Here is a 72,089-nt window from a genome sequence, read left to right as displayed (position 1 = left end):
TCCATACATAGTTCGAGTTCGTCATTGGTCAGTCGTTGTTCTTGGTTCCGATCCGGTTAGTGAGTTTTGAGTTTCACTTTTGTCCGTATTTTGTTTTTGATATTCTCAAATCTAAAATCGGTAAAAGTTTGTTTTGTTCGTGTTCATTGTTTTGTTAATTTTTCAGTTTGTTCATGTGAAATTGTTAGTTTAATGTTTGTTAGATTCAAATTGAAGTTTAATTAATTATTTCTTCAGTTTGTTTCATGTGTTATGTATTTTTTCAGAAATTGTTAATGTTAGTTTAAATCATTTGAATCCGTCATGTTTGTTGTTTAAAATAGATTTAATTCATGTTCATCTTTGTTTGATGTTCGTTTTTAATCCAGTGATTTAATGAGAGTTTATGTTTTGGTTTTTGACTTGTTGATTTAGTTTGAATCATGTATCTTTGTTGTTAATATTGTTGTCTCTTTTGCTCATTCATTTTTTGTCTAAGTTAACCAGGATTGGTTCCCAATATGGTTAATTTATTCACATTAATTTGATGTTGTTCAATTTGTGTTCATGTGATTTGTTGTTGAGTTTGTTTAGAAATTGGTCATATTTGCTATATTTTGGTTGAGATTGATTAGGTGAATTGGTTATAGCTGATGGGGTAGTTTGGTAAATTGCAGTACGTTCAGGGGTAAAATGGTAATTGTAATAAGGTCGGAGGGGTAGTTTTGGAATTGAACATTTTGAATAATTCTTTATGTTAAGCATGGGGTCAAGACATAATGTAGTGGGGGGGGGGAATATTGTAATTATTTATGTTAGGCATGGGGGACAAGATGTAATGGGTTGGGGTTGATATATTTATTTAATGTAGTGGGGGACAAAACATGTAGGCATGAGGGACAAGGGTTTAAAATAAGGAAAACATTAAGTAGTGGGGACAAAGCATGCAATTGGGGGAATATTTCGGGTTGGGGATTCAAGACAAGAGTCTTGTTATAAATAGAGTCATTTGACACATTTTAGAGGGGACTTTTACACTTGAGAGCTTTTAAGACTTGAGAGGAGAAAAAAAAGACTTAGAGGAGGAAGATTTAGACTTGAACTTGAAAGATTTTTGAGGATCATTTTGAGAGAAGAATACATTATGAAAAATTTCAAAAGTGTTAGAGAGTTTAAAAAAGAGAAAACAAAAACAAAGTGAGAAACGAGTTTAGTTTCGGGTTTAATACACGTGGGTTTGAGTATGTTTGTGGTGATGTGGTTTGTTGTTGTTTAAGTCTTTTACAAACTTTTGGGTTTGTTCTATCGAGCTTGCTTGATTTTCTTCAAATTTTCCTGGGTTTTTAATTCTGGTTCAAATTGCTGCTGTGGGGTTGCTGTTACATTGCTGTGTTACTACTGCTGCTGACTCTTCCTTCTTTTCTTCTTGTACTGCCATTTCCAGGTACACATTTGTACACTCTCGGCTTGAAGCAAAAATGAAATATTAATCCGGCTCTGTTCCTGTTGAATTCCTCTTGTTTAGATTTGTGTTTGAATAGAATTTTCCTTTCTTTGTATAAAAATGTAGTTGACTGATTAGTGAGTAATGAGGTTGCATATGTATAACTTCTTCATCTAATAATGTTAGTTTAAATTAATCAAATACTAGTTAATTTGTTTTGATATTATGGTGTGTCAATCTCATGTTCTAGTATTATTAAATAAAAGAATATAGAATGAAAGCAGTCTTTCTTTGTACAAACTCGATCGCAATTTTCCATTCACATTAGCCGTAAACTAATAACTAATAAGTTACATTTTTCAGTATGTAATTAATTGAGAGATTTTCTTTTATTTTAGAGACAAACTTAATAAAAGAAATGTAGTCACTATAGGTTTATCCTTTAAAATAAAAATGAGACGAGCCTCGCCAAATAAATCACACATCGCTAGGGCCCTCAATAAATACATAACCATTGACTAGACTTTGGATTTGGCCGTTTAGTGAATTTTCCACGGCCTTTTTCTAAAACAACAATACGTAGTTTCTTTAGGACGCGTCTTAATTAATCTTACCTTCTTAAATATGGGTGTGCACTTATATGACCTAAATCCCAATCTCAACGGAGTCGAAATGTGTCTCTGATCACGGGTACATTGATTGGGACGTGGTCCGAAATGCGTGTCCATGACGTTGCAACTTCCTTTTAAAAGTAAGAATGAGATGAGCCTCGCCGAATAAAAATACAAAATTGCGGGGCCCTCAGTAAATATTTGCTTTAAAATTGCTTAGACTTCGGGATGGATCGTTTAGCAAAATTACACGGCTCTACCCAAAGAAAATGATACGCTAGTCGCTTTAGGCGCGTCTTTAATAATTTAATTCTCTTAAACTCGGGTGCACATTTATGTGACCCAAATCCAAATCTCAACGGAGTGGAAATGTGCCAACAACCATGGATGCATTGATGTGACGTGGTTCGATATATATTTCCATGATGTTGCAATTCTTGATAAAAGAAATAATAATAATAATGACAAAAGCGGTTAAAAGTTAAAATTCGCACATAGGTTCAACATGTATAAAATCAGATAAACAAGCAGAATATGACAGTTGAGCGACCGTGCTAGAACCACGGAACTCGGGAATGCCTAACACCTTCTCCCGGGTTAACAGAATTCCTTATCCGGATTTCTGGTTCGCAGACTGTAATACAGAGTCATTTTTTTCCTCGATTCGGGATTAAAATTGGTGACTTGGGACACCTTAAATCTCCCAAGTGGCGACTCTGAAATAAATAAACAAATCCCGTTTCGATTGTCCTTTAATTGGAAAAACTCCTTCACCCCTCGCGGGGCGGAAAAAGGAGGTGTGACAGCTCTGGCGACTCTGCTGGGGACTAAATAACCCAGAACCACTGGTTCAGGGTTAGAGATTCGAGCTTATATAAATTGTTATATTTGGTTTTATCTGATTTTGTTACATGTTTTGGCTCAATGTGCTAATTGGTTGCCTTTTACCGCTTTGATATTACGTGAACTGTATATAAACTGTGCCGAAACCCATCTTCTCTCTGAGTCTTCTGAATCATGAAGAAGGGTGTACTTCGTACGACTTCTTTTCTGTATAGTGTCAAATCCCAATTTAGAACGAGGTTCGGACAAGTAGCTAAGCCGGTGAAGCTTCTGTATTCCCGGTACGCTGCCCCACCCGGCTCGAGCTGTCCGCTCGGGTAAGCCAGGTATAGAACAAACACCCAGGTTTTGAACCTAGTATAACAAAGCCACATGCCGGATCCCTAGTAGGAACGCTTATCTGCATCATGTGCATTTTTGACTTAGGGGACTCAACACAGGGGTTGTGTCCGTCTAGGACTAGCAATCTGAAATGAAAAGACCATCCTGCTGCATCCTATGTGCTTTATGCATTTACTTGTTTCAGACTTGCATGCTGACCGGCTTCAAAAATCGGGAATATTGAAAAATTGCGAAAAAGAAGGAAGTAACTGTGTAGAGAGTTAATTGCCTATTTAAAAAAAAACCAATGCCCCAAATACTGGCGAAATTCTGCCGAAATTTTGGAAAAAATGAAAAAAAAGAAAAATATTTTTTTTATATAGTTTGTTTCACTCAAAAAAAAAGCAAAAAAAAAAAATAGAAAAGAGTCTCTTATTTTAGGTTGAAGAATAGGTTAGTCATTTTGTTGAAACGAAAAAAAAATCTTCACTTTGTCTTGTTTTCAAAATGTAAAAAAAAAAAAAAAACGAAAAAAAACGAAAAATAGTTTGTCTTGCCATGAAAAATGAAAATGAAAAAAGAGACTTGTTTTTAAAATATTTTTATTTATTTATTTGTTTATGAAAATGTCAAAAATGAAAAAAAGGGTCTTGCGTTGAACGTAGTTTTATTATTTGTTGCAATATATATATATATATATATATATATATATATATATATATATATAAATCCAAAAAGTATTTTTCTTTATTTCCTTTCTAGAAAAGTTTTTTTTAGACCCCCAATTTTCAAGAAACAAATCCAAAAATATTTTCCATTATTAATGTCTTTAGAAAGTCTTTTTAATTGTTTTAAATGAATAAAAAAAATATTTTCTTTGAATTTCTTCCAAAAATCCAAAAATATTTTCATTCTTCTTTCAAAATTGAAAAGAAAAGTCAAAATTCAAAAATATTTTTTAGAAGCATTTCTTTCATTGAAAATAAAATTCCAAAAAATATTTTCTTTCTTCTTTAGAAGTTTCTCTTTCAAAATTCAAAAAAAAAACTCTTCTTTATAAGTCTTTCCTTCATAAATAAATAAAAACAATAATAATAATAATAAAAAGAAAAAAGGTTAGTTTATTTACTTTATTCATGATTACCCGAACTACGCGGGTTTGATTCTCACCGGATGTGAGATACGTAGGCAACCCTCATCGGGTCCAACCCCCTTTTTGCTAAAAAAGCCAAAAACAAATAAAAAAAAAACAAAAAAAAAACATGTCAAGATTTTTAATTTTGTCGTAAATAAGTCGGGTGATGTCCAACTTCCCCTTTTACAAAAAAAAAATAGCAAAAATATATATGTATATATATATATATATGTATATGTCAATTTTTAATTTCATCATAAAGAAGTCGGGTGACGCTGTTTTGTCAAGACATAGCCGAATGTTCCCGAAAGGGACGCCGGAAGGCTGACTTTGCATAAACAGCCATCTTTTGGGTCATGTTTAAGATTTGGTCCAGTTGACCCACACAGCCTTAAAATCTTCGTCCCCGAGGCGTTGAAAGGCCGTGTTTGCAATATTGAGTTTTCCATTTTGAAAAACGATAAAAAGGGTCATAAACAAGTCGGGTGATGTTGTTTTGTCAAAAATAGCCGAATGTTCCCGAAAGGGACGTCGGAGGGCTGACTTTGCATAAACAGCCACATTTGGGTCATTGTTTTAGATTTGGTCCAGTTGACCCACACAGCCTTAAAAATCTTCGTCCCCGAGGCGCTGAAGGGTCGTGGTTGCAACACCAGATTTTATTATAAAAACAAAAAAAAAAACAAAAACAAAGAGTCAGCTGTCAGGTGAATACCGTTTGGGCTTTTGGTCAAAATAAGCCGAGCCAGCTTCGGCCGCGTCTTAAACCATTCTTGCCGAAATAGCCTTAGAGTATCTTTCAATTGTCGAAAGGCTATTTTCGTAAAAGAACGAACAAGTTTGTAAAGTGTCATAAAATAATCCTCCCCGGCCTCAAAATTCATGTGAAATTTGGAAGGGGCCACATTTGCAAAAATAACCGTTAGGTTGCATTTGTCAAAACGTAGAAAGGGAGCTGGCCTTTTGTTTTTGAGTTTATAAATCTTTTGATTAGAATATGTGGGTTGTTTGACTTTCGAGTTTGTAGGTCATCTTTAAACCCTTGAAACCCAGTTTGTTTTATCATGAAAATGGATAAAGAAAAAAAATGTTTCATTGTTGTTACCTTTCATTTTGTCCGAACTACGCAAGGTCTGATTCATGCGGGGTCATGATACGTAAGCAATCTCCATAAGATTCGACCACAACAAAAAAAAATGAAAAACAAAATGAAAAAAAATCGAAAAAAAAGAAAAAAGAAAGAAAAAGGAAAGAGGAAAAAAAAGGGAAAAAGATGTTAATAATGAGGACCGACTGAGTCCATTCTAACCTGTTTTGTTTTGAATCGCAAAGAAAGTTAAGGTGGTTGGTTTGTGGTAATCCAAGACAATGACACCCAGAATATCGCGTAGAATCATTTACCTGCACATCATGATGCACACTTTGCGGGGATGAGGCTTGATGACAGAAGCACTCGAATCCTATTGGGGGACTTGTTGGCTAAGATTGATGATATTGAAGTTGGCAATGGTCTGGGCAATACTGATGCGAAGCTCAGTGGCTGAGATGCCAATTTTGATAAAATGGGAGGACACTCCGTTCATTGGTTAGCAAGAGAAAAGCTTTTGGTGGCTTATTTTGTTGTCATTTCTGTTGTCCGAGTTATTCTTAGGATTGTAATACGGATATTGTCTTGTGTCAAACTTTTTTATCTTTCCATGTTGTCATAGCAGTTTGTGTAGTTTTGTCTAGGTTGTTTTAGGATTTTATTCTGGTTTGTTTTTGTTTGTTTTGTTATTCAAACCATTTCACCGGTAGTCTAATCCGGTCTTTTATTATTTCCGGTCATCTTTTGTTTAGTCCTTTTATCATTTTTTGTTCAGCGCCGATTCTAGTGACATGACATGCACCCGCAGTTTGGGCCTAATCTTAAAAGTTAATCATAAAACCCCGGAAAGGTGATCAGAACATTTAAAGGAAATAAGGACGGTTTGAGATTATTCGGAGCTCGAGTCATGTGGAACTAGGGCAAGTAAAACACAAAGAAAACCGTTAAAAGTAAGATTCGCCAAATTGACATGAGGGTCGTTCATGATAATGAGAGTGAGAGTGTTGCCCAACAGTGCTTTAGAGATGACAAATAAAAAGGCAAATGTGTGAATATAATTGTCAAGTCCAGCACCATCAGAAGAGGCTACAAATCTTTGTTTTAATTATGTTGTGTGCACTTGGCATGTTTTGAAGACTGGAATGACAAAGGCATTTTGTTCTGCTACCTAAACACTTTATCCTTCGTCAACCCTTTGAGCCTTATTTGTTTTCTTTCATACCCCTCTTTCGGAATCAGTAGAAAAGAGTAGAAACACAAACATAAAAGATAAGAAAAGAAAAGAAAAAGAGAAAATAAAAGAAAAAATGATAACAAAAAACAAAAGAAAGTCAGAAGAAAACAGAGGAATTGGAAACTACGTTTGACCTGATTCCTCAAAGAGGATACGTAGGCGCTTCACGGCTCGGTCATAGGGTGCATAATAGCCATAATGGTCATAGTGTGCATAGTGTAACATAGTAGAACAAAAATAAAAATCCTCAAGCAAGAAACTGGGGCAAGAGTTGCGCTTGTTGTAGACAAATCTGGTTCCGAAGGTTGTAATTAATAACCCAGAATCGATGCATTTTTGAGCCTTTAATACCCTTTCTTTCTAGCCCTATCCAAAACCCACATTACGGTCCAAAGAAAGACCTTCTGATCAGTCTTCAAAAGATGCCAAGTCAGACAAATGAGAGTCTTACCGGTGAACATAACACTCTGTTCCACAGCAGAAAGGACTCTAATCCCCAGCAGAAAAAGTCATACCGGCAACACTCCAAATCCCCAGCTGGAAAGTGATACAAATGAGAGAGTCTTATCGGTGAAAATATTTACGGACACCATAAGGCGATGAAAGTTGAGAGAAAAACCAAAATGAGAGAGGCTTTATAGTGAAAACCCTTCGGGCACTACAAGTCGAATAAGATTGGGAATCAGATGGGGAATCGTCAAGGGAAGATCTTGAAAGACGATTGACGACAGAAGATAGGCCACATGTGCATGTCATGATTACTAGAGTCGGTATCTGTGTTTGATAGGCTTTTATTTATAGTTTCTCTTGTTAAAGAGTCATCTTTTTCCTTTCTCTTTTATTCGGTTCCCTTTTTGTTTATCTTTCTCCTTTCGTAGAAAAATTCCCCAGTGGAGTCTGTTTGGTCAGAACAAGTGAGAAATGACTTCAAAATAGTCCATAAATTTTCCAATCATGCAAGATAAAGATTTGACTAGTACATCTAAGTGGTATAGTCAGCAAGGAACAAGCGCAAGGCCAGTGTCAAGAAAGATATCCCCAGCAAAAGGGGAATTGACAAAAGGATTGACGAATGTCAAGAGGGATATCCTTGCCGAAATTCAAAGGTTGTAAACCTCAAGGCCAAGGCCCGTGGACAAAGCAAGGAGAGCAATGAGCATGATTTGGGAAATTCATACGAAACAAGGTCGGGGAAATGCAAGTTTCTGAGCTATGCCACAAAAGAAGAGGGATATCCCCAGCAGAAAGGGATTATCTCCAGCAAATAATATCATCCCCAACAAGTTTGGGAACGCAGAGCAGGGAAGGAGAAAGGGAAAAAGCCATCCCAATGGAGTATCACAACCAACCACCGCGCTTTAAACTAACAAATTTTGTTTGATTTGAAACAGGTAAAGGAAATGGCATTAATGACGGAAATGCATGCCACAAGGGAGATTATCAAACTGGGGCAGAAAATTTTCCTTCCATTTAGAAAATTTTCTGGAAGTCAGGTACTCATTTGGGGAAGAATAAAGATAGCACCAGTCTCAAGGGAAGTGGTCTTTGAACCAGTTTTACCCCCAACATAACAAGTTTTAATAAAGGAAGTTGTTCCCCAGCGGACAGAACAAAAGGATGAAACTTGTGCTCGGAAAAAGCAAAAGGCCAGTATCATTCCCAGCAGCATTCAGAAGAGTGAAGCACTAGTTTTGAAGGAATCAAAATCTCCCACAATGTTATCCTCAACAGCGTTATCCCCGGCTGATAACATTTTATCCCCAGCAATGTTGAGAGAGAAATGTTTTGAAGGAAGTGGCTTTGCAGAAAGGGGGAAGAAAGGAGACTCCCCAATAATATTATTCCCCAACAGGAACAAAGCAGCGCAAGGGAAAAAGAAAAAAAAAAGGAATTACAAAGGTAAGTTTCTCAAACCTTTGATCTTTACATTTTCCTCCTAGGATAAAAGTCCTAGTCTGATGAAATTTCCTCCTAAGATATCAAATCTTAGTCCGATGAATCTTTCTCCAAAGCTCGAAAGGAGCTTGATTTATTTTTAAAAAATATTAGAGTTGAAGTCAGGAGCCTGCCTGGAGAATAGAGGTGATAGAATTTAAGAAGCTATTAAAGTCAGGAGCCCGCCTGGAGAACGGAGGTTGTTAAATTTTAAGTTGGAGAAGTCAGGAGCCCGCCTGGAGAATGGAGGCTGAATTATTTTAAGTTGTTGTTGAAGTCAGGAGCCCGCCTGGAGAACGGAGGTTGTTAAATTTTAAGTTGGAGAAGTCAGGAGCCCGCCTGTAGAATGGAGGTTGTTATATTTTAAGTTGAAGAAGTCAGGAGCCCGCCTGGAGAATGGAGGCTGAATTATTTTGAGCAGTTGTTGAAGTCAGGAGCCCGCCTGAAGAGAGGAAAGGAGTTTTTATTTTTAAAAGTTGTTGAAATCTCGCCAACCTAAAGAAAGGAATGACATTTTATTTTCAAAGTTGTTGAAGTCAGGAGCCCGCCTGAAGAGAGGAAAGGCGTTTTATTTTTTGTTGAAATCTCGCCAGCCTAAAGAAAGGAATGACATTTAATTTTCAAAGTTGTTGAAGTCAGGAGCCCGCCTGAACAGAGGAAAGGCGTTTTATTTTTAAAAGTTATTGAAATCTCGCCAGCCTAAAGAAAGGAATAGCATTTTATTTTCAGAGTTGTTTGTTAAAGTCAGGAGCCCGCCTGTAGAATGGAGGTTGTTATATTTTAAGTTGAAGAAGTCAGGAGCCCGCCTGGAGAATGGAGGCTGAATTATTTTGAGCAGTTGTTGAAGTCAGGAGCCCGCCTGAAGAGAGGAAAGGAGTTTTTATTTTTAAAAGTTGTTGAAATCTCGCCAACCTAAAGAAAGGAATGACATTTTATTTTCAAAGTTGTTGAAGTCAGGAGCCCGCCTGAAGAGAGGAAAGGCGTTTTATTTTTTGTTGAAATCTCGCCAGCCTAAAGAAAGGAATGGCATTTTATTTTCAAAGTTGTTGAAGTCAGGAGCCCGCCTGAAGAAAGGAAAGGCGTTTTATTTTTAAAAGTTGTTGAAATCTCGCCAGCCTAAAGAAAGGAATAGCATTTTATTTTCAAAGTTGTTGAGGTCAGGAGCCCGCCTGAAGAGAGGAAAGGCGTTTTATTTTTCAAAGTTGTTGAAGTCAGGAGCCCGCCTGAAGAGAGGAAAGGCGTTTTATTTTTAAAAGTTGTTGAAATCTCGCCAGCCTAAAGAAAGGAATGACATTTTATTTTCAGAGTTGTTTGTTGAAGTCAGGAGCCCGCCTGAAGAGAGGAAAGGCGTTTTATTTTTTTTAAAAAAAAGTTGTTGAAATCTCGCCAACCTAAAGAAAGGAATGGCATTTTATTTTCAAAGTTGTTGAAGTCAGGAGCCCGCCTGAAGAGAGGAAAGACGTTTTATTTTTCAAAGTTGTTGAAGTCAGGAGCCCGCCTGAAGAGAGGAAAGGCGTTTTATTTTTTAAAAAAAAGTTGTTGAAATCTCGCCAACCTAAAGAAAGGAATGACATTTTATTTTCAAAGTTGTTGAAGTCAGGAGCCCGCCTGAAGAGAGGAAAGACGTTTTATTTTTTAAAGTTGTTGAAGACAGGCGCCCACCTGTATAACAAGAGGAATACATTTCAGTCTTCATTTCATGTCCTAGGTCGCCCACCAGTATAATGAGGGTGTGCATTTTTCATTTCCTATCCTAGGTCGCCCACCAGTATAATGAGGGTATGCATTTTTCGTTTCATGTCCTAGGTCGCCCACCAGTATAATGAGGGTATGCAGTTCTGTTTTTATTTCCTGTCCTAGGTCGCCCACCAGTATAATGAGGGTATGCATTTTTCATTTCATGTCCTAGGTCGCCCACCAGTATAACGAGGGTATACATTTTTGTTTTCATTTCCTGTCCTAGGTCGCCCACCAGTATAATGAAGGTATACAATTCTGTCTTTACATTTCATGTCCAAGGTCGCCCACCAGTATAATGAGGGTATGCATTTCAGTGTTTTCATTTCATGTTCTAGGTCACCCACCAGTATAATGAGGGTATGCATTTCTGTTTTCGTTTCCTGTCCTAGGTCGCCCACCAGTATAATGAGGGTATACATTTCTGTTTTCATTTCATTGTCCTAGGTCGCCCACCAGTATAATGAGGGTATGCATTTCAGTCTTTACATTTCTTGTCCTAGGTCGCCCACCAGTATAATGAGGGTACACATTTTTTATTTTTATTCCATTCAGGCGCCCACCTGTATAATGAGAGGAATAGTTTTTAGTCTTATACTTCAGATTTTGAAATCAGTAACCCACCGGAAGGCAGAAGGTTACAACAGGAATCCCCAGCAGGAAACAATAAAAATCCCCAGCACCGGAAAGCAGAAGGTTGCAACAAGAGGTCCCAGCGCAAGTTCAAGCGCATGAGTCAAAAGGAAGAAAAGATGCGTCTTGAAAGATGCGGCCTGTGAATATTAAATTATGCCCAGCATAACAAATCTGATGAAGAGAGCTGTATCCCCAGAGGAACCGCCGAAAAGCTTAATGAAGAAAGCCATATCCCCAGCGGACCGAACAAAAGGATGAAACTGGTATTTAGAAAAGTAAAAGGCCAGTGTCATCCCCAAGTCCTCGGAAGAAAAGCACCGGAAGAAACACAAGCCGACAAGAAAGCAAGGCAACAAGAACAAGTTGAAGATAGATGAGATCTTGTGATCCATAGTCTAGCCTAACTTCTTGTTTTCTTTTAAGCACGGTGTAACAAGGAGGTCGGTAAGCGGTGGTAATAGCATGCAACAGCAGTAACCTTGCAGTCCCAGGGTAGTCCCAGCTACCAAAACTTCCCGAACTACATTAACCTGATTCCCCTTTAGCGAGAGATATGTAGGAAACCTTTGAAGCAAAGGTTCGGTTAAATCTTTTTCAAAAAATGCTTCACACGGAGTACTCGGATGGGCAAAAATCGCTCACTTTACCTTTGCACGAAAACCCTTCATGTCTTCGGGCAAAGAGGGGCAGCTGTAAGCACGTGATTTTTGCCCTATGAAAGAATTACTCCCAAAAAATTCAAAATAAAATGATTTTTCTTGGTGTGCAATTTTGAGAATTTTTGTGACATTGGATAATTATTTGTATTTGTCTGTGCATGTTTATTTGTTAAATTAATAAAAAATACAAAAATATATCGCATTTTGCATGTAGGATTTAATTCTACAATTGTTAGTAATTAAGTTTGTTTTACAAAAATTGAACAAAAAATAGGCATATTTTGCATTTTTAGCATTTAATGTCCAATTGTACAATTTTATACTTAATTATTACTTAATTATGCGTTAATTGTTATTGGGAGTTAATTTGCGCTTTTATAACTTAATAATAATTTAGGGATTTTTAGAATTTAGTTTTAGGAAAATAAAAGAAGAAAAGAGAGCAAAAATACAAAGAAAATCGGAATGGGACTCTTCTTCAAATTCAAGCCACAAGCCCAAAAAATACCCAACCTTCCCCATGACCCGGTCCATTTGAAACCGGGTCGACCCGGTCCATAACCCAAATACCCAACACCCCCCTATCTTACATTTTACAAAACAAAAAACCCTAAAACCTAAAGACATTCGCCCCCCTCTCTTCTTCTCCAAAACTCCCAAAACACACACATCCATGGCAGCTCATCCATGGCTGCCTTCGAATCGACAACCACCTCCGTCGCTTTTTTCAAACACACACACACACACGCACCAGCAGCTCCATAGTTGCCCTCCTCCATCGAGCTCCAGTCATAGCACCTCCAACACCATCGTCGAACGAACTCCAAACGACCACCTCCTTGCTGCGTTTTCTTCTCAACCCCGCGACTGCTTCTGCTTCGTCAACCACGAACAAGCTCTAGACACTGCTATTTTATCCTCCATTGAGCTCGTTTCTGTTGACGTTACTGCGTCTTCGTCGTCAACCCGTCGCCATGGCTTCCATGGCTAAGCTCCATGCTGCTTCATCTCCTGCTTCGTCATCACCATGGCTGCCATGGCTAGCTTGACGACCATGGCTGCCACTGCTTTGAGATCCAGCCACGAACGAACAAAGGGCCATAGATTTTCATCTAAAGAAATAGTTGACGAACAAAATAACCAACTGATCGTCATGCCCCAAATGAGCTGCGTTGATGCTGCCTCATCGAGCATCTGGATTTAAAGCCAAACTCCTTCGCTGCTGCTTCACTCTTGTTTTCGTTGCTTTCAGTCCAGTCCAAAAATGAGACTCAACCATCTCGTTTGTTCGAGCTTTGGTCGAGGTTTGTCGAAACATTCCATACATAGTTCGAGTTCGTCGTTGGTCAGTTGTTGTTCTTGGTTCCGATCCGGTTAGTGAGTTTTAAGTTTCACTTTTGTCCGTATTTTGTTTTTGATATTCTCAAATCTAAAATCGATAAAAGTTTGTTTTGTTCGTGTTCATTGTTTTGTTAATTTTTCAGTTTGTTCATGTGAAATTGTTAGTTTAATGTTTGTTAGATTCAAATTGAAGTTTAATTAATTATTTCTTCAGTTTGTTGCAAGTGTTATGTATTTTTTCAGAAATTGTTAATGTTAGTTTAAATCATTTGAATCCGTCATGTTTGTTGTTTAAAATAGATTTAATTCATGTTCATCTTTGTTTGAAGTTCGTTTTAATCCAGTGATTTAATGAGAGTTTATGTTTTGGTTTTTGACTTGTTGATTTAGTTTGAATCATGTATCTTTGTTGTTAATATTGTTGTCTCTTTTGCTCATTCATTTTTGGTCTAAGTTAACCAGGATTGGTTCCCAATATGGTTAATTTATTCACATTAATTTGATGTTGTTCAATTTGTGTTCATGTGATTTGTTGTTGAGTTTATTTAGAAATTGGTCATATTTGCTATATTTTGGTTGAGATTGATTAGGTGAATTGGTTAGAGCTGATGGGGTAGTTTGGTAAATTGTAGTACGTTCATGGGTAAAATGGTAATTGCAACAAGGTCGGAGGGGTAGTTTTGGAATTGAACATTTTGAATAATTCTTTATGTTAAGCATGGGGGACAAGACATAATGTAGTGGGGGGAATATTGTAATTGTTTATGTTAGGCATGGAGGATAAGATGTAATGGGTTGGGGTTGATATATTTATTTAATGTAGTGGGGAATAAAGCATGTAGGCATGGGGGACAAGGGTTTAAAATAAGGAAAACATTAAGTAGTGGGGACAAAGCATGCAATTGGGGGAATATTTCGGGTTGGAGATTCAAGACAAGAGTCTTGTTATAAATAGAGTCATTTGACACATTTTAGAGGGGACTTTTACACTTGAGAGCTTTTAAGACTTGAGAGGAGAAAAAAAAGACTTAGAGGAGGAAGATTTAGACTTGAACTTGAAAGATTTTTGAGGATCATTTTGAGAGAAGAATACATTCTGAAAAATTTCAAGAGTGTTAGAGAGTTTAAAAAAGAGAAAACAAAAACAAAGTGAGAAACGAGTTTAGTTTCGGGTTTAATACACGTGGGTTTGAGTATGTTTGTGGTGATGTGGTTTGTTGTTGTTTAACTCTTTTACAAACTTTTGGGTTTGTTCTATCGAGCTTGCTTGATTTTCTTCAAATTTTCCTGGGTTTTTAATTCTGGTTCAAATTGCTGCTGTGGGGTTGCTGTTACGTTGCTGTGTTACTACTGCTGCTGACTCCTCCTTCTTTTCTTCTTGTACTGCCATTTCCAGGTACACATTTGTACACTCTCGGCTTGAAGCGAAATGAATATTAATCCGGCTTTGTTCCTGTTGAATTCCTCCTGTTTAGATTTGTGTTTGAATAGAATTTTCCCTTCTTTGTATAAAAATGTAGTTGACTGATTAATGAGTAATGAGGTTGCATATGTATAACTTCTTCATCTAATAATGTTAGTTTAAATTAATCAAATACTAGTTAATTTGTTTTTATATTATGGTATGCCAATCTCATGTTCTTGTATTATTAAATAAAAGAATATAGAATGAAAGCAGTCTTTCTTTGTACAAACTCGATCGCAATTTTCCATTCACATTAGCCGTAAACTAATAACTAATAAGTTACGTTTTTCAGCATGTAATTAATTGGGAGATTTTCTTTTATTTTAGTGACAAACTTAATAGAAGAAATGTAGTCACTGTAGGTTTATCCTTTAAAATAAAAATGAGACGAGCCTCGCCAAATAAATCACACATTGTTGGGGCCCTCAATAAATACATAACCATTGACTAGACTTTGGATTTGGCCGTTTAGTGAATTTTCCATGGTCTTTTTCTAAAACAACAATACGTAGTTTCTTTAGGACGCGTCTTAATTAATCTTGCCTTCTTAAATACGGGTGTGCACTTATGTGACCCAAATCCCAATCTCAACGGAGTCGAAATGTGTCTCTGATCACAGGTACATTGATTGTGACGTGGTCCGAAATGCGTGTCCATGACGTTGCAACTTCCTTTTAAAAGTAAGAATGAGATGAGCCTCGCCGAATAAAAATACAAAATTGTGGGTCCCTCAGTAAATATTTGCTTTAAAATTGCTTAGACTTCGGGATGGACCGTTTAGCAAAATTCCACGGCCCTACCCAAAGAAAATGATACGCTAGTCGCTTTAGGCGCGTCTTTAATAATTTAATTCTCTTAAACTCGGGTGCACATTTATGTGACCCAAATCCAAATCTCAACGGAGTGGAAATGTGCCAACAACCACGGGTGCATTGATATGACGTGGTTCGAGATGTATTTCCATGATGTTGCAATTCTTGATAAAAGAAATAATAATAATGACAAAAGCGGTTAAAAGTTAAAATTCGCACATAGGTTCAACATGTATAAAATCAGATAAACAAGCAGAATATGACAGTTGAGCGACCGTGCTAGAACCACGGAACTCGGGAATGCCTAACACCTTCTCCCGGGTTAACAGAATTCCTTATCCAGATTTCTGGTTCGCAGACTATAATACAGAGTCATTCTTTTCCTCGATTCGGGATTAAAATTTGTGACTTGGGACACCTTAAATTTCCCAAGTGGCGACTCTGAAATAAATAAACAAATCCCGTATCGATTGTCCTTTAATTGGAAAAACTCCTTCACCACTCGCGGGGGCAGAAAAAGGAGGTGTGACAATTGGTATATCATATAATTGTACCTAAGGTTGCAGGCATGATCTACTACAGCTGGTTCAGACATATTTTGAATGTAGGTGTGAGGTTCTGATCTTGTGTATGATTTCCGAAAAGGTGAAATATGGCTCTATGATTTATGGGCTAGACTGGATTGTGTAAATTTGATTAAAACATGTTATCGGACCTATATGAGAGAGGGTTATGTGGGATCATCCACGGGTTTATGCTGATAAGGTCATTCAGCTTTTGGTTGGCTTCTAGGACAACTCTGGGTACGCTCGAGGACGAGCGTTTGTTTTAGTTGGGGAGAATGTAACGACCTGAACCATTGTTTCTTGTATTTGCACTCCTAAGGTAAGATTTTTGGAGTATTTTGAGTTGATTACTACTCCCAAACACTTATATTAACATGGATTGATCTTAAAAATCCTTAGATTTTCAAGAAATTCCTTCAAGAACTCAAAGGAGGGTTTTGCAAGATTTCTTCCAAAAGGTAATCCTACACCCTTAGACTCACATATATGAATATATTATGGGAATATGAGTATGAATCAAGTATTACAACGTATTGTATGGTGGTTGGAAGCCATAAATTCCCAATTTAAATACATGAACATGGTAGGGATTTAAAGGTGTTTATTTGATGGAATTTTTGTTGGTTTGGGTGTGAATGGTTGATCACACATGTGATGTTAGGAGTATAAATTGTTAAAAAATAATAGTGGGATGAATTGTTGGTTAATGGTGATAGTTGGAGGAACCAATGCTATAGTTAAGAGGTGTAAATATTTATGCCTACAAGATGTTTGATAATATGCCTAAATGGCATAATTTATGAGATCTAGTACTAATATTGGCCCTATTGAGTGTTGTATTGTAGATTGAAGTTACATAACTGTATGGGATCATTATAGTATCATTAAGGGGCAAAATTCAGATATGTATGGTTAAAACCCCGTCTTTTAAAAATCGAACTTCATCGATGTTTGTGTGATTTTTGGCAGATTCGTCACAAGAGGAGGCCAATTTGAGAGGCAATGGCATAGCGAGCTAGAGGTGAGTAATGATTTTAAATGATGCACTGAGGGTTTGAAACCCCCGAATTGCACAACATACTGCTATGTTGAGATAAGACACGCGTTGTATGACGAGCCCGGAGTCATTTACTATTGGGGATTGTGACTTGGTCCATCCCAGTTGATATTTTTACCGCGTAATTGATAAAGATTTATTGTTTTTCACTATGATTGGGCTTATTGCCATATTTGGGCTTCGTGCCAATTATCTGAAATCTTTTGTGAATTTACATCACTATTTTCCTCACGAATTGAAATATTATTTGAACTCAGTCCAATTGAATTATATTATTTTGTGAACTCAGCTACATTTATATTCAACTCGAAATTTAATGATATTTATAATGCTGTTGAGCTGAGCACTATTGTTTTACTGATGCCCAAGAGGCCTATGATTATTTTCTGGACTGATTGAGGCCGACGGCCATACGTGAGGATATGTTGAGTGATGTGAGGAGGCTTTCAGGCCTCGAGTGTTATATGAGGAGGCTTTCAGGCCTCGTGTGTGATGTGTGAAGGCTTTCAGGCCTATTGATATTGTGTTTGGGATGTAGGAGCCCCTCCGGAGTCTGTACACACCCCCAGTGAGCGCAGGGTACCCAGGTGAGTTAGGAGTGGGACCGAGAGGCCGTTGCTTGTGTGTGGTGAGTTGGGAGTGAGCTCGAGGGGCTGATGTTGTGTGCTGGTGAGTTGGGAGTGAGCCCAAGGGGCTGATGTTGTGTGCTGGTGAGTTGGGAGTGAGCCCGAGGGGCTGATACTATATTGAGATTTACATATTGAGCCTGAGGGGCAAGCCTTTGATTTATCCTTACTGTGGAAATTAATTGGCTTCACTGTTTTAAAAGAAGAATTATCTGATACTCATTGTTTTACTGTATAACTGATTTTACTACTTGGGATAGCGCTATATTATGCCGTTATGAGATTTCATGTTTTCAGTCGTTATTTATTTTTATTACTCACTGGGTCAGAGTACTCACATTACTCCTTGCACCATGTGTGCAGATACAGGCAGAGCTGAGTTCGCTCCTGAGCACTGATTCTTTCCAGACCAGGCGGTAAATAGGAGTAACGAGGTAGCTGTTGACGTCCGCAGCCCCGTTTTCTCCCTTATCTTTGTTATTTATGATAATTCCAGACTTTGTAAAATATTAGTAAACTCTAAAGTAGCTCATGACTTATGACACCCCCGAAATCTACTAGACATGAGCACAATATAAGTCAATATACATCAAAATATGTATACATTAAGCCAAATATCAATCCTCATAATTTTATTTTGTCGCACAAAAATCACAATACAACTACTGATAACATAACCTTTTGTTGACCTAACATAGGAGTGTTTTTTTGCTAGTTTAAATTGCTGCACAGCACCTCCACATTTTAACCTATTACTTAATCTAATGAATACCCAACTCTAACTTGAAAAAGGACCCGACCCTACAAAACCAAAATCCATCGCGAAAAATTGAATTTTTGTGAGGTGATTATACCACATTAGTAGCTTGTTCGGCCAAGCTTTAAAAATTTATTTATTTTGAAAAGTATTTTTTTCAGAAGTACAACAACAACAACAACAACAACAACAACCACCACCATCACCCAGTATAATTCCATAAATGGGGTCTGGGAAGGATAAGATGTACACAACTTTATCTTTACTCTGGAAGGGAAGAGAGACGATTTCCGATAAACCCTCGACTAATCTGTATAAAGGTTTAACTTTGACCGCAACTTGTACTAATCCTATACGAAGAAAATTATATTTTTTCCTATATTGTTGAATATCTCGTAGTGCCAATAACTTGATAGTTTCAATCGAGTTATTGATAGCAATAATGGATTCACAAGTTTTGATGTTATAATTTATTATAAAATCAAACTTTCCAGTATGATATATGGTACCGAAGAATTTGTAAATCATTTTCAATTTTGGTAATATTCGTTATTGTCGAAGATAAGTTCAATTTTCAATTTTCTTAGAAGTATTTATCGAAAAAATACTTTTGGTAAAAAGCAGTTTGTATTTGGCTAATTAATTTAAGGCCAAATACATAGATAGACCCCTAAAATTGTCTTAAATATTCCATATAGCCACCTAAACTAAGCATATGCACATTTGAACACTTGATCTCTGCTCCTACTGTTTCACTTAGACACCTCCCCGTCAAACAATCTGTCTATATAGAATAGGAGAAGCAAAAGCACTATATTAAGACAAGTGTCTTAATCACAAAAAGCCAAGTGGCATAAGACAAAATAAACTACTTTTCTAACTTTTTTTTGAATTTTAAATTTTGAATTAATTGATTACACTACTTGAATTAATAAATATAGATATCTTATAATTATCTATAAAACCGAAAATACAAAAAAAAAATATTCTACTCATTTAAAATGGGGAGTAGTTTCAAGTTGGAGTTTTAAAATTATTTTCCTTTTTCAAGTTTTCGAGTAATTACAAGTTGATTTTTGAGAATCTATCTATATAGAATAGGAGAAGCAAAAGCACTACATTAAGACAAGTGTCTTAATCACAAAAGGCCAAGTGACATCGTTAAGAGAAAATAAACTACTTTTCTAACTATTTTTTTTTTGAATTAATTGGTTATACTACTTGAATTAATAAATATAGATATCTTATAATTATTTATAAAAACGAAAATACAAAAAAGTATTCTACTCATTCAAATTGGGGAGTGGTTTCAAGTTGGAGGATTAAAATTATTTTACAGTAAAAAAAATAACAAAAAATAAAAACTATCAATTCAAATTGGAAAGTAACTTCTTCGTAATATAGTAGTGTGTGTGTGTATATATATATATATATATATATATATATATACTCATACATACACACCAACTTGTCACGACCTAAAATCCACTAGTCGTGATGGCACCTAACCAACCCGCTAGGCAAGCCAACTATATATATATATATATACATACATACATAATTAGGATTGTCACGACCTAAAATTCACTAGTCGTGATGGCACCTAACCAACCCGCTAGGTAAGCCAACTAATACTCTTTAATCTCAATAATGTTAATCAATCCATTAAATAGAATATATTATCTTGACCTATTACATTTTCCGAGAATTGGTAGTATAAATCATGAGCTTCTATGAGTAGAATTTACAGACTGATATAAAACAAATACATCTTCTATTTGAAAAGTATATAAGCAGAGTTTAATGAATCTAAGGCTACCATGAACAAGAGGCAGCTACAAAAGGGACGCCGGTACATCTTTCAAATTATCTCTAATTGAACACGGCGGCATCAATATCCGAAATCTGCATGCAATATGCAAGAAGTGTACTATAAGTACAACCGACCTCATGTACTCAATAAGTAACAAACCTAAACTTAGGTTGAAAGCAGTGACGAGCTTGTACCAAGGTCAGGGTCCACACCCATATCCAGTAATACTTCACAACAATATTCATAAGGAGCATAAGGAAGAACTTAATAATAAAATGCTCAGCTCATTCACAGATCAGGAAAAGTAAACATCTTCTTTTCAAGTATAACAGTAAAACTCAATTCTTTTCACTGAAGTTATCAAAATATGCGTAAATCTGAAAACTGTGATTTTTCCATAAAACTTTCTTTCAAAATAGGAGATTTCATTTTTCAAATGGCATGAGGAAAGTACATCTCTATGCCTATATGTCAATGTGCATGCCAATGCAAGGCAAAATAGTATAAAACCATATGCATACTCTCAGAGTATCGTTGTTTCTCAGTCCTCACAGTCACTTAGTCCTCCGAGTCACTCAATCCTCACAGTCACTCATGCCTCACAATCACTCAATCCTCCCAAGTCACTCGGCACTCGCACGCAATAGGTACATTCGCTTACTGGGGTGTGTACAGACTCCAGAGGGGATCCTTCAGCCCAAGCGTTATAACAAGTCATCTCGTGGCATAAATCAATCAGGCCCTCAGCCTCACTCAATCATAAATTAGTAATAACATGTTGCGACGTGCAGCCCGATCCCATAATCATCCTCACAATTAGGCCCTCGGCCTCGCTCAATCATCAATCTCTCTAGTCTCTCGGGCTCAAAATGTCATGAAAATCAGCCCAAAAATTATGATATAATTTATCAATAATCACAACTGAGACTGAGATATTATAGGAATGCATGAATATGACTGAGTATGAAATATCAATGAAATCAGTAAGATGACAGCAAGAAACGACCACTATGGGTCCCAACAATATCGGCATAAAGCTTAGACATGATGTACAGCTCAATTTACATATCACATGGTGAAAACACAAATATCAACAAAGTAGGATCACTACACTGTGTTCTGAAAATAATAGAGTCACCATTCACAGGATACGCGCCCACACGCCCGTCACCTAGCATGTGCGTCACCTCAACATCAATCACGTAACACATAATTCTAGGTATATACCCTTAGCACTAAGTTTAAAAGAGCTACTTATATCAAACAAGCCAATTTCAATGTCGAGCAAGCCAAACGATGCTCTAAGAATGCCATCACGCACGTAGCAACTCCGAACGGCTCAAATCTAGCAACAATTAACTTAATCCAGTCATTACTAATTACAGGAATTAATTCCATATGAAAATACTAATTTTCCAACAAGATCCGAAATTTAGCTCAAAATTTTCCCGTGGGGCTCACGTCTCAAAATCCGACGAAACTCATAAAATCCGAAAACCCACTCGATTACGAGTCCAACCATACAAAATTCACTCAAATCTGACTCCGAATCGACATTAGGATCTCAAAAAATTCATTTTTGAAGTTTTTACAATTTTTCTCCAATTTTCACCCCAAATCACTAATCAAATGATAAAATCAATGATAGATTCATGTATCTTTAGACAAATCCGAATAAGAATCACTTACCCCGATAAATTTCTTGAAAATCGTCGAAAAATCAACACAAAACCGAGTTCCCTAGGTCTAAATATGAAATAAAAACTCCAAATCTCGTATTTATAATGAACCTTCCGGATTCCCTCACCTCGGATCGCGAAAACTCACCGCTGACTGCGGTAAATCCACCGCTGTAGCAGAAAAATGTTGACTGCAGTGATAGGCTTTAGTATTTTGTCCATAACATTCTCTAGAAGTCCAAATTGTGATTTCTTTAGCTTTCTGAAAACTAGACTTGAAGGATACAACTTTTGTTTTTGAATCATCTCGAAATTCTTTGTAGATCAAACGATATAGGCTTCCGAAGCCGGACCAGTGAACCTGCGGATTCTTCTTCACCGCGGACCATTTTCTGCCTCAGCGGTAATCCCACTGCCTCAGTGGAAAATCACCGCTGTCAGCGGTCCTTTTGGCTGCTGGGGCGATGATTTTTCGCTGTCCGCCCCCCCCCCCAATCCGGAACAACTTCCGAGTGCCGAAATGTCCGAACTTGCTCAAAACTCACCCTGAAACTCAGCCGAGGCCCCCGGGGCCTCAACCAAAGATACCAACACATCCCATAACATCATTAAAATTTAGTCGAGCCTTCGAATTATTTAAAACAACACCAAAACACCAAATCCACCTCGGTTTCAAGCCTAAGGACTTAGAAACTTTCAAATTTCACAAACAACGGCGAAACCTATCAAATCAAGTCCAATTGACCCCAAATTTTACACACAAGTCATAAATGACATGATGGAGCTATTCCAATTTCTTGAATCGAATTTCGATCCCGATATCAAAAATTCAACCCCTCGGTCAAACATCCCAACATAAATTTCCGTTTTAGCCATTTCAAGCCTAATTCAATTACAGACTTCCAAATAGTTTTTCGAGCATGCTCCTAACTTTAAAATCACCATACGGAGCTATTGGAATCATCAAAATCCATTTCGATGTCATTTACACATATTTAACCTTCCGCTCAATTTAATATAATATAATATATTATATATAACATATTTTATTAATTATTTAAAAATATTAGTACCTTTTTTATAAAAATAATAACAGGCTATCTCTTTATACTTTTGATGAATTTAAAATTATAATTTAGTAAAAAAATTATATTATTGAAACTTTCAGTAAAATATAAAATGAGAAAACTAATCAAACATTATAGTAGAAAAGAATGTACGAAAAGAGGTGGATTGTCACGACCCGGATTTCCCACCCACGGGAGTCGTGATGACACCTACTCGTAGAAGCTAGGCAAGCCACGAAATTAGAAATTCTTAACTCTTTTGTTTTCATCCTTTTATAACATACATTAATAAGTGATAAACGTTTAAATAACAGCGGAATATGAGATTAAGCGGAAGACTTAGATAAAACGAACCAAAATAATAAGAAACTCCACATATGCCTCTACCCAGAAACTGGTGTCACAACATTCACGGACTACTAAGATTACTACACACAACTGTTTGAAAGAAAGTAATACTATCTGTCTCCAATACAAGAGATATCAGAACATAATAAGGAATAGAGGAGACGTCGGGCCTGCAGACGCCTGCAAGGCTACCTCGGTGTCTCGGTGGACTGAAGGCTAGCTCCCGATCTACTGCTGCTGGCCAAACGCTGCTCCGGTATCTGCACATAAGTACAGAGTGTAGCATCAGCACAACCGATCTCATGTACTGGTAAGTGTCTGGCCTAACCCCGGCGAGGTAGTGACGAGGCTAGGATCAGACTCCGAATAAACCTGTACAGTTATATACATATATGTAACGGAGAAATAATCTGAAACAAACAGTTAAAGCTGGGAAGGGGAAACATGCTTCGGGGGAATAACAGATAAGGCAGAATCTCAAGAGAATTATAAGGGAACCAAAATTCAACTTCTAACAAGGATGAGGAAAACAAAGGTAGATTCCACTTTCGGTTCACATCTTGTTGCAGGCGTGCAACCCGATCCCATTTCATCATATCTTGTGGTAGGCGTACCACCCGCTCCCATTTCATTATATCTCGTGGTAGGCATACCACCCGCTCCCATTTCATTATATCTTGTGGTAGGCGTACCACCCGCTCCTAGTTACAAGTCAACAATAATCACAAGAAGTCCCGACAAGGGAACAAGAGAAATATAACAACTTCCCAGCAAGAGAACAATGATATTCGAACAACATCCCGGCAAGGGAACAAATACTATCAAAACAAACATCCCGACAAGGAAACAAATACTATCAAAACAAACATCCCGACAAGGGATCATTAATATCAAACAAACATCCCGGCAAGGGAACAATGGTGATAATTACATATGAAGCGCAGTAAAATGCAACGGAGTCATAACAGTTACCATACAAAACTCACAGGCATGCTTGACACCAACGTATAGATACTCGTCACCATGCCTATACATCGTACTCCACAATTAGCACGTAGCAAATAAGACACAACTTCTAATCCCTCAAGCTAAGGTTAGACCAAAACAAACTCAAGTTTCAATTATAGCTTTACCCCTTGACTCCTCTGCCAATTTACTCGTATCTAGCCACAAGTTACTTAATTACATCAATAAACGCTAAATGAATCAATTTGAATGCATGAAAATGAGTTTTCCAAAGTTTTACCCAAAAAGTCAAAATCGCCCCCAGGCCCACGTGGTCAAAACCCGAGGTTCGGACCAAACCCGATTACCCATTCCCCCCACGAGCTCAAATATGTAATTTGTTTTGAAATCAGAGCTCAAATCGAGGTCCAAATCCCCAATTTTTGAAAAACCTAGGTTCTACCCAAAACACCCAATTTACCCCATGAAAATCATTGATTTGAAGTTGAAATCATGTTAAAAGATGTTAATGATTGAAGAAAACTAGTTAAAAATGACTAACAATTGATTTGGAGAAGAAAGATTGTTTGAAAAATCGCCTCTTATGTTTTTGGGGTTTTGAAAAATGAAAATAACTGAAAATCCCGTCTATTTATACTATTCTCAGGTGCCCTGTGCGGACCGCACAAAACCGACCGCGGCCGCACAACCCAGTGAAAAGCTATGCGGACCGCACGAAACTGACTGCGACCGCACAGTATTCACCGCGCACCGCACGAACCTCACGCGGACCGTACTGGCCCTTCCGCAGTCGCACACAATTTCTCATGGACCGCACTAGCGGGTTTAGAGACCTGCAAATTTCTCTGAACCTGCAACAACTGTGTTTTTAGGCCTAAAGCATCTCGGAACCTATCCTAAACTCACCCGAGCCCTCGGGGCTCCTAACAAAACATACGTACTAACTTAATGACATCATACGAATTTATCTGTGCAATCAAATCACCAAAATAACCTCAATACCAACGAATTAAACCTTAATCAAAGAATTTTTCTCAAACTTCGTAAAACATCAACTCTTTTTGCAATTTAAGTCCAAATCACATCAAATGACATCCGTTTTTCACCAAATTTTACCGAAATGTCTTAAATCATATATAAGACATGTACCGGTGCCAGAACCAAAATATGGGCCCGATACCATCATGTTCTAATCGAATTTTATTTCAAATTTCTTTAAACAATTCCATAAAATAATTTTCTTTAAAAAATTCATTTCTCGGGCTTGGATACGCCCAAGTCCCATATTTTCCTACGGACCCTCTAGGACCGTCAAATCACGGGTCTGTTTATCCAAAACATTGACCGAAGTCAAATTTATTCATTTTACAGTCAAAACTTATCATTTTTTATAGATTTTCACATTTAAGCTTTCCGACTATGCTCCCAGACTACACATGCAAATCGAGGTGACGCTAAATGAGGTTTTCGAGGCCTCAGAACATAGAATTTCTCCTCGAACGGATAGAAGAAGGAAGTACCTGAGTCAGGGAAAAGATGGGGATAACGGCTCCGCATATCAGACTCGGACTCCCAGGTCGATGCCTTAGGAGGCTGACCTCTCCACTGAACACGAAGAGAAGGAAAACTCTTCGATCTCAACTGACGAATCTGCGGGTCTAGAATAGCTACCGGCTCCTCATCATAAGACAAGTCCTTGTCCAACTGGACAGTGCTGAAATCCAACACATGCAATGGATTGTTGTGATACTTCCGAAGCATGGACACATGAAACACTGGATGCACGGCTGATAAACTCAGAGGCAATGCAAGTCTATAAGCCACCTCTCCCACTCGACCAAGAATCTCAAACGGGCTAATGAACCTAGGGCTAAGCTTGCCCTTCCTCCCAAATCTCATCACACCTTTCATAGGCGACACTCGGAGCAATACCCGCTCACCGACCATAAATGCCACATCTCGAACCTTGCGGTATGCATAACTCTTTTGCCTAGACTGAGCTGTACATAGCCTATCCTAAATAATCCTGACCTTGTCCAAGGCCTCCTGAACTAGATCTGTACCCAACAACCGAGACTCTCCCGGCTCAAACCGAGACTCTTTTGCCTAGACTGAGCTGTACATAGCCTATCCTAAATAATCCTGACCATCCAACCGGAGACCAACACCACCTACCATATAAAGCCTCATAAGGAGCCATCTGGATACTCGACTGGTAGCTATTGTTGTAGGCAAACTCTGCTAAAGGCAAAAACTGATCCCACGAGCCTCCAAAGTCAATAACACAAGCTCGGAGCATATCCTCAAGAATCTGAATAGTCCACTCGGACTGCCCGTCAGTCTGAGGATGAAATGTTGTACTCAACTCAACCGGGTGCCCAACTCTCGCTGAGCTGCTCTCCAGAACCGCAAGGTAAACTACGTACCTCGGTCCGGAATGATAGATACAGGCACACCATGAAGACGAACAATCTCCCGGATATAGATCTTAGCTAACTTCTCAGATGAATAGGAAACTACCACCGGAGTAAAATGCGCTGACTTGGTCAACCTATCAATAATGACCCATACTACATCAAACTTCCTCTGAGTCCGTGGGAGTCCAACAACAAAGTTCATAGTGATACGCTCTCACTTCCACTCAGGAATCTCAATCTGCTGAAATAAACTACCGAGCCTCTGATGCTCGTACTTAACCTGCTGACAATTCAAACACCGAGCCATATATGCAACGATATCTTTCTTCATTCTCCGCCACCAATAATGCTGCTGCAAATCCTGATACATCTTCGCAGCGCCCGGATGAATAGAGTACCGGGAGCTATGGGCCTCCTCTAAAATCAACTCTTAGAGCCCATCCACATTAGGCACAAAAACTCGACCCTGTAATCTCAAAACTCCATCATCACCTAAGGTGACCTACTTGGCACCTCCGCGCTGCACCATGTCTCTAAGGACACACAAATGGGGATCATCATACTGTCGATCACGGATACGCTCCAATAAGGAAAAATGAGCGATCGTGCAAGCTAATACTCGACTAGGCTCAGAGATATCCAACCTCACAAACCGATTAGCCAAAGCCTGAACATCCAAAGCAAACGGCCTCTCACCGACCGTAATGTAAGCGAGACTGCCCATACTAGTTGACTTCCTACTCAAAGCATTGGCCACCATATTGGCCCTTCCCGGATGATATAAGATAGTGATATCATAATCCTTCAACAACTCCAACCACCTCCTCTGCCTCAAATTCAATTCCTTTTGCTTGAACAAATGCTGAAGACTCTTGTGATCCGTGAACACCTCACATGCCATGCCATACAGATAATGCCTCCAAATCTTCAATGCGTGGACAATGGCTACCAACTCTAAATCATGAACTGGATAGTTCTTCTCATGAATCTTCAACTGCCGCAAAGCATAGGCAATAACCTTACTATCTTGCATCAATACTACACCAAGCCCAATACGAGATGCATCACAATAAACTGTATAAGGCTCTGAACCTGTAGGCAAAACCAACACCGGTGTCGTAGTCAGAGCAGCCTTAAGCTTCTGGAAGCTCGCCTCACACTCGTCCGACCATCTGAACTGGGCATCCTTCTGGGTCAACCTGGTCATCGGGGCTGCGATAGATGAAAACCCCTCCATGAACCGACGAAAGTAGCCTGCCAATCCTAAGAAACTCCGAATCTCTGTAGCTGATGCTGGTCTAGGCCAGTTCTTGACTGCCTCAATCTTCTTCAGATCAACCTGAATACCCTTTGCTGATACAACATGACCCAGGAATGCAACTGAACTCAGCCAGAATTCACACTTCAAGAACTTAGCATATATCTGACTATTCCTCAAAGTCTAAAGAACCACTCTGAGATGTTGTGCTCCTCCCGGCTACGGGAATATATCAAAATATCATCAATGAAGACTATCACGAATGAATCCCAATAGGACCTGAACACTCGGTTCATCAAATCCATTAAAGTTGTTGGGGCATTGGTCAATCCAAATGACATAACTAAGAACTCATAATGCTCGTACCGAGTGCGGAAAGTTGTCTTAGGGACATCGGATGCCCTAATCTTCAACTGATGGTAGCCAGATCTCAAATCAATCTTTGAAAATACCTTGGCACCCTAAAGCTGGTCGAACAAATCATTAATCCTCGGCAATGGATACTCATTCTTGATTGTAACCTTGTTCAACTGTCGATAATCAATACATATTCTCATCGAACCATCTTTTTTCTTAACGAACAACACATGCGCACCATAAGGCAAAACACTGGGTCTAATGAAACTCTTCTCAAGCAAGTTTTGCAACTGTTCCTTCAACTCTTTTAACTCAGGCGGGGCCATACGATACGGCGGAATAGAAATGGGTTGAGTGCCCGGAGCCAAATCAATGCAAAAGTCAACATCCCTGTCGGGCGGCATACCCAGCAGGTCTGAAGGGAAAACATCGGGAAACTCACGAACAACAGGCACTGAATCAATAGAGGGAACCTCAGCACTCGAATCACGAACATATGCTAAGTAGGCCAAACACCCCTTCTCGACCATACGCCGAGCCTTCACATACGAGATAACTCTGCGGGTAGAATGACCAGGAGTCCCTCTCCACTCTAAGCGAGGCATACCCGGTAAGGCTAAGGTCACAGTCTTGGCATGACAGTCCAAAATAGAATGGTAAGGTGATAACCAGTCCATCCCCAATATGACATCGAAATCAACCATGTCTAAAAGCAACAAATCTACACGAGTCTCAAGACCCCCAATCACTACAACACAAGAATGATGGACTCAATCTACCATAATAGAATCACCCGCTGATGTAGACACATAAATAGGAACACTCAATGAATCACTAGGCATGATCAGATACGGTGCAAATAAGATGAGACATACGACTATGTAGACCCTGGATCAAACAACACTAAAACATCTCTATCACAAACCAGAATCGTACCTGTAATAATTGCATCTTAAGCCTCAACCTCGGGCCTAGCTGAGAAAGCATAACATCAGGGCTGGGCCCCACCACCCTGAACCACATCTTTGGGAGGGCCTGCTACTAGCTGGCCTCCACCTCTAGCGGTCTGAGCTCCACCTCTAGCACCTCTACCTCTACCTCTAGTACCTCTACCCCCACTTCTAGCTGGCTGGCGGCTTGTGGGACACCTGGCGCCTGAACCATAGCACGGGAACCCTGATGTGGAGAACTGCTCGAAGCTTGAGGGCAATACCTAGCAATGTACATTGTGTCGCCACAAGTAAAACAAGCCCTCAGCTACTGGGGCTGAGGACCCTGGAAACTCTGAAGCGGTGGTGCACTGATAGGTGCTGGTGGCGCACTGTAAGACTACTTATCAGAATGTTGCATCTGCGGACCACGGCTACCTGAAGCACCATGAGAAACCTGAAGAGCTGACGGAAAGGGCCTAGGAGGATGGCCTCTACCATATGAATCTCTGCCTCCAGACGAGGCACCGCTAAATCTACCTGAATGACGGGGCGTATTGTCTGACCCATGACCACCTCCCTGTGACAGAACCATATCCACTCTCCTGGCCACATTGGCTGCTTCCGGGAAGGATATCTCACTCCCAGTCTCCCTAGTCATCTGAAGATGAATCGGCTGAATAAGGCCATCAATAAACCTCTTCACCCTCTCTCTCTCGATAGGAAGTATGACAAGAGCATGGCGAGCTAAGTCGATGAACCTGGTCTCATACTGGGTAACCGTCATGGAACCCTGCTGGAGGCATTCAAACTGCCTCCGATAGGCCTCTCTTTTAGTAATAGGGAGAAAATTCTCCAGAAATAGCTGTGTAAACTGCTCCAAGTCAAAGATGGTGATTCGACTGGTCTAACCAAAGAGAAATCCCTACGTCTTGGCGGATCTAGACAAGCAAAATGTAGCAAAATCAACCCCATTGGTCTCAACAATCCCCATGTTCCTGAGAACCTCGTGGCAGCTGTCTAGATAATCCTGGGGATCCTTAGTAGATGCACTACTGAAAGTGGAAGTGAAGAGCTTGGTGAACCTATCCAGCCTCCACAAAGCATCGGTAGACATAGTCGCTCCATCACCGGTCTGAGCTACCACACCCGGCTGAACTGCTCCAACTGGATGAACCGCTGGAGTCTGAATCGGAGGAGCTACCTGCTCCGGAGTGCGAGTAACAAGAGTCTGAGCCCCTCCTCTAGCCTGAGAGACGGCTGGTGCTATAGGAAGCAAGCCTGCTCGGGTGACACTCTCCATGAGGCCTACTAATCAGACCAGAGCGTCCTGAAGAACTGGGGTAGCAATAAACCCCTCTAGGACCTGAGCTGGGCCCACCGGAACTGCTGGAGCCAGAACCTCCTCATCAAAATCAACTTGAGGCGCCGCCACTGGTGCTGCTGCTCGGGGCTGAGCTCTGCCCCTACCTCGGCCTCTAGCACAGCCTCGGCCTCGCCCTCTACCCTTCGTGGGAGCGCTGCTGGGGGCTCAGGCTGCTGAGCGGTAGATGAGGAAGCGCGTGTTCTCGCCATCTACGGAAGAACAGAGTAGAAGTTCAATTAGCATTGAGAAACAAAACCGCACGATAAGAAGAATCAAATGTGAAGTTTTTCCTAACTCTGTAGCCTCTAGGGGATAAATACAGATGTCTCCGTACCGATCCCTCAGACTCTACTGAGCTTATCCGTGAATTATGAGACCTATGTAACCTAGAGCTCTAATACCAACTTGTCACGACCTGGATTTTCCACCCTCGGGAGTCGTAATGGCGCCTACTCGTAGAAGCTAGGCAAGCCATGAAATTAGGAATTCTTAACTCTTTTGTTTTCATCCTTTTTATAACTTACATTAACAAGCGATAAACTTTTAAATAACAGCGGAATATGAGATTAAGCGGAAGACTTAGATAAAACGAACTAAAATAATAAGAAACTCCACATATGCCTCTACCTAAAAACCAGTGTCACAACATTCACGGACTACTAAGATTACTACACACAACTGTTTGAAACAAAGTAATACTATCTGTCTCGAATACAAGAGATATCATAACATAATAAGGAATAAAGGAGACACGGGGCCTGTGGACGCCTTCAAGGCTACCTCGGTGTCTCGGTGGACTGAAGGCTGGCTCCCAATCTACTGCTGCTGGCAAACGCTGCTCCGGTATCTGCACATAAGTGCAGAGTGTAGCATCAGCACAACCGACCCCATGTACTGGTAAGTGTCTGGCCTAACCCCGGCGAGGTAGTGACGAGTCTAGGACCAGACTCCAGATAAACCAATGCAGTTATATACATATATGCAACGGAGAAATAATCTGAAACAAATAGTTAAAGCTGGGAAAGGGGAAACATGCTTCGGGGGAATAACAGATAAGGCAAAATCTCAAGAGAATTATAAGGGAACCAAAATTCAACTTCTAACAAGGATGAGGAAAACAAAGGCAGATTGCACTTTCGGTTCACATCTTGTTGCATGTGTACCACCCGCTCCCATTTCATTATATCTTGTGGTAGGCGTACCACCCGCTCCCATTTCATCAAATCTTGTGGTAGGCGTACCACCAACTCCTATTTCATTATATCTTATGGTAGGCGTACCACCCGCTCCCATTTCATCAAATCTTGTGGTAGGCGTACCACCCACTCCTATTTCATTATATCTTGTGGTAGGCGTACCACCCGCTCCCATTTCATTATATCTTGTGGTAGACGTACCACCCACTCCCAGTTACAAGTCAACAATAATCACAAGAAGTCCCGGCAATGGAACAAGAGCAATATAACAACTTCCCGGCAAGGGAACAATGATATTCCAACAACATCTCGGCAAGGGAACAAATTCTACCAAAACAAACATCCCGACAAGGGATCGTTAATATCAAACAAACATCCTGGCAAGGGAACAATGGTGATAATTACATATGAAGCACAGTAAACCGCAACGAAGTAATAACAGTTACCATACAAGACTCACGGGCATGCTTGATACCAACGTATAGATACTCGTCACCATGCATATACGTCGTACTCCACAATTAGCACGTAGCAAATAAGACACAACTCTTAATCCCTCAAGCTAAGGTTAGACCAAACACTTACTTCGATGCCTCGAACACAACTCAAGTTTCAATTATAGCTTTACCCCTTGATTCCTCCGCTAATTTGCTCATATCTAGCCACAAGTTACTTAATTACATCAATAAACGCTAAATGAATCAATTTGAATGCATGAAAATGAGTTTTCCAAAGTTTTACCCAAAAAGTCAAAATTGCCCCACGCCCACGTTGTCAAAACCCAAGGTTCGAACCAAAACTCGATTACCCATTCTCCCATGAGCTCAAATATGTAATTTGTTTTGAAATTGGACCTCAAATCGAGGTCCAATTCCCCAATTTTTGAAAAACCTAGGTTCTACCCAAAACATCCAATTTCCCCCATGAAAATAATTGATTTGAAGTTGAAATCATGTTAAAAGATGTTAATGATTAAAGAAAACTAGTTAAAAATGACTTACAATTGATTTGGAGAAGAAAGATTGTTTGAAAAATCGCCTCTTATGTTTTTGGGATTTCGAAAAATGAAAAATAACTGAAAATCCCGTCTATTTATACTATTCTCAGGTGCCTTGTGCAGACCGCACAAATGGACTGCGGCTGCACAGTCCTTCCTGAGGGTAGTACAGTCCAAAGCCCCTGTGCGAACTGCACAAAACCGACCACGGCCGCACAACCCAGTGAAAAGTTGTGCGGACCGCACGAAACTGACTGCGACCGCACAGTCTCCACCGCGTACCGCACGAACCTCACGCGGATCGCACTGGCCCTTCCGCGGTCGCACACGATTTCTCGCGGACCGCACTAGTGGGTTCAGAGACCTACAAATTTCTCTGAACCTGTAACAACTATGTTTTTAGGCCTAAGGCATCCCGGAACCTACTTGAAATTCACCCGAGCCCTCGGAGCTCCTAACCAAACATACGTACTAACTCAATGACATCATACGAATTTATTCGTGGGACCAAATCGCCAAAATAACCTCAATACCAACGAATTAAACCTCAAAATCAAAGAATTTTTCTCAAACTTCGTAAAACATCAACTTTTTTTTTTTGCAATTTAAGTCTGAATCACATCAAATGACATCCATTTTTCACCAAATTTTACCGAAATGTCCTAAATCATATATAAGACCTGTATCGAGCGCCGGAACCAAAATACAGGCCCGATACCATCATATTTTAATCAAATTTCATTTTAAATTTCTTTAAACAATTCCAGAAAACAATTTTCTTTAAAAAATTTGTTTCTCGGGCTTGGGACCTCGGAATCTGATTCCGGGCATACGCCCAAGTCCCATATTTTCCTACGGACCCTCCAGGACCGTCAAATCATGGGTCCGGATCTGTTTACCCAAAACATTGACCAAAGTTAAATTTATTCATTTTACAGTCAAAACTTATTATTTTTCACAGATTTTCACATTTAAGCTTTCCGGCTACGCGCCTGGACTGCACATGCAAATCGAGGTGACGCTAAATGAGGTTTTCAAGGCCTGAGAACACAGAATCATCACATGGATAAAGATAATTTTATAATATTTATATTTTAAATTAATTAATAAACAAAATAGGAAAAATGCACAAGTACCCCCCTGACCTATACCCGGATTCCCAACTACACACTTTTTCTTCACGGGACTCCTATTATCCCCCTAAACTTATTTTAAATGGAATTATTTCCACCCTTAACGCTGACGTGGCAGAGTGTGTGTATTTCACTCTCCCAAAGGAGAGTGAGAAGAAGGAAAAAACGATTTTCAGATTATTTTTTATTCTTTTTTATCATTTGTTCTTAATTTTTCCTCTTCCTTTTCCTTTTACTTTTTTTGTCGTTTCTTCTCTAATTTCGGCGGATATTTATTCACTGACGACTTTGTCTAACCATTTTACTTCCATTTTTTCTTTTCACATACAAATTAAACTCTCAAAATGATCTATTCATAAGCAAAGCGAAATACACTCAGATATTGGGGAAAAATATCATCATCGGAAAACCTTCCCAAGCCAGAAAAAAATAATGTATTGAAATTTTAACTGGAAAAAGTTTTCTCAGCTTATATTCGTTTTTATTTTTTTTGCTCTTCCTCCCACACATAAATTACACTTAATATATATATAACAAAACACACTTAGATCAGGATAAAAATCTGTCGCCGAAAAAACAAATTCGCCGGAAAAAATGGTGTTTGTGAAATTTCGACGACCACCATTTTATGCCGCCGGTGACCAAAACAAAAAGAAAGAGAATGAAATAACCAAAAAATGAGAATAATAAGAAAAAAGAAAAAAGGATAAGAAAAAGAAGAAAGAATAAAAAAAAGTACTAAAAATACATGTGGGGCGCGTGTAGCTCACCACTTGCCAAGAGTTTGGTTGTCAGCGTTAAGGGTGCAAATAATTACGTCTAAAATAAGTTTATGGGGGGTAATAGGATTCCTGCAAAGAAAAAGTGTGTAGTTGGGAATCCGGGTATAGGTTAGGGGGATACTTATGCATTTTCCCAAATAAAATATAAATAAATAACACTTAAGAAAATTATTGATAAATTTAGATAATTGAAGAATATTAAACAGTATAACATAAGTATAAAAAAATATATTTCCAGAATAAGAAAATATATACGTACTACTAGAAGAGAAGTAGTATCAAAATATTAATCCAATTGATAAATTAATAAAAAAATCACATTAGTAAATGTATAGTACTAAGTACTTACTAATTTAATAAAGAATAAACAAGGAATAAATAATTTATCTGATTACTATAATGCTTTTGTATAGATTTTATTATATTTATGTACACTACATTAAATAATAAAATAGTACCAAATACTTATTAAAATAATATGATATATTAAATCATAATTTTATAAGAATAATATTCCGTCAAATTATTCGCGTATCGCGTAGGTTCTGACACTATTTAACAAAATAAGCAGTGTGCAATTCAAATGCTGTGATGTGGCAACGAAGCCAATAAGAATAATACACATGGTTTTTAATCCCAATTTTTTTTAAGAAAAAAAAAAGCTTTCCACCATAAAATAAAAACAAAAAAGAAACGCTTTTTGTTATAAAACTAAAAGTAATTTACTATAAACTTGAACAACATAATAGAGATAGAAAGAAGGAACAGAATTTATTTCTTCTTTAATTGTATGTATTTTCCTATCTATTACAAGACCTTTATATAGGTATGAAAAATGAAGAAAATATGTCATTGAATATGTCATTAAGCATAGAAAATATGCCATTGAATATGTCATTAAGCATTTGTAAAAATCATGGAGGAGGAGTAGACATCCACCATAAGATTTACCTTATAATACTCCCTCTTGGATGTCCATAGATAATGTGCCTCGTTAAGACCTTATTAGGAAAAACCCCTATGGGAAAAAATCCTAATGAAGGAAAAAGAGTACACGTGTTTAGAAATACGTCTTTTGATTGCCTCGTTAAAAACATTTCAAGGAAAACCCAGTGGGACAAAACCTTGTAAGGAAAAAATAGTACAACGCGTATTAACTCCCCCTGATGAGAGCATCAATTCACATCCTTGAGCCTTCGCATCCCAATCTTGTACACTAGTTTCTAGAAGGTTGACGTCGGTAGAGATTTGGTGAACAAATCAGCCATATTATCACTTGAACGAATCTATTGCACATTAATATCACCATTCTTTTGAAGATCATGTGTGAAAAATAACTTTGGTGAAATGTGCTTTGTCCTATCTCCTTTTATAAATCCCCCCTTCAATTGGGCTATGCATGATGCATTGTCTTCATACAAAATTGTGGGTAATTTGTCACAGTTCAAACCACATTTGTCCCGAATAAGATGTATTATAGACCTCAACCATATACATTCTCGACTTGCTTCATGAATAGCAATTATCTTAGCATGATTAGATGAAGTAGCCACGATTGATTGCTTAGTCGATCGTCAAGATATGACAGTGCCTCCATATATAAACACATAACCTGTTTGAGATCGAGCCTTGTGTGGGTCAGATAAATACCCAACATCGGCATAACCAACAAGATCAGGACTGCAATCATTGCCATAAAATAATCCCATATCGGCAGTCCCTTCTAGATACCGCAATATGTGTTTGATTTCATTCCAATGTCTCCTTATAAGAGCAGAGCTATATCTTGCTAAGACATTAACTGAAAAAGTTATGTCAGGCCTTGTAGAGTTAGCAAGATACATTAGTGCACCAATTGCACTAAGATATGGTACTTCAGGACCAAGAAGCTCTTCATTCTTTTCTTGAGGTCAGAATAGGTCCTTATTTACATCAAGTGATCGAACAATCATCAGAGTACTTAATGGATGTGCTCCATCCATGTAAAATCGTTTCAATACCTTTTCTATGTAGGCAGATTGATGAACAAAAGTCCCATTTGCCAAATGTTCAATTTGCAAACCAAGACATAATTTTGTCTTTCCAAGATCTTTCATCTCGATCCTTCTTTAAATAATCAATTGCCTTTTGGAGTTCTGTAGGAGGTCTAATAAGGTTTATGTCATCAACATATACAGCAAGTACAACAAACTCTGATGTTGTCTTTTTATAAGAACACATGGACAAATGACATCATTTATATAACCTTCCTTTAATAAATACTTATTAAGGCGGTTATACCACATTCTTCCTGATTGCTTTAGACCATACAAAGATCTTTGCAATTTGATTGAAAATATTTCCCGGGACTTTGAATTATGTGCGTCGGGCATTTTAAATCCCTCGGAAATTTTCATGTATATCTCATTATCAAGTGAACCGTAAAGGTAGGCTATAACCACATCCATTAAATGCATGTCAAGCTTTTCATGGACAACAAAACTAATGAGATAACAGAATGTTATAGCATCCATAACAGGAGAATATGTCTCTTCATAATCGATATTGCGCCTTTGTGAAAATCCTTGTGCAACTAGACGTACCTTATATCTGTGTACCTCATTTTTCTCATTCCTTTTACGTACAAAGACCCATTTATATCCAACAGGCTTAACACCATTAGGTGTTTGCACTATAGGTCCAAAAACTTCACGTTTCGCAAGTGAAGTTAATTATGCCTGGATAGCGTCTTTCCATTTTGGCCAATCATCTCTCTGTCTACATTCATCGACAGATTTTGGTTCAAGATCCTTGTCTTGTTGCATTATTTCAATAGCAACATGGTAAGCAAAAACGTTATTAATAACAATATTATTTTGGTTCCATCTTTTCCCCGTTGAGACATAACTTATTGAGATCTCTCCATCATCATCATTTTCAGGTACCTGAACCTCCCTTGAGGTCTTATCATTTGTTATGTCTATATGCTCTTCTTGGGCCATTACCTCCGTATTATGATCACTTTGATCATTTACTCATTTTCTTTTCTGAGGATTTTTATCTTTAGAACCGACTGGTCTACCACATTTCAAGCATGGTTTAAACTCATTTGCTTTAATTGGTTGTCCTACCAGGATATCAATTCGAACTGGAGCATTAGCAGCTGGAATATATGACTTAGTCACCCTTGGTAGGTCAGTGAACGCATCTGGTAGTTGATTTGCAATATTTTTCAAATGAATTATCTTTTGAACCTCTTGTTCACATTGATTTGTCCGAGGATCTAAATGAGATAGTGATAATACATTTCAATCTATCTCCTTTATCAGTTGCTTATTTTCTCCCCCTAATATTGGGTATATTGATTCATCAAAATGACAATCAGAAAATCTCGCTGTAAATAAATCTCCAGTCATAGGCTCCAAATATTTTATAATAGAAGGAGATTCATACCCAACATATATCCCCAACTTTCTTTGGGAGCCCATCTTTGTGCGTTATGGTGGAGCAATTGGAACATATACCGCACAACCAAGGATTCTAAGATGGGAAATATTTGACTCCTAGCCAAAAGCCAATTGCAATGGGGAGACTTTATGATAACTTGTGGGCCTTATCCGCACAAGTGATGCCGCATGCAAAATAGCATGACCTCATACTAAAATGGGAAGTTTTGTTCTCATAAGCATTGGTCTAACAATTAATTGGAGGCGTTTGATTAATGATTCCGCTAGACCATTTTGTGTATGAACATGAGCGACCGGATGCTCAATTGTTATCCCAGTTGATATACAATAATCATTAAATGCTTGGGATGTAAATTCACCGGCATTATCAAGACGAATTGTCTTAATTGCATAATATGGAAATTGTGCTCTTAGCTTTATTATTTGAGCCAACAATCTCGCAAATGTCATATTGCGAGTTGATAGTAAGCACACATGTGACCATCTTGTAGATGCATCTACCAAAACCATATAATATTTGAATGGTCCACATGGAGGGTGAATAGGCCCACATATATCACCTTGTATACGTTCCAGAAATATAGGGGATTTCATCTTAACTTTAATCGTTGATGGTCTAATAATTAATTTGCCTTGAGAACATGCAGCACAAGAGAATTCCTTAAATTGAAGAGTCTTTTGGTTCTTCATTGAATGTCCATGTGAAATCTCAATTATTTTATGCATCATAATAGAGCCAGGATGACCCAACCTATCATGCCAAATAATAAAATTATCTTGATTAGTAAACTTCTCATTTACTATGGCATGTGTTTCAATCCTGCTAATACTTGTGTAATATAAGCCAGAGGAAAGAGCAGGTAACATTTCAAGCACATATTTCATACCCGAATTTATTGTAGTAATACAAAGATATTCAATCTTTTCATTATTTGTAGTCTCAATGTGATATCCATTTTGGCGAATATCTTTGAAGTTTAATAAGTTTCTTTGAGATTTACTACAATATAATGCTTCATCAAAAGCCAAATTTGTTCCTCCTGGTAGTAATAAATTGGCTTTTCTAGAACCTTCAATTAATCTTGTACTACCGGATATTGTATTAACATTGGCTTCTTTCATTACCAAATAAGAGAAATATCTCTTATCTCTTAAAATAGTGTGTGTTGTAGCACTATCCAGAAGACATATATCATCTTTATTAATCTTGAGTCCAACTGAAGACTGGGAAATTTTCATATTCTTCAAAAAAAAATTAAAAAGTACATTATAAGAAATATGAAAGACAAACAAAAAAAATATTAAAAATTACATTAGGAAGGTAGAGACTAGCAACACATGATGCATTAGGAAACACACTCGAGAAAAATAAACTAATTGCAAACATAAAAAATGATAACTTTTATTATAGTCTTCATTCCCCAGTAAGATGATTAGTTCTTCAGTCAATATCATCAAAGAAGTTTCCAGCTTCTAAATGAGTAATATTTGTTAGGCCTCCAAAATTATCATCTTTATATGCAAGATGTGCCTCAGAATCATATTTGTTTGAGGGGCCTGCTTCTTCATCATTATTTTGAAAGGTCAAATGTGCCTCCGTATTATTTTCTTTCTTTCTAATGGAGGCTTGATAAAGTTTGACAAAATGATCTGGCGTATGACAAATGTGTGCCCAATGACCTCTCATACCACACCTGTGACAATTATTAACTCTATCTTTTAAAGGATTATTTTGAGGACTCTTATTATTCTCTTGTTTATTTCCACCATGACAACGACAATTATTTCGCCCCCTTCTATGTCCACATCCACGCCTACGACTATGGCCACGACCACGACCACGATAATAATTTTGTCTTCTTTCAGACTTTTGAGTGGTTGTTACCATATTAACTTCAGAAAATGGTGCAGAACCAGTAGGACGTGCTTCATGATTTTTCATTAAAATGGTATTATGTTGCTCAGCCACCAGGAGGCATGAGATTAATTTAGAATCTTTCTTTAAACCTTTTTCATGGTATTGTTGTTGCAATACCATATTTGACGCATGAAAGGTAGAAAGAGTCTTTTCTAGTAAATCCTCATCATTTACAATTTCCCCACATAATTTAAGTTGGGAAGTTATCCTGAATATAGCAGAATTATATTCACTTACAGTTTTAAAATCTTGTAACCACAAGTGAATCCATTCATATCTAGCTCTTGGTAATATCGTTGCCTTAAGATGGTCATATCGTTCCTTCAAACTGCTCCATAGTTCAAATGGATCCTTTAGGGTTAAGTATTCAGTTTTTAATCCTTCATCAAGATGATGACGAAGAAAAATCATAGCCTTTACTTTATCCTGACTTGATGTTTCATTTCCTTGTACAAAGTATTTTCAAGAGCTTTTGCAGCAAGGTGAATTTCAGCATCAAGGACCCATGATAAGTAATTCTTTCCGGTAATGTCTAGTGCCACGAATTCAAGTTTTGACAAGTTTGACATATTGAAACTAATCACAAAATAAATGGGTTAGAAAGAATAAAAATAATTTTCAATGAAAATATACTTCTAAAAAAAATCAGACAACTAAATTAAGAAGTTGATCACTTCAAACATGTAGTATAAATAGAAATTTAAGTAACATACAATATATATATGTCAAATAAACAAGAATTATATAGTATATAAATAAACATAAACAGATATATTCAGTATGGTAAAAGAAAAGCAATTTATTATAAACGGGGACTTGAGGAATAATCCTATATGGTGATAAGGGTGTAAACGGGGACTTGACGAATAATCCTATATGGTGATAAGGAGGAATAATCCTATATGGTGATAAGGGTGTAAATGGGGACTTGAGGAATAATCCTATATGGTGATAAGGGTGAATATATTCAAATATCACTTTCCACAAATTGTAAAGCAATTTAAACTAGTATGTGCAATTATTATTTAGTCACCTTAGTTATCACTATTTTATTTTGTTAGTTTAACGCACTTAAGATCTATATCTTATATTTTCTTTAACAATAAGCAAGGTAAGAGAACTTCTGTAACATGATCTACTAAAATAAATGCTTAACAATATATGAATTTGTTAATAAATAGCATATTGGTACTACCATAAACCAAAAGAATATATAGTGATATACCTGAAGGAGAATCGAACACAACTAGGATGTGATTGTGAAAAATAGAGGTGGCAATCGTGCTGATAACGTGTTATAAAACTAAAAGCAATTTACTATAAACTTGAACAAGATAATAGAGATAGAAAGAAGGAAGAGAATTTATTTCTTTTTCAATTGTGTGTATTTTCCTATCTATTACAAGGCCTTTATATAGGCATGAAAAGTGAAGAAAATATGTCATTGAATATGTCATTAAGCATAGAAAATATGTTATTGAATATGTCATTAAGCATTTGTAAAAATCATGTGAGGAGGAGACATCCACCGTAAGATTTATCTTATAACACTTTTCACATATTGTATTATGTCGGCTTTTTAAAAATATGCGTATTTTGAAAAGTGTTTTTCTCATAACTGATTCTCAACACATGCTCCCGGCGTCTCTTCTTCTCCAGAAGGTCACCGCTGCATCCCTGAAGCACTCTAGCTCGGGTTTGATTGTTATAGATTGGGTTATATTGTAAAGGAATTGCAGAATTCAAGCCCTTCCTGCAATTTGTTTGTAATTCTAGTTACCCAACTTCAAAAACTAGAATTTTCAGCGCCTTTGTCCTCCACTAAAGGGAAACGAAGAAGCATTAATTTCTCTCTTTGTTGATGGTATCCTCATTAAGTTCGGTTTGAAAATTTGCTTGCTCGCTTCTATTTGAGTATATGCTGGATTTCTGGTGTTACAATCTGTGCGAGGAAAAAAAAAAAGGATTGCAGGGTGAAAAGATGCGCTCATCTTTGTTGCTGGCTGTATCACAGATGTTTCTATTTTTTGTCTTTTATTTGCTTTTAACTTTTAGTTAAGTTTTATGAGACTTAGCAAAATGTAATTTGCCAAAACAAGATCCAAGTAGATTCTAATTTGGCTAATTTCTGTGGACGGAGTGGAGTTTTCCTTTAGATGCTGATGGACCATCGTTAGGTTGGAATACTCACTCTTCAGTCTTGACTCTTGACCTTCTACTTCCTTCAGTTTGTTTACTGATCTGCAAAGCCATGGACTTGGAATCTAATATTGGCCATCTTATCAAATTTATTGAAAAAGAAGTTATAATCGAAAGGTCGCACCTTGATGATCATATTCATATAGTGACGCTTAAGATGGAATTAACATTTCTGTTTCAACTTGTTCGCTGTCCCGCTTCATGGATCAAGGTGGATAATGAGTTGGGAGATCTTTTGGATCGTGTCCGGAGTTTGATCACAAAGGCAAGACACGACCTTCATTTGACTAGTGATATTGGAAGATCTGAACTGGAACGTGTTGCTTTTGACCTACTTAAAGAGATTTGGCTTCTCAAGCCAGACATGGTTTTAGTTCTAAGTCTTCTGCCCAAGCTAGGATTTTCAACAGACATGATTGAAGTCCTGGCTCGATACATTAATTCCCTTGTCGACAATCTAGAGTTTTTGCTCAAGTTCAGGGCAGATTTTGTTGCTCCTGTGAAGGAAAAACTTCAACTTGTCAAAGGAAATCTAGTTTATCTGGGAGGTTTTGTTTCCTTCATACTAGAGAACTTTAATAATGGGCCCAACGACGTCAACAAATTCTGGGATTATGTCACAGGTGTAATAAAAGAAACAGCACGTTGTATCTCTTCACTTTGTTTGGCAAAGGATTCGGATGATTATATGGTTGGTGGCTTTTGTTTCATCCTTGTAGATCTACTACACAGCAGTAAACCTTATGTTGAAGCCCTGAAAGTTTTACCCTCAGTGCTAAACTTCAGTAGGGAATTGGATGCCTTTGCAACGGACTTTGTTAATTTCATCCTAGGGGCGCCGATAACAGAGGAGCTCAATTCCCGGTCTTATCTACTGGTCTACAAATATCGTGTTCAAAAACTCCAGAAGTCGCTCAGGTTACTGCTAGTATATATCTTATGCAATGAAGTTCAAAAGGAAAGCTTGATAATCTTTGATCTTGTATTCAATGAGTTTTGGTCCTTCATTAAATCATTGGACAACCGAGAAATGGATGAAGATTTGGACAAAACAATTGATCTGGCTATATCCCATTTGGTGCAAAAGATGGAGCCTATGGCATCAAAGATCTTAAAGGGTACTATCAAGAAACAAAAGCCAGCATTGCCCTTTTCCCAGATTGATAGTTTGGGATGTATAGATTTGGTATCGCAGAATTTGCTGAGATTGTTGGATCATAGGATTGATTCAATTGCTCCGGTAGCACATCAGATTAAATTTGTAGTGGCTGAGATTAAAAGATTCAAACCTTTTCTCGAAAACAATGTTGACCAACAAGGAGAAGGTAAGGAAGTGTTAGATGTTTGCAATCATATGACCAATTTATTTGTCAAATTTGAGTATGTTGTGGACATGTTAGTGTTTCAACCTTCTCGTCCACGGAACAATCAGTTAGACGATGTCATTGAAGAAATTAAGTTCAAATTTGAGTATGTTGAAAACTTCTTGGTTGATCTTTCTTCCACATGGAACATTGATGTAGGCTATGTAATTGCAGAAATTAAGCTTTTCAAGGACATTGTTGAATTTGCGCATATCTTCATGGAAAATAAGGATGCCCCAAGTGATTGTCAAACATCAAAACCTAGCACTCCAATCATTGATGAAGCAGTTGTAGGCTTGGAGGACCAGATAGAAATATTAATGGCACGGGTAATTGGTGGTGAGGCAGAGCTTAATGCCATTCCTGTCATTGGCATGCCAGGGATTGGTAAGACAACACTCGCCAAAAGAATTTACAATGACAGAAGAACTTCAGATCACTTTGATATTCAAGCGTGGTGTTATGTTTCTCCTAGACTTACGGCGAGTGAATTGGCCCAAGATATTTTAATTTCTATCGTTGATCTGAGCAATGACATTTACAAGTCAGAGGAGGGGAAGGAGCTAGATTATCTTGATATTTTACGCAGACAGTTACATAGAGGAAGATACCTCATCATTGTAGATGAAGTGTGGGATTCTCATATATTTGATGAGTTGCACAGGTGTTTTCCAGATAATCATAATGGAAGCAGAATTCTTGTTACCAGCGGCCGAAAATATGAGGATCCATTGTTTGATGATCCTCTTTTGGTTCGCTTGTTGACTCCGGAAGAGAGTTGGGAGCTATTACAAGTGAAGTATAATCACCTTCGCTTATGTACTCGAGAAGAATTTCGCAAACCCCCAATTCCAAATGAGAACTGTCCTGCTGAAGTTGGAAAGGAAATTGCCGCAAATTGTCGAGGGCTACCTCTGGCCATTGTTTTGGTAGCTGGGTTTCTTGTCAATTTAGAGGACGACAGCGATTGGCTAACCATTACTGAAGAGGCATTTAGTTCAGAAACTAATCGTGATGTAGGAGACTGCAATGAAATAATAGAATTGAGCTACAAAAATATGCCTGGTTATCTAAGACAATGTTTTCTATATTTTGCGGCATTACCAATGAGTACAGAAATTTCAGTTTCAAAACTAACATGGTTATGGGTTAGTGAAGGATTTGTACGAAGAGATGAGGTGAAGAAACCAGAGGAGGTAGCAGAAGATTACCTGAATGATCTTATCGGGAGGAGCCTTGTAATGGAGGCCAGAAGAAGTTCAAAGGGCGGGCTGAAATCATGCCGTATTCATGATTATCTTTATCATTTCTGTCGAGACAAATCTAAAGCCGAAAAGTTCTTGCCAGTGGCATCGCGGTTTGAAGATTTCGTTCTGGATACACCATTTATTCCCCTTACCCGCACAATGATATATTCTTCTGAACCCGGTTGGCATCGCTCCTGGCCAAGTCCTCTTCCCGAAGAAGGTCCATTTCGGGGTGTCAAAGAGCTTGTTAGAGTGTTGGATTTGGGGTGCATCAATATTGGCAATATCTTTCCTCCACAAATAAAAAGGCTTGTGCATTTGAGATTTTTGTCACTTCAAGGTGACATGACGGTCATGCCCTCTTGGATTTCCAAGCTTTGGAACTTAGAAACTTTCCTAGTGAAAGGAACAAAAGGTGAGGTAGCATTACCATATACATTTTTCAGTATGGCAAGGCTGAGGCATGCACATATAGATAACTGTACCTTCCCAGATTCCAACTTATCCCAATTGGATTGTTTGCAGACCTTATCCACCCCATCTCTTTCTTATAACAAAGGGAACATAATGAGAAGTTTTCCTTTCCTTCAAAAACTAAAATGCATGTTTTTGGAATCTTGGGGTCATTCTGAGAACTTGGGAGAATCTTGCAATCGATTTCCAGTTTTGGATTTCTTGAATCAGCTTGAATCGCTCAATGTGATTTATCAAGGCCGGGTGCTTCTGCCTTGTGAAATTAACTTCCCCTCAAACCTTAAGAAATTGACCTTATCAAAGTTTAGGCTGCCATGGGTTGAAATTTCTGCGATCGCAGCATTACCAAACCTTGAAATTTTGAAACTGCTTTCAAAAGCTTTTGAGGGAGAAGAGTGGAATGTGAGTGATGAGGAATTTCCAAAACTCAAATACTTGAAATTGGGAAATTTGAACATTACACTTTGGAATATATCAGATGATGCCTTCCCATCTCTTGAGCATATAGTGTTGCAAAATTGCAAGCAGCTCATTGAGGTTCCTTCTTGTTTTGGTGATAGTTGTTCCCTGCAAAAGATTGAGGTGATCTTGTGTAGAGACACTGTTTCTCAATCAGTCAGAAAAATTGAGGAAATTCAGTGCGAAGAGATGGCAAACAGCAATTTCAAGGTCATCATTCAGAACCCAAACATGGACTGAAGAAAACGAATCTCGTCTTCGGTCTCCACGCTCACTTGTAAGTACACATTCTATGCTTATTTTGATGTTCTCTCCCCCTCTCTATATATATGTGCAAGAATACATGACCTTTTAGTACTTTTAAATTCGTAGAATCCAGTTTCCTCGTGGCGTTGAAATCTAAACGATTTTAACTTGAATTTGACATACTTTGAGAGAATATAAATACATAACCATTGGTTTGTATGATAGATGAGGGAGATGTAACTTTTTACATAGATCCAAAATCTTTGATAACCTCACTAATTCTATTAATGTTGTAAACAAGGATAAATAGCACAATTCTGATGTTTTTAGTCTTGTTTCTTTTGGTTTCTCTCTGTAATGGGGTACTGTGATAGCTGATTTATTTGTATGACTTGTAAAGGTTCTATACGAAATTGGTTTTTGCACAATAGGATTTTTTTTCTTCTGTTGATCCTTCTAGATCTGAGATTACAGGTTCTTGATTGGCTATTCTTGGAAGTTGCATAAACATTCAAATCCTATAAATCTTAGTTATTTTGACCTGATTTCAGTCTTTGGACGGGCTATTCTTGGAAGTTGCATATTATGGCGTTCAGTGGCGGATCTACATGTATCTTTCACAAGATTTAGTAAATTTGTATAAGTAATTATAAAAATATTTAGATAAATATTGAGAGAGCACTCATAACTAAATTCTTTTTTCCTCTTCTTTCAGAATTTTTATCAGTGAGCACCCACGACTTTAAAATCTTGGATCCGCCACTGATGACGTTTTCTGAAACCCTTATCCCGTTATGATTTAGTTGTCACTTGTTTAAGTCAGTGAACTCATTCCTTACTTTTATGTCTACAGATGCAAGTGTTGATTCCTATCCGCATACTTGAGCTAGAGCCAGGGTACTTTAGTTATGAGCAGCAAGTTTCCTTCTATGAGTAATGCTGGTTCCACTTCTTCTTTCTCTATTGTTATGTTTCAATTTGACAGTTATTGAAAACTCTTTGTTGTATTTATCTAAGAACCTTGTGTGTGGTTGTAATTTTGTAATGCATTGAACTGTCTTACTCTTCGGGAATAAAAATTGTGTTATATTTTTATATAACATAGGTATATATATTTTGCTCCGATGGTAAGCACCCTCCACTTCCAATCAAGAGGTTGTGAGTTCGAATCACCCCAAGAGCAAGGTGGGAGTTCTTGGAGGGAATGATGCCGAGGGTCTATTGGAAACCACCTCTCTATCCCAGGGTAGGGATAAGGTCTGCACACACACTACCCTCCCCAGACCCCACTAGTCGAATTATACTGGGCTATTATTGTTATATATATTTTGCTAGTCTACCATCTTGCTTATTCCGTCTAAAATGAATGACTGTGACTCTTGGGATTTTTAAGTGCTATAGTTTGGATGATATGAGACAGATACAAAAATGATGCTTAGTTTCAGGGAAAATTTTGCCGAGATTTTCGAAGACTCAGATGCTTGCTATGATGTGAAATTTGGTTGTATTACAGTTTTATATATAGAAAATTCGTCAGAGAAAATTGAGGACTTGAGAATAACAAAAATCATGATCTCGAAACACACCTTGAATGCAAGAGGATTGACCAGCACGCTTATCTGGAACTTCGAAGATAACTTCGTTAGAAAGGAAGGTTAAATCTTGGGGCATCATGCACTCCTTGATGTCACTTTCTACGCATATATCTATCTATATATATATATATATATATATATATATATATATATATATATATACACACACACTAAAGGAGGTAAAGCCCGTGCTGTGCACGAGCCCAATTTTGAAAATCTAAAATTATTTTGAGGTTTTCGAACATTTTTAAATAAACTTTTAAAGTATTTCAGGGAAAATTTATAAAATATTTAAATATTTAATTGATTACAATATGTATATTGGCTGAAGAATAAATAAATATAATATATATTGCATGGATTAGTAATAAAAATTGTTCCAAGTGCATACAAGCACTGAACTTCACGAACAAAAGTATAGATGGCATTCATAATTAAAGAAACTCAATAATCATTATTAAGTTGTATTCACCAATAACTTCAAGTAGCATCTGAACTTTAAAATGCCTAATATCCAAGTTAATATACATAAAGTAAGATATGTAAGGTTCCAAAATAGGTTGTGCATTGACTAATTTTTCATGTATCAATTATTATTAGCTCGCTAATAAATTAACAACATACTATCCCAATTTATTTCATCCTTATGAATAACCAAGGAGGTTGAATTTTTCTTCGTTGACATTTGATTAGTTAATAATATTAAATAAAATGATATTTCTTTTTTTTTTTACAGAAGGAAAAATAATCATAAAATGGAAATGATAAAGATACTAACCTTTGGACAATACCATGAGTTCTAATTGGAACCCATGATATTAACCTTAATTTCTCTTGCCAAAAGGAATGCAAAATTCACAGAACATATAAAAACATAATTAATAATATTTAAACTAAATTGGAGCTAGTGTTTTTTCTAAATGGGAATGGCTTGAGTAATGATTAATAAAAGTAACTTAGCGTTTTGATTTGAGATGGTGCAATATCATTTAAGAATTAGCCTTATGTAAATAATTTGTGGCTTGGTTATAATAGTTAATATTCTCTTTGTTCTTATTTTAAAATCAAATAAGAAATTAAGAGAAAAATTGTTTACACACTTCTAAAAATATTAAAACAAAAAATTGATTACAAACTTTTAAACATTATTTATTTAGAAAAATATAGAGCTTTTGCTTTACATTTAGGAATGTAAATTGTTGGATTATTTAATTTTTGTAAAAATCTTAGTAGCTTTAGTTTTCTCTACCATTTTTATTTGATATTTTATTTTTTTATATTTTGAACTATCTTATAATACATCTTGCGATGTAATTAAATACAAAGCTCCTCTCATCCCCAAATAAAATTTGATTGATAAAAAATATATACTAACAAATAAATGATATTATCAAAGCACATAAATATTCAAAAGTTACATAAAATATAACTTGTAAGAGCTGAAAAACAGAGTATTGTACCACGTACATACAATGATATCATCACTTCAGTAGCAGTGGAGTCTAATAAGTAAAGCAATAAGAATTTAGTGTGCCTACAATAATCAATGTAGAAGTTTAAAACAAAGAAGCAAAAGTTGTTCCACGTGGCAACCTGTGATTTGGGCCTTGAAAATGCCTTAAAATTTCGCTTATTTATATCAATACTAGTTAATAAGCCCGCTTTTCGCGCAAAAAATCATATTTTGTTTGGAATAAGTTTAGTTGATATGAATAAAATATAACATGTATAATACCCAAACTAAAAACTAAAATATAATGTGAGGCATACACACAAAAAATTTAAAAACCAAAGTCATAGGAACAAATAAATATGAAAAATTAATTCAAATATAAGCATAATTTATTTTTTGTAGATTTATAATATAGGTGGTGACAGAATGTGGCGTTCTTCTTTTAACTCTTGTTCTTGGATGTTAAGTCGGTGATAACTCCTCTTGGCTTCGATTCCAATATAATTGTTGTGCATAACAAAAAAATTTATTGTATAAAATATTCATTGTCACACCTCCTTTTTGCGCGCCCGCCCCGAAGGGTTAAATGCGCGAGGGAGTTTTTCCAATTTAAGTGACAATATTCGATATGAGATTATTTATTTAATTCAGAGTCGCCACTTGGGAAAGGTTTGGCTTTTGGTGTCCCAAGTCACCGGTTTATCTTGAATCCCAAATCGAGGAAAATATTCGACTTTCCAAATGAAGTCTGCGAACCAGAAATTCTAAGTAAGGAATTCTGTTGACCCGAGGGAAGGTGTTAGGCACCCTCGAATCCCGTGGTTCTAGCACGGTCGCTTAAATTGTTATAATGGCTAGATATCTGATTTATTACATGTTATTACTTATGTGCTTTCATTAAGTTTAAAACCGCTTTTATTATTATTTATTTTTTTATGGAATTGCAACATTGTAAAAATGCATTTCGAACCATGTCACAATCAATGCGCCCATGGTTGTTAATACATTCCGACTCCGTTGAGATTTGGATTTGGGTCACATAAATGCGCACCCGAATTTAAGAAGGTAAGATTATTAAAATGCACGCCTGAAGCAATTATCGTATTATTATTTCTGGGTAAGGCCGTGGAATTTTGCTAAACGGCTCATCCCGAAGTCTAAGTAATTTTAATTAAACATTTATCGAGGGCCCCGCAATTTGTGCATTTTATTTGGCGAGGCTCATCTCATTTATTTTTATCAGGATAATCCTAAAACGCCTACATTTTCTATTAAAATTGTCTCTGCAAAAATGAAAGAGAAAATGTCTTAATTTATTTACATGCTTGAGTTGTTATAGTTGAGTTTCGAATATGATTCGTAAATTCTGAAAAAATGATACAAGCAAGGCAGTCCGTTGCCAATACGGGCACAGGCCCAACGTATATGGCATTAAACTAAACCTGGGCTTCACGTATTACTACCTAATTATATTATACTAGGCATGTTCTCAGTTTGTCAAATTAAAAAAAAAACTTGGCAATCTAATTTTAATCCTAAAACAATTACATGCTGGAATTAACCAATATTATTTAACTAAACAATTTTCTTACAAATTCCGAAATGGTCTATTCGTTTGATTTTTAACTTAGACGGAGTTACTACACCATTTATTTATTTTTAAGCAATATATAGATAGTTCATCCGTTAAGCTATCGTTGGATGTTCCACTATATATACATTAAATAGCTACATGATTCCGATTTTTGTAAGCTAAATAATTTATATATACAAATAAAATTCAGAATATAATTTTAAAAAAATTTAAAACTTCAATTCTTCATTTTCGTATTCATGCTTCCTGTTTCAGTTTACAATAATCAGCGTGTCAGTTGTGTACCTGATATTGGAAGCAAAAGAAAAGTGAGATCAGCAGAAACTCAGTAGCATACAACAAACAGCAACCCCAACAACCAGTAACAACCAGCAACGAGAAACTTAGTGACAGATTTTAAAATCAAGACAAAAATCCAGAAACACCAACAACAAACAACGGACAGAAGCAAAGGGAATCCTTTTCAGATTTTTGAAAGACTAGTTATTGTTTAACCCTTAATTTCTGAAATCCGTATATCAAAATATTTGGATTGTATATCAGGTGTATACTATTCTTCTTTTGAATTTCCAGAATGTTTTTTTTCTTTTTATTTTTCTGAAGTCTTAGTATTTCGGAATTTTCTCTCTCTTAAAATTTTCTCTCCCTATTCTTTTTTCTCTCTATCTCTGTCTGTCCCTAAATCTGATTTCAAGACTTCTACTTATATCTCATAACACATAAATCTTTTAATCAATTAAAATCAACCCATTTTCTCTACCAAACCCATTATCTTCCCACTCATCCCCATTACATTAAATAAACATATCACACCACCCCATTATATTTTGTCCCCCATGCCTAACATAAAATAATGCAAGATTCTCCCCACTAAATTTTGTTTTGTCCCCCCTTTATATTAAATAACCATATCACAACCCACCCCATTTTATTTTGTCCCCCATGCTTCATATAAACAATTACAAAATGTACAATTCCTAAATTACCCCTCCGACCTTACTGAAATTACCAAACTACCCCTGAACGTACTACAAATTACCAAACTACCCATCAGTTATAACACATCATTTAATCAAACTTAACCAAAATATAGACAATATGATTAATTTCTAGCAATGTTCAAACAACAAATTTCATGAACATGATTTCTTCAATATTTCAACAACAAAGCACATGAACATGATTTCAACAACAAAGAACAACTAAAATTTGATTGAACAATATTTTAGCAACAAACAATCCTATTTTCGGATTCAACAACAACAACAAACAAAGTATGAAAATTTCTAAATTCAATCATATTGAACTTAAAATCAACTCTAACAAAACCAACAATTCCTATATTAAACTTAAACAACAAGATTATTAGACAAATTCAAGAAATAATCATAAATGATAAACAAGAAATCAAACTATACAAATTTCGGATTCAAGATCATTCAAACAAAGTATGAACATGAATGAATCTATTTTAAACAACAAACATGACGGATTAAAACGATTAAATCAATATATTTCCTTTAACACAACTAAATTCTTTTTGGACAAATAACAAGATCGACGAATAAACAATTATGAACTTAAGCTTGAACTTAACAATATTAACAATTTCTAACAATACATAAACTCATGAAACAAATTGAAGAAATAGTTAATTAAATTTCAATTTGAATCTAACAAACATCAAACTAACAAATATTCACTTAAACAATAATACAAACATGAAATGAATATGAAAACAACTAATTAAACTTCTATTTTGAAATCTGAAAAATTAATTTTAACAAAGCACATGAACATGAACAAAACCAAAAATCAAATATCTAACCATAGACATGAACAAAATAAACATTCGCCGATTTTAGATTCGAAAAATATCAAAACAAAATACGGACAAAAATAAAAATTCAAAAACTACTAACCGGATTGAAACGACGAATGACTAACCAACGACGAACTCGAACTTAAAGAGTGGCTGAAACAATGCCGAAGCAGTAGCAATGACATCCGTTCGGAGCAGCCATGGCTGCTCGTCGCAGCTGGACACGGTGAGAAGCAGAAGCAGGCCGGAACGCAGCAGCAGTGGCAGAAACGGGCAGCAGCTGCGGAAGAAAGTTGAAGCAGTAGTGGCTTCAACCATGGCAGCGGCACGACGGAGGAAGCAGGAGCTGCCGGCAGCAGCAGCTCGGCGGAAGCTGCATCGCGACGGAGATCTTATGGCTGGGCACAGCTGCTGCTACAGTGATGACGGAGAAGCAGCTGTTCGTCGAGCTCCGACTTGAGCAGCCATGGACGTTGCAAGCAGAAGCAGGAATGAGCTTCATGGATGACGCAGCTGGAGCGAGGTGGAGGAGTCGATGGATGCTAGACGAAGAAGAAGAAATAACGAAGGTGTTCGGCGAAGGGGTCATCGCTTGGTTTGAAGGATACGGAGGCAACGGGGTCGTAGCAGCTATGAACGGCTGCTGCGTGCACTGTGTGTGTGCAGTGAGGGTGAGGAGGATGTAGGGGAAGCCATTGATGTGTGCTTGAGAAAATCTTGAGGAAGAAGAAGAAGATAGGAGGGGGGGTGGATGGTTTAGCAATTTTTTAGGGTTTTCTTCATTTTGTTTTGTTTTGTTTTGTAAAATGTAAGACAAAAGGGGTTTGGGTCTTTTGGGTTATGGACTGGGTCGACCCAGTTCAAAATGGACTGGGTCGTAGGGAAGATTGGGCCATTTTTTGGGCCTATGGCTTGAAATTGAAGAAGAGGCCTAATTCCGACTTTCTTTATATTTTCGCCCTCTTTTCTTCTTTTATTTTTTCTAAAACTAAATTATAAAAATACTTAAATTATTATTAAGAACTAAATTGAGTTATAAAAGCGCAAATTAACTCCCAATAACAATTAACGCACAATTAAGTAATAATTAAGCATAAAATTGTGTATTTGGACATTAAATGCTAAAAATGCAAACGATGCCTATTTTTGTAATTTTTAATTTTTGTAAAACAAATTTAATTACTAACAATTGTATAATTAAATCCTACATGCAAAATGCGACATATTTTTGTATTTTTTATTAATTTAGAAAATAAACACGCACAAACAAATACAAATAATTATTCAAAATATCACAAAATTGCACACCAAAGAAAAATCATTTTATTTTTGATTTTTTTTGGAGTAATTCTCATATAGGGCAAAAATCACGTGCTTACAGCTGCCCCTCTTTGCCCGGAGATACGAAGGGTTTTCGTGCAAAGATAAATCGAGCGATTTTTGCCCATCCGAGTACTCCGTTGAAGCATTTTTTTGAAAAAGATTTGACCGAACCTTTGCTTCAAAGGTTTCCTACATATCCTGGGCTAAACAGGAATCAGGTCAATGTAGTTCGGGAAATTTTGGTAGCTGGGACTACTATGGGATTGCAATGCTTGTTGTTACTGCTGTTGTTGTTGCCACTACTGCTTTACTGACCTCCTTATTACAACCAAAGGAAATTGAAACTGAACTAACTACTTATGTCTGTCAACCGCTAGTTACAAGATTCCTATCTATAATTCTTTTGCAACTTGATCTTGGGTCTCAGCTAATTCTGCTTGTAAACTTCGATCCGAATCTTGATGCTCGCAAGTTGTAGGCGTTTGTTTATTTCTGCAGTATTGAATGAAACGGGATTGGCGGAGCTCGGGAATTTGATCCAATTTTTGAGCGACCTGCCCTTTGTTTGTTCCAATATGTGGGAACATCTTCTTCTTTTTTTCTTTTGTTCTTTTGTTCTTTTCTTTATTCTGGATTGAGACTCACCCCGTAGGTCGTCTCGATCCATGCACCTCAAGGGTCAGACCTGCTGAGACAACAAAACAAACGAAAGAAATTTCTGCCCCAGTTTCACTAGGAAAATTTCGTGAGTTAATTGTCATGAAAATTTACAGCACTGATGAGGGGATTGGAAAAAACCCTAATCTACAAAGCGCAACTCAGGGATTGGAGCCCTAATGTCGGCTAACAGAAAAAATGCTTAGTTGAGGGTTGGAGCCCTAATGCTGGCTAAATGGAAACTTGCTCAACTTAGGGATCGGAGCCCTAAATTGGGAGGATTGCCAGGTTATGCTGGACACTGTTCGGGTTATGTCAAAAAAATTCGTCGGGTTTTGCCGGAAAAAAGGATAGAGTTCTCGGGTTATGCCGGTAGGTCATCGGGTTATGTCGGAAAGATTCATCGGGTTATGCCAGAAAGATTCATCGGGTTATGCCGGAAAAAGGTCCACGGGTTATGCCGGGGAAGTCATCGGGTTATGCCGGGAAGATTCATTGGGTTATGCCGGGAAAAGGTAAGAGTCCTCGGGTTATGCCATGGAAGTCATCAAATCATGCCGGGAAGATTCATCGGGTCATGCCGGGAAGATTCATCGGGTCATGCCGGAAAGATTCATCGGATCATGCTGGGAAGATTCATCGGGTTATGCCGGGAAGATTCATCGGGTTATGCCGGGAAGATTTATCGGGTTATGCCGAAAAAGTCTACGGGTTATGCCGGGAAGATTCATCGGGTTATGTCGTGAAAAAGGTAAGAGTCCTCGGGTTATGTCGGGGAAGTCATCGAATCATGCCGGGAAGATTCATCGGGTCATGCCAGGAAGATTCATCGGGTTATGCCGGGAGATTCATCGGGTTATGCCGGAAAAGGTCCACGGGTTATGCCGAGAAGATTTATCGGGTTATGCCGGGAGATTCATCGAGTTATGCCGGAAAGATTCATCGGATCATGCCGGGAAGATTCATCGGGTTATACCGGGAAAAGGTAAGAGTCCTCGGGTTATGCCGGGGAAATTCATCGGATCATGCCGGGAAGATTCATCGGGTCATGCCGGGAAGATTCATCGGGTCATGCCGGAAAGATTCATCGGATCATGCCGGGAAGATTTATCGGGTTATGCCGGGAAGATTTATCGGGTTATGCCGGGAGATTCATCGGGTTATGCCGGAAATATTCATCGGGTTATGTCGGGAAAAGGTAAGAGTCCTCGGGTTATGCCGGGGATTTGGATAGAAAAAGCTCCTTGGGTGATGCCAGGGAGATCCGTGGTTTATACCGGGATAGTTGAGGAATGAAGTTCTATGTTACCCTGATTTGTTTTTCTTCTGGGGATTTTCATTTTTCTTTCTTGTCTTCTTTCTTTTCTTTGGTTTTCCTTTATATATATATATATATATATATATTTATTTATTTTTTTATTTTTATTTTTATTATTTTATTTTATTTTTTTTTTTTTAAAAAATGCATGAAAGAATTCCGGGGAAACTTACTTTTGGTCGTTTTCCTGCTGCAAAGCTGTTTCGACGCTCGCGCGCTTCATTTCTTTTGGGCTAACCTGCTTCTTGCATGGTTGCTTTGGATTGTACCTGTCTCAATTTTCCTAAGCAAAGAAAAATTGTCAGTTTAAAAATGGTGGTTGATTCGGTAGCCTTGATCGTTCCAATTGCTTGGTCTTGGACTAATTCCTGTTGAGAAACTTTGCCATCGATTGGATTCACAGGCGACCCGTTTTAAATTGATCAGACTCGCATTTCCGGATTTGTGATGATTTGTTCGTGTAAGGTTTTGGTTCTTTCATCCCATTCTGCTTGGGGATTCTTTACGAGGCCAACTCAGTGGGGATTTTTTATTGGGGAGACTCTGTGGGGATTTGTACAAGGCAGACTTGTTGGGGATTTGCTGGGCAGACTCTTTGGGGGATTTTTACAAGGGAGACTGGGATTTTTACAAAGGGAGACCCTGTGGGGATTTGTTGGTTTTGTGTCAGGGATTTTGATCCTGAAACCTAAACTGCAGTTGCTAACCGCGTGGTACTTAACCTTTCCAACTTTATTTTACCTTTGTAGGCTTTTTTTTTCTTTCGAAGTCTTTACTTTGGAAGCAAATCAACTACCATGGTCAGTCGGGATGGGACTGACGCACCACTGAGGCCGCGTAGTTTCTTTGACTCTTGCCAGGCGGGGGCCTGTGAAACCGATCCTGCTACCTTTTCTTTGTAATTGTTACGGAATCAGAGTTAGATCGAAAGGGATTCAAAGAAAACTATGCAAAAGGAAAACATATGAGTTTAAAGAGAAGCGTCCCTTTTGGGGAAAAAGGACTTATCTGGAGTGCATGCTGGCTTCAAACTGACATGACATGCCTTTTGGACTGGATGTCCGATCCGTATCAAACTCCAGCTTCTCATGAACCTATTGATCTGGGTTTCTAAACCGGAGAACCTTTCCAGGACTTTCAGTGATGAAGTATCCTTTTTCCGGTCGACCACGCCCTTTGCGGGTTTTCGCTAATCGACCTCTCTCATTTTTGATTTCTCTACTCTCATCGCCTCATGGTGCCCGAAGGTTTTCACCTAATAAGACTTTCTCACTTTATTCTTCTCGATTTGATTTCTATCAGATTCCAACAATGATGTTTTTCACTTTCCTGTCTTTGCCAATTGATCAGAAGGACTTGGACAAGGTTTGGGGTGAAAAGAATCGGGATTGAACTACAACTTTGGAACCTTTTGGGCGGGATCATTGCCGAATCATTATAACATCTGCCCCAGTTTCACTTTTGGGGGACTTCTTGGATTTTTATTTTGGTGTGACTGAACCCCAGGGAGAGGTTGCCTACGTATCCTTTCGGAATCAAGTCAGACGTAGTTCAGGCAACTCTTTTTTTTTTGGATTTTTTTTTTGTTTTTCTGATTTGCTTTGTTTTTCACTTCCTTTTCATTTTTCTCATTTTCATTGTATCTTTTTTTTTTATATACGTATATTTTTTTTAATTCTTTCTTCTTCCCTTTTTTCTTTATTTGTCTTTTTCATTTCAATTTCTCTTTTTCTTTCATTTTATTTTTAATAATACTTTCAGGTTCCAAAGAGGGTAATCAAAGAAGAGTAACCGGCTCAAATGGGTTTGCAAAGGGTTGATAGTGTTTGGGTAGAGAGAATGAAAGCCTTCGTCATCTCAAACTGTGCGAAGACATCGCCGGGGCGATTTAGGCATAGTACTGCATCTGCTTTCAAAGCGGGGTCGGCGTCATTTCTTTCGACGTCGCCTATATACAAATGCTCCTCTTGGCAATATTTTCCAATGACGTATGGACCTTTCTTTGTCGGTACAATTGCTCGTGACAAACTGCAGTCATTAAGGTTAACATTCTGTACGGGTCTAAACCCATTTACTGTCCTCAAACTCTGCTTTAGTGACGGACATTTTCCAAATCATGAACCAATTTTCTTTAGTTGTCCCTATTTTCTCAAATTCTTTATATTTCAAATTTTGACTCATTATTTGAAGTCTGACGGAGTTCTCGGGATCTGGGCATGAAGTCCGCAAGCATGTCATGTTATTTAAAGCTGCATCATCAGAATTGAAGAGAACAAAAAAAAGAAAATATAGCAGATCTCTTGAAAAAGAAAGTGAGCGATGAAACATGATTTCATTTCTTGGAATTTTGGGAAGATAAAAAAAAGGTTGACATTCAGGAAATTAAAAACAGGAATATAAAGAAAACATCTGAGTCACACCCTGGGGTAGCTCGTGATGCAGAGAAAGTGGCAGGACAGGTCCATTGGGACTTCCGTTTGATCAGGAATGGCGTAGCCTTCCAGTTTTGAAGCTTGGCTCTTGGTCTCATGTATGATACCTCAGCGGTGCTAGTGCCCTCTCCTGGCTGGACCATGTGTGTTTCGCATAACTTATACCTCATCGCCTCACATGTTCCCTCGCTCTCTTCGAGCGTGAACACCTTATCATCTTCCTCTTTACTGTACTTTGGCTTCTGTGGTATGCGTCCAATAACCACTGGCTCATTCAGCCGAGGTGGTTTAATTGTCCCCCATACCACATAGGCCTACTTGGATACATCAATTTTCTTTTCCGGTTCAGTCTCGGTGATTTTACTCTTCTTTTCCCCGTTTTCTTGCTTCGGGGTGGCCTTGGACTTCCTTTCTGTTTTAGCAATAGCAATTATGGCCTTAAGCGCCGGATCAAATTCCTTGTATTCACAAATCATCCCAATCATCGGCCCATTATTGTGGGCGAGCAGCGGATTATTAGTCACATTTGGGACATCCTCGTCTTTCAACACAATTTTCCCTTGCTCTAACAAATTCTCTACCGCTTGTTTCAATGTCCAACAGTCGTTTGTATCGTGCCCTTCTACCCCTGAATGGTATGCACACCTGACACCCCGCTGATATGATGGTGATTCCGGGTTTTGCCCGTTTGGTGGTATGGGCTGCAACAAATTCATCTGGACAAGCTTAGGGATTAGGGTGGAATAGGGTTCACCGATTGGTGTATAGTTGGGTCTCCTGGGTGGTTCCCGAGGACGGAAGTTATTTTGGGAAGGTCGAGGATTGTAGCGGTTTCGGTAAGGAGGCTGACTTCTAGGAGGTGGAGCTTGATTTCTGTTAGCCTGTGGTTGCGGTCGGCTGAAAGGTTGAGCATTCATAACCGCATAAAGTGGTGGAGCATAGACCATATCAGAATGAGGATAGTAGTGTTGAGGGGTTATTTCAGAGAACACAGGTCTAGGGGCCCGGTATCTTCTTCCCCATGATGCTGCCATGGTTGTTTCTTCTCTTGTCCTATTCTTTGCCATTCCTCCGGACCCGCCTTGGATGGCTTGGGAGGTTGCTCTAATGGATGCCTGACTTAAAATTCTACCTGTTTTCAAACCGTGTTCCACCATGTCACCAATTTTGATGGCCTCTGCAAAAGGTTTTCCCATGGCCGACATCATGTTCTGAAAGTAATCGGGCTCTTGGGCTTGCAGGAAGACAGTGACCATTTCTATCTCATCCATTGGAGGTTTCACTCTTGAAGCTTGTTCGCGCCACTTAACTGCATATTCTCTGAAATTTTCTGAGGGTTTCTTCTTTAGATTTGTCAGAGAGTTCCTATCTGGAGCAATATCGACGTTGTACTGGAATTGCCTGACAAAATCTCTAGCAAGATCATCCCAGATGTACCAGCGAGACATATCCTGGTCCATGTACCACTCAGATGCGATGCCAACCAGACTTTCTCCGAAATAGGCCATGAGTAGTTCTTCCTTTCCACCGGCTCCCCGCAGCTGATTGCAATATCTTTTGAGATGAGCAATAGGATCACCATGCCCATCGTACTTCTCGAATTTTGGGGTTTTGAATCCCAATGGCAGGTGCACATGAGGGAACATGCATAAATCGGCATAGGATACACTTTTCTGTCCGCTCAAACCTTGTATGCTTTTGAGACTCTGTTCCATACTCCTCATCTTTCTGGTCATTTCCTTTTGTTCAGGCGTTTTCTCGGCTTTCTCCTGTCCTGCGATAAACTCGTACCGAGACGGCTGAGGGTAAGCGTTGGTAGTGAACTGACTAGGTTCCAATGGAAGAGGTGGTGCTTGAAATGTGAAGGATGATGAATCGAAGTTAGGTCTGGGTAAAACAGGTTGTGCAGTGGATGAACAAGGTGGAGCAGTGAATATGTTTGAAACCGCTCCGGCAGCTAACACCTGGGGGCGAGACTCAGAAGGTGTTCCAGTAAAGTAGGTTGAGATGGTAGGAAATCCCAGTGGGGTATTTGGATAACTTGTGGGGATGTTGGAGGTCCCACTTGCCCTAGGAAAAAGCTCAGGGAATCCAGGGATCGCACTTGGTGGCTCTTTTCCATTGGCCCAGGCGTCCCACATTTCCATCATGCGGAGACGCAGAATCCTATTTTCCTCGACAGTTGCTGACTCAGAAGTTGGGATGACTGAGATTGAACTTTCCTCCGAAATAGGAATCGTTGGCAGAGGAATTTCTGAAGACATTTCGACACTTCCCTTCGACCTTGTGAAATATGTATGAGCGATTCCTCTTGATTTAGCGAAGGGTGGCTGAACGTTTCCTTTTGATCTCGTGAAGTATGTATGAGAGGCCAGATTACCACAAAACCAAACCACTTTTCTAGGAACCTGAACTTATCAGCAAACATGACGGTTAGTTTAAACAAATAACAGACAGGTAATCTCACATTGGGGTGTGATGCACCTATACAGTCAGGGGAGTTTCCACATGCTTGCAACAAAGACATGTGTCATTCCAGCTTCTTTCTTAAGGCTTCCCTTTATTTATCGTTTTTTTTATTTTTTTTATTTTTTATTTTATTATTTCCTATTATTATTGTTTTCATTATTTGCAGTTAAAAATGTGACCGGATCCAATGAGGATTGCCTACGTATCACGATGCCGCGTGAATTAGATCTTGCGTAGTTCGGGAATCGAAATGGAGTAACTACACTAACCCTTTTTTTTGGAATTTTTTTAAAGAAATGCTTTAAAAGAAGAAAGAAAATATTTTTTTTATTTTTATTTTGATTTTTGTTTTATTTTTTAAAGAAAGACTTCTAAAAATTTATTTGCTTTTGACTTGAACTTTGGGAATTTTTTTTTGTTTGGTTGATTTTTTCATTTGTTTCACCTTTTTCTACGGAAGAAAGAATATTTTTTTTTGATTTATGATGTTGCCTCTTAAATTTTTGAAAGAGGGACTTTTAAGAAAATGATTTGGAATTTCTGAGTTTTTATTTATTTACGAAGGCACTTCTAAAGAAAAGCGAAAATATTTTTGGAATTCAATTTTTCAAATATTTTTTTTTTGGACATTTACAAAAGAAAGACTAAAAAGAAAAGAGTATTTTTTGGATTTTTGTTGCTGATTTTTAATTCTTATTTCATTTTTTCGTATGAAAGACTTTAGAAATAAGGATACTATATTTTTTATTTGAGTTTAAAGAAAACTTCTATATTATTTTTTATTTCTTTTTTTTGCATTTTCTAAGGAAAGATTTATAAAGAAGGAACTAAAGGAAAATATTTTTGGATTTTTTTTTTGAAAATTGGGGTCGTAACCGATGAGGTTTGCCTACGTATCTCACATCCGGTGAGAATCAGACCCGCGTAGTTCGGTCTATCATGAATAGATAAAATCAATTAAACCCAGAAACTGCTTCCCACGGAGTATTTGAATGGGCAAAAATCGCTCGTATCCGCTCACTTTATCTTTGCACGAAAACTCTTCGAGTTTCCGCACAAAGAGGGGCAGCTGTGAGCACGTGATTTTTGCCTTACGAAAACTACTCCAAAATAAATCAAAAAATAAAATAAATTTCTTTTACTGTGTAATTCTTGAATTTGCGTGGTGTTAAATATTTGTGTTATGTCCGTAAATGTTTACTTTGTCATAATAAAATAAAAATTAAAATAAAATACATGTTGCATGCATATAAGATTTAATTATGTATTTGAAAGATAATTTAAATAAAATTACCCCCCCCCCCCACCCACAGCCCAATCCAACATCCCCCTGTCCGGTCCAATTCGAACAAGCCTAAACGACGCCGCATGAGATACCTCAAATCTGAGACGTTGATTCATTGCAATCAAACGGTCCAGTTCAGCTTCTGCATAAATGAAACGACGACGTTTAAGGGCAACTAGATCTGAACCGTTCATCCATCTTGATCCCACGGTCTTAAAAATTCACCCAAACCCGATCCATTTCAACCCCGGGTTGACCCCTTTCCCCAACTTAAATCAAACGATGTCGTTTGGATAAGTGGATTGATCTCAACTGTGCATCTTAATTGATCCAACGGATGAGATCAATCCACCCCACCCCTATATAAGGCTCAAGCCCCTACCCCGGCCCCTAACTGAACACCCCCCTCCTCTCACTATTCATCATCGTCCCCAAACCCCACCCCTAACCCTAGCCTCCCTAGAATCCCACCGCCTGAAACCCGGCGGCATCAACGCCGCCGGTCACCAAAATAACACTCTAGAACCCCCTGAACATCCTCTACACAAATCTGACCTTAGTTTCCTTCGAATCAGACCCCAACTCTTCGAATACTAAATCGAAGGTGGGTCTGAAAACTCAAACCTTTCCAATGGCTTCCAAAATAACACCATAGTACCCCCCTAGCATGCCTCGTTATGGATCTGAAGTTTGTTTGGCTCGAATCAGTTCCGAGCTTCTCGAATCTTCTTTTGAAGATTCGGACCAAACAAGAACAAACTCAGATCTGTTCTAAACTGACACCAAATGACCCCTAGGCTACCCTCACCCGTGTTTTGTATTTGGTCCCCCCGGAATCTGACCAAAAATGGTTAAGTCCCAAATCGAACCTTCAAAAACCCTAGAAATACCAGACTTTTGGATTTTTGCCCAAATTAGATAAAGATTGAGGTTTAATCTACCTTAGTCGAAGTATTTTCAGTGGAAAATACTTCGACTAAGGTCTGTTTGATTTCAAACAAAGTCCATCCAAGTTGAGTCCGAGTCGGAATAAAATTGAAGGATTCAAAGGTATTTTTTCTGTTTCTTATGTGTATTCTACATGTATTCTATGTTTGTTTCATTAGTCTGTTTAATTTTTCATGATTTTCTAGTCAATTCTGTTATACTGTCTCATACTCGTCTATTTGATCAGAATTATACTATTGTTTCTGTTGTTTATGAATGTTCATAATATGTGTAATCACTCGATTAAGTTCGTCGATTAGTTGTTTTGTAAATTCTTATTGCCATTAATGCTGTTTGTAATACCCTGTTTATCTGTTTGGAATTGTTTATTGTCATTGAACTCAGTCAATTAGTTCTTCCCAATTAATTGATTCTCGTTTAATAATTCAGAAAGTTTGTCAATGGTGTGTATATATTGTTTTCTGAACAGGGCATTGTCAGTATATTGACAATGCTCCTGTGTATGTTTGATCTTGATTCAATGTTTAAGTCCAGTCTGAATTGTTATAATGATTTCATTGATATGTTGTTATGATGTTAGTTCTGAATTCAGTGTAATTTTACAAATGTTGATTAGATGTAATTGTGTTAGAAGGTTACATTCTTAGTTAGGATTCAGTCCAAAACTTTAGGATTGGTTATAGCTGCTTAAACATATTTTAAAATCTGTATTGTTAGATTCTGAATTTAAGGCAGTAATAACAGTAATTACAGTAGGAAATCTGGGACATTTTCTGGGATAAAACAGTAAGGGTAACGTGACATAATAGTGGGCTGAAAGTGGTTTGTTAATGGTTTTAATTTAATAGGATAGTGGAAAACAAAGGGTAATGGGCTGCTGAAAAACAGGATAATAACACTCAATAGGATTTAAAGTATTCAAAAGTAGTTTTAATGGAAAACTTTTTGATTTTAAAAGGAGAAAAGGGTCCAAGAAGCACTAAAAGAGTATAGGACCAGCCCTGTATAAATACAGGGAGCTGGACTGATTTAAGGGACAGACTTCAGGAGATTTGAGAGAGAAAAAATCAGATTTGAAGAGGAGAGCCTTTTTCAGACAGAAAAGAAAGGAAAGAGAGAAAATCAGGAGTTCAAAGGAAAAATCAGATTTAGATCAGATTTTAAGGGAAGAAAAAAGAGAGTGTGAGGAGAGACAAATTTAGATTTTGAAGAGGAAAAAGAAACAGAAAAGAAACCAAAAGAGAACACTCACACACACACACAATCTGACACAGATACAAATACAAAAATAGAAAATCAGGAAGTTGAATTTGAAATAGGAAAGAAACTGAAAAATCTATAAAAAAAAATGTTGTTATAGAATCTGTCCGTTGTTTGTTTGTGGATATTGTTCAGTTTGAAATCTGAAATTTTCCCTCAAGTTACTGTCACTGTTCATCTGGGTTAACGGGTCTGGTTCAGACTTGCTAAATACTGCTATTCTGCTGATTTTGTTACTGCTGCAACTGCTGAAAACTTACTTCTTCTACCTTCATTTCCAGGTACTTATCTCTTAAATTCTATGTTGGAAAAAAGATTCAGCATGACAAATCAATGAAGCTTGAATTGCAAAATTCTATTTTTCATTTTGTCCAAGTTCATTAGTTTAAATTTCATTTTTTTGTTTCATGTTAGTTAACTAGTAGTGAATTCAATTTGATAGTTATGAGTTAATTGTCTTTATTTGAAATTCATATAAAACTTTGTAATAATGTTTTCCATTCTAAATTTTCATTAAAGTATAGTTATGATTGAATTGTTAATATAGGGAACATGGCATGAAGTTGGCTATTAGTTAAGTCCTATGACATTGTTAGTCAGGTATAGAGTATTCTGAAATGTCAAGAAAATGCATGGTTAGTGTATTTCGATTGTTTGGTTGTGGATTAAGGTTAGATGTTGTTAGTTGAATAAAGAGTAGTATAAAAATGTCAAAAAAACCATATTGCTAGTTTTACCTGATTTAGTTATGGATTGAATGATGTGAGTTATACGTTCATATATGGCGTGATAATAGGTATATATATAACCATTAAGGGATGATGAGTTGATGTATCTCATTATGATGTTAAAATGCTATGAATGTTTTAGACATACAAACTATGTTGCATGTAAGGCAATATTATTAATCGATTTATAATTCCCTTTCTTATCAATTTGATGCCTATTTACCATCTTAAATAAATAATTAGGCCTATTAGATTAAAAGCAAGTATATGAGAATAGGATGAGATATACAAATTGCAACACTTTATATCAATGACAATTAGAAATAGGATTTGCACTAATTAAATAATGAAAAATTGTTCAAAAATACTTCTTCCCTTCATAAATCATGTTTGTTAGTTTCATATACAATTCATCCTTTGGCATATATATGTTGTATTTGTTTGAATCATATTTTTATTCTTTTCTTTGAACTTGAATAGTTGGGCTGAATATAATTTATATCCGAAAATTATAATCGACGGCCTATATTTAATAAATTGTGAATTCTTTTAAAAGAATTCAAAGCTCCCTTAAATGTGAATTTCTCAGGATTTTCATATAAAATGTGTAGATATAATAAACAATTTGTGAAAAATCCATAATATTATTACAAAGATTTTGCGCAATTAGGGATGCGTTCGCGCACCCTGATTATATTAAAAAAAAATTTGGATTATGCGTACACGCAATTTCGAGCGAATGTTTAATAAAAGGATTTTTCCAAGGATGTTAAAATAATTTCATATAACCCGAGGTGTGCATTTCATTATTTAAATAAAAAGGGTGATGATGTTCCTGATTTTATTTTAAATTTCGAACATATATTTTTTATAAAAACTATAACATGGACAATTTTATTGTGTACACGTACGCGTGGCATGATCCCCGATAATTATAAAAAGTATATAATACGAATATACATACGCGTAATTCGTCCATATAATTGTAAACAATAAGTAAAAAGCGGTAGTAAAATCATGCAATAAAAACGTATTTCGTAAAATCAAGATAATTAAGCCAATAATAAAAACAGTTAAGCGACCGTGCTAGAACTACGGAATTCGGAAATGCCTAACACCTTCTTCCGGATTAACAGAATTCCTTACTCAGGATTTCTGGTTCGCAGAATAATAAACAGAGTCATATTCTCCTCGATTCAGGGATTAAAATTGGTGACTTGGGACGCCTTAAAATTCCCAGGTGGCGACTCTGAAATAATTAAATAAATCCCGTTTCGACTGTCCTTCAATTGGAGAAAACTCCCCACGCGCCCCGCGGGCGCGGTAAAAAGGAGGTGCGACAGGAACTATTGGAGAGCTTCGAGGTTGACCGTTATGAGTGTTCAGAGCGCACAATAGGACGCTTGGAGCGTAAGTCTCAAAAAGAAAAATTTTTATATTATTTTTTTTTATAACTCAAACTAAGAAGACAAATTTTGTTTTTATTCTCTTTTTTTTTAGAAAAATTCCGGCGAGGTTTTGACACTACTTGGACATTGGTTTTATTTTTCCAAAATAAGTAATTATCTCCCTACGCTGCTATTTTTTTTTTTAGAAACCGGTCAAGCATGCGGAACTGAAGCAAATAAATGCGCAAAACAGATAGGAATGCAGCAGGATGGTCTTTTCATTTCAGGTTGTCTGTCCTAGACGGACCCAACCCCTGTGTTGAGTCCTCTAAGTCAAATGCAACATGATGCAAATAAGCGTTCCTACTAGGGATCCGGTATGAAGTTTCGTTATACTAGGTTTATAACCTGGGTATTTGTTCTAGACTGTGTACCCGAGCGGACAACTCGAGTCGAGGAGGGGGCTACGTACCCGGGACCTGCGAGATCGTCCGGCTTTGTAACTTGTCCGTCCTCTTTCTTATTTCAGGTTTGACACTAACAGAATAGGGAGTCTCGACCAGCGAGCTTCTCCCCGGAGGTAAGAAGAGAAGGGTTTCGGCACAGTTTATATACAGTTCAGATAATATCAAAGCGGTAAAAGACAACATTTAGCACGTTATGCCTAAACAGGTAATAAAGATCAGATAATAAAGCCAAATATAACAATTATTCTAAGCTCGAATTCTTGAACCCTAAACCAGAGATTCTGGGTTCTAATCCCCAGCGGAGTCGCCAGAGCTGTCACACCTCCTTTTTGCGCGCCTGCCCCGAAGGGTTAAATGCGCGAGGGAGTTTTTCCAATTTAAGTGACAATATTCGAAATGAGATTATTTATTTAATTCAGAGTCGCCACTTGGGAAAGGTTTGGCTTTTGGTGTCCCAAGTCACCGGTTTATCTTGAATCCCAAATCGAGGAAAATATTCGACTTTCCAAATGAAGTCTGCGAACCAGAAATTCTAAGTAAGGAATTCTGTTGACCCGAGGGAAGGTGTTAGGCACCCTCGAATCCCGTGGTTCTAGCACGGTCGCTTAAATTGTTATAATGGCTAGATATATGATTTATTACATGTTATTACTTATGTGCTTTCATTAAGTTTAAAACCGCTTTTATTATTATTTATTTTTTTATGGAATTGCAACATTGTAAAAATGCATTTCGAACCATGTCACAATCAATGCGCCCATGGTTGTTAATACATTCCGACTCCGTTGAGATTTGGATTTGGGTCACATAAATGCGCACCCGAATTTAAGAAGGTAAGATTATTAAAATGCACGCCTGAAGCAATTATCGTATTATTATTTCTGGGTAAGGCCGTGGAATTTTGCTAAACGGCTCATCCCGAAGTCTAAGTAATTTTAATTAAACATTTATCGAGGGCCCCGCAATTTGTGCGTTTTATTTGGCGAGGCTCATCTCATTTATTTTTATCAGGATAATCCTAAAGCGCCTACATTTTCTATTAAAATTGTCTCTGCAAAAATGAAAGAGAAAAGGTCTTAATTTATTTACATGTTTGAGTTGTTATAGTTGAGTTTCGAATATGATTCGTAAATTATGAAAAAATGATACAAGCAAGGCAGTCTGTTGCCAATACGGGCACAGGCCCAACGTATATGGCATTAAACTAAACCTGAGCTTCACGTATTACTACCTAATTATATTATACTAGGCATGTTCTCAGTTTGTCAAATTAAAAAAAAAACTTGGCAATCTAATTTTAATCCTAAAACAATTACATGCTGGAATTAACCAATATTATTTAACTAAACAATTTTCTTACAAATTCCGAAATGGTCTATTCGTTTGATTTTTAACTTAGACGGAGTTACTACATCATTTATTTATTTTTAAGCAATATATAGATAGTTCATCCGTTAAGCTATCGTTGGATGTTCCACTATATATACATTAAATAGCTACATGATTCCGATTTTTGTAAGCTAAATAATTTATATATACAAATAAAATTCAGAATATAATTTTAAAAAAATTTAGAACTTTAATTCTTCATTTTCGTATTCATGCTTCCTGTTTCAGTTTACAATAATCAGCGTGTCAGTTGTGTTTCTGATATTAGAAGCAAAAGAAAAGTGAGATCAGCAGAAACTCAGTAGCATACAACAAACAGCAACCCCAGCAACCAGTAACAACCAGCAACGAGAAACTTAGTGACAGATTTTAAAATCAAGACAAAAATCCAGAAACACCAACAACAAACAACGGACAGAAGCAAAGGGAATCCTTTTCAGATTTTTGAAAGACTAGTTATTGTTTAACCCTTAATTTCTGAATCCGTATATCAAAATATTTGGATTGTATATCAGGTGTATACTATTCTTCTTTTGAATTTCCAGAATGTTTTTTTTCTTTTTATTTTTCTGAAGTCTTAGTATTTCGGAATTTTCTCTCTCTTAAAATTTTCTCTCCCTATTCTTTTTTCTCTCTATCTCTGTCTGTCCCTAAATCTGATTTCAAGACTTCTACTTATATCTCATAACACATAAATCTTTTAATCAATTAAAATCAACCCATTTTCTCTACCAAACCCATTATCTTCCCACTCATCCCCATTACATTAAATAAACATATCACACCACCCCATTATATTTTGTCCCCCATGCCTAACATAAAATAATGCAAGATTCTCCCCACTAAATTTTGTTTTGTCCCCCCTTTATATTAAATAACCATATCACAACCCACCCCATTTTATTTTGTCCCCCATGCTTCATATAAACAATTACAAAATGTACAATTCCTAAATTACCCCTCCGACCTTACTGAAATTACCAAACTACCCCTGAACGTACTACAAATTACCAAACTACCCATCAGTTATAACACATCATTTAATCAAACTTAACCAAAATATAGACAATATGATTAATTTCTAGCAATGTTCAAACAACAAATTTCATGAACATGATTTCTTCAATATTTCAACAACAAAGCACATGAACATGATTTCAACAACAAAGAACAACTAAAATTTGATTGAACAATATTTTAGCAACAAACAATCCTATTTTCGGATTCAACAACAACAACAAACAAAGTATGAAGATTTCTAAATTCAATCATATTGAACTTAAAATCAACTCTAACAAAACCAACAATTCCTATATTAAACTTAAACAACAAGATTATTAGACAAATTCAAGAAATAATCATAAATGATAAACAAGAAATCAAACTATACAAATTTCGGATTCAAGAACATTCAAACAAAGTATGAACATGAATGAATCTATTTTAAACAACAAACATGACGGATTAAAACGATTAAATCAATATATTTCCTTTAACACAACTAAATTCTTTTTGGACAAATAACAAGATCGACGAATAAACAATTATGAACTTAAGCTTGAACTTAACAATATTAACAATTTCTAACAATACATAAACTCATGAAACAAATTGAAGAAATAGTTAATTAAATTTCAATTTGAATCTAACAAACATCAAACTAACAAATATTCACTTAAACAATAATACAAACATGAAATGAATATGAAAACAACTAATTAAACTTCTATTTTGAAATCTGAAAAATTAATTTTAACAAAGCACATGAACATGAACAAAACCAAAAATCAAATATCTAACCATAGACATGAACAAAATAAACATTCGCCGATTTTAGATTCGAAAAATATCAAAACAAAATACGGACAAAAATAAAAATTCAAAAACTACTAACCGGATTGAAACGACGAATGACTAACCAACGACGAACTCGAACTTAAAGAGTGGCTGAAACAATGCCGAAGCAGTAGCAATGACATCCGTTCGGAGCAGCCATGGCTGCTCGTCGCAGCTGGACACGGTGAGAAGCAGAAGCAGGCCGGAACGCAGCAACAGTGGCAGAAACGGGCAGCAGCTACGGAAGAAAGTTGAAGCAGTAGTGGCGTCAACCATGGCAGCGGCACGACGGAGGAAGCAGGAGCTGCCGGTAGCAGCAGCTCGGCGGAAGCTGCATCGCGACGGAGATCTTATGGCTGGGCGCAGCTGCTGCTACAGTGATGACGGAGAAGCAGCTGTTCGTCGAGCTCCGACTTGAGCAGCCATGGGCGTTGCAAGCAGAAGCAGGAATGAGCTTCATGGATGACGCAGCTGGAGCGAGGTGGAGGAGTCGATGGATGCTGGACGAAGAAGAAGAAATAACGAAGGTGTTCGGCGAAGGGGTCATCGCTTGGTTTGAAGGATACGAAGGCAACGGGGTCGTAGCAGCCATGAACGGCTGCTGCGTGCACTGTGTGTGTGCAGTGAGGGTGAGGAGGATGGAGGGGCAGCCATTGATGTGTGCTTGAGAAAGCTTGAGGAAGAAGAAGAAGATAGGAGGGGGGAGGGGGCGGATGGTTGAGCAATTTTTTAGGGTTTTCTTCATTTTGTTTTGTTTTATTTTGTAAAATGTAAGACAAAAGGGGTTTGGGTCTTTTGGGTTATGGACTGGGTCGACCCAGTTCAAAATGGACTGGGTCGTAGGGAAGATTGGGCCATTTTTTGGGCCTATGGCTTGAAATTGAAGAAGAGGCCTAATTCCGACTTTCTTTATATTTTCGCCCTCTTTTCTTCTTTTATTTTTTCTAAAACTAAATTATAAAAATACTTAAATTATTATTAAGAACTAAATTGAGTTATAAAAGCGCAAATTAACTCCCAATAACAATTAACGCACAATTAAGTAATAATTAAGCATAAAATTGTATATTTGGACATTAAATGCTAAAAATGCAAACGATGCCTATTTTTGTACAAATTTAATTACTAACAATTGTAGAATTAAATCCTACATGCAAAATCCGACATATTTTTGTATTTTTTATTAATTTAGCAAATAAACACGCACAGACAAATACAAATAATTATTCAAAATATCACAAAATATCACAAAATTGTAAGCACGTGATTTTTGTCAGAGCTGTCACACCTCCTTTTTGCGCGCCCGCCCCGAAGGGTTAAATGCGCGAGGGAGTTTTTCCAATTTAAGTGACAATATTCGAAATGAGATTATTTATTTAATTCAGAGTCGCCACTTGGGAAAGGTTTGGCTTTTGGTGTCCCAAGTCACCGGTTTATCTTGAATCCCAAATCGAGGAAAATATTCGACTTTCCAAATGAAGTCTGCGAACCAGAAATTCTAAGTAAGGAATTCTGTTGACCCGAGGGAAGGTGTTAGGCACCCTCGAATCCCGTGGTTCTAGCACGGTCGCTTAAATTGTTATAATGGCTAGATATCTGATTTATTACATGTTATTACTTATGTGCTTTCATTAAGTTTAAAACCGCTTTTATTATTATTTATTTTTTTATAGAATTGCAACATTGTAAAAATGCATTTCGAACCATGTCACAATCAATGCGCCCATGGTTGTTAATACATTCCGACTCCGTTGAGATTTGGATTTGGGTCACATAAATGCGCACCCGAATTTAAGAAGGTAAGATTATTAAAATGCACGCCTGAAGCAATTATCGTATTATTATTTCTGGGTAAGGCCGTGGAATTTTGCTAAACGGCTCATCCCGAAGTCTAAGTAATTTTAATTAAACATTTATCGAGGGCCCCGCAATTTGTGCGTTTTATTTGGCGAGGCTCATCTCATTTATTTTTATCAGGATAATCCTAAAGCGCCTACATTTTCTATTAAAATTGTCTCTGCAAAAATGAAAGAGAAAAGTTCTTAATTTATTTACATGCTTGAGTTGTTATAGTTGAGTTTCGAATATGATTCGTAAATTATGAAAAAATGATACAAGCAAGGCAGTCTGTTGCCAATACGGGCACAGGCCCAACGTATATGGCATTAAACTAAACCTGGGCTTCACGTATTACTACCTAATTATATTATACTAGGCAT

General features: G+C 37.4%; 1 protein-coding gene and 1 long non-coding RNA gene across 2 annotated transcripts; one reads left to right on the top strand and one right to left on the bottom strand.

The window, feature by feature from the left end:
• Positions 1-41,359: 41,359 nt before the first annotated feature.
• Positions 41,360-47,001, top strand: LOC107812509 (putative late blight resistance protein homolog R1A-3). The gene is made up of 2 exons (XM_016637633.2): positions 41,360-45,937; positions 46,760-47,001. Exon 1 carries the CDS (start codon positions 42,169-42,171, stop codon positions 45,898-45,900), a length of 3,732 nt encoding a protein of 1,243 aa, XP_016493119.2. The 5' UTR covers positions 41,360-42,168; the 3' UTR covers positions 45,901-45,937; positions 46,760-47,001.
• On the bottom strand, positions 45,441-51,407 carry LOC142166444 (uncharacterized). Its single transcript, XR_012696871.1, has 3 exons — positions 47,493-51,407; positions 45,663-45,768; positions 45,441-45,580 (listed from the first exon to the last, which is right to left on the bottom strand). It is a non-coding gene; the product is annotated as an uncharacterized LOC142166444 (long non-coding RNA).
• Between the last annotated feature and the right edge of the window lie 20,682 nt (positions 51,408-72,089).

Source organism: Nicotiana tabacum, chromosome 11 (assembly GCF_000715075.1).
Source record: "Nicotiana tabacum cultivar K326 chromosome 11, ASM71507v2, whole genome shotgun sequence".
NCBI lineage: Eukaryota > Viridiplantae > Streptophyta > Magnoliopsida > Solanales > Solanaceae > Nicotiana > Nicotiana tabacum.
The sequence above is the reverse complement of the archived record's forward strand: the minus strand, read 5'-3'. Positions and strand labels throughout refer to the sequence as shown.

Bases quoted from the DNA above. Each gene is read 5' to 3' on its own strand.
- LOC107812509 (XM_016637633.2), top strand. From the start codon at position 42,169: ATGGACTTGGAATCTAATATTGGCCATCTTATCAAATTTATTGAAAAA.